The sequence below is a fragment of the Emydura macquarii genome, unplaced genomic scaffold (assembly GCF_026122565.2).
Source record: "Emydura macquarii macquarii isolate MOO-44397 ecotype Brisbane River unplaced genomic scaffold, CSIRO-AGI_Emac_v2 contig_2676, whole genome shotgun sequence".
Taxonomy (NCBI): Eukaryota; Metazoa; Chordata; order Testudines; family Chelidae; genus Emydura; species Emydura macquarii.
Genome location: NW_027132813.1, coordinates 38,722,685 through 38,794,773, shown reverse-complemented (window position 1 = coordinate 38,794,773; position 72,089 = coordinate 38,722,685). Strand labels below are relative to the sequence as shown.

General features: G+C 42.9%; 1 protein-coding gene across 1 annotated transcript; it reads left to right on the top strand.

Annotated features, from left to right (window-relative positions):
- Positions 1–36,808: 36,808 nt before the first annotated feature.
- SERTAD2 (SERTA domain containing 2) lies at positions 36,809–61,797 on the top strand. The gene is made up of 2 exons (XM_067565251.1): positions 36,809–36,906; positions 56,262–61,797. The coding sequence occupies exon 2, from the start codon at positions 56,266–56,268 to the stop codon at positions 57,220–57,222; it is 957 nt and encodes a 318-aa protein (XP_067421352.1). The 5' UTR covers positions 36,809–36,906; positions 56,262–56,265; the 3' UTR covers positions 57,223–61,797.
- Positions 61,798–72,089: the final 10,292 nt, after the last annotated feature.

Genomic DNA, 72,089 nt, shown 5'->3' with positions numbered 1-72,089 from the left:
TGAAGCTGCTGAGTTTAGTGCTGTTCTTGTGACCACCAGCCTTTGAAATATGAGCTTTACCTTAATAAGACTATCTTTACCTTATGATCTTTACCTTAAAGAGATCGTAAAAGGGGTGGGATTAAGGGGAGGGACTGAAGACCGGGGTTGCATCCTGGTTCCATTGAAGCTAATTGCTATTGACTTCAGTGCAGCCAGGATTTCATCCAAGAACTTTCTCAAGACCTGGAAAGGCGTTTAGAGGAGGGAGTGTATGTGAGTGGGAGGGTGGGTGGTGTCCAATTCTTCTTCACCTAATCACACACATAGGTGCATGACTGCAAGTGCTGCTGCCGCCCAAAGGATTTACTCAGGATAATTAGTTGGCAGTGCCAAGGCCCAGAGAAAGATAATTAAGTCCCTATAAAAAATAACTTATAGGCAACATTGAAGTAAACTGGTGACTCTAGTTACAGGCAGTGTGTACTCAGTTTGATTTCAGATGTCAGAAACTGAGTATACTGAGGTGTGTTAACCTACAGTACTAATCATAACTTTCTGTGCACCATCCAAGAAGGCAAAATTCATAGGCTCTCCGCTCATCAACTAGTAGAAGTTAGAGAGGGGTGAAATGGGATTCTTGTAAGCCTGGAGAGCAAACACATCCTCTTGTGCTCTGAAACCACAGTCCTGTCCAGTCTGCACTGTGAAAGCTCCTGAGACATAGTAAGAAAGCTCAAGTTAACTTTTTAAAAAATGTAATCACAAAATATTTGCATACTGCTAATCCTTGTCAAAGTATTTTCTTTCTTTTAGTAGTTGGAAAGTCAGGTAAGCATGTTAAATCAGACACATGCTGAATCAGACTGTCAATCCACACTAAGTAAAATTTATATTATCTGTGTGGCGTACACATCTACTTGTGTTAGCCTGTTGCACAAAGTTAGGTCAATTGTTGTGTTCCAAAACACTAGCTAAATCAAAACAATTTTCATAAAAGTGTTGTATTTCAAATGCATAATATTTTATACATTATACTGATGTTTCAATTATGGGATGCTTGGAATATGTGAACAAAGGATTGGTGTGTGTGTGTGTGTGTGTGTGTGTGTGTGTGTGTGTGTGGTTTTAAATGCTTAATGACTAATTTACACTTGGGCAAAAGGACCCCTCTGTGAAGAACCACATTGGCTTATAAAGCTCCACTTCCAGGTTTACCCATCTGTGAGTTAACCTCTGACCCGGTTGACATGGTTGATCCACTAGCTCCTCTAATAACCAGCTTCCTGATTCATTTTGTGGGGTATTTTGCACAAAGTACTGGCAGAATTGTCAGTTCCTAAATGTTCAACAAGAGCGCTTGGTGTCACTGGAAGTTTTCCTTCAGATTAAGACATTCTGAGCCTTGACTTAAATTGAATGCCTAATATTTAATGCTTATTATATGATTATTTATATTTACAAAATGCTGTGCAAACATCAACTAATTTGTAATGTCTCAAGGAGCTTTCAACTAGCCTCCACGAGACTGTACTTTTCTCTTTCTCTCTTCCATGTGCCTTGATGTTCTTTCTGCTGCCCAAAACGCAGATACCCATCGCTAAATAATAGGACAGCACGTTGTCCTACCTTCCAAGTAAGATTAGTTTGGGGAATATATTAATTTTTACATCACCCAAAAATGTTAGGCACCTCACAGAATAAGTAAAAGGATTGATCCCTGCCCTGAAGAATTTGCGGTCCGATTGATTGAGACCATAAGGAGAGAGAGAATGGCCTTGTGCTAAGGGGAGTACTAGACTGGAACTCTGGAAGCCTGAGTTCAGTTCCCGGATCTGTCACAGACTTGCTGTGTGACTTTGAGCAAGTTACTTCAATTTTCTGCCTCAATTCCCCATTAATAATATTGCCATTCTCCAACCCTTTGTCTTTTCTGCTTAGATTATTTGTTCTTTGGGGCAGAGAGAGTCTTTCATTGTGTATTTGTAAAGAACCATGTCCTATAAGAAGACGCAAGGAATGAGAATGACCATCATTAGGAAGGATGAGAGAAGGACAAGGCTGATGACAGTTTGATCCTGCAGTTACTTGGCTTGTGTTCACATCTTGGAGATCCCCTTGGATTTCTAAATGTTGTTTGTCCTTAGAAACCTTCTTTTCTTGGTCATTAGAAAATACACTCCAGCATGGAGCATCCCTTTGAGTGACTTTTGTAACATTCTTTTACTCTATTATTGCTCCAGTTTCTGACCTGCATTACATGTGCATTCTCTTATTTAAGAGGATGTAACTCCTGCACAGGCTGTCTACTTGCAATCGGTGGATCTGGCATCCAGAAGCAGCAGGATGGTTTTGATGGTGTTCTCAGGACTTACTGAGCCCATCTGTTGGTGTCAAAATGGTACAGTGCTCTCTACTCTGATCTCTTTCTAGATTCCCTTCTCAAAAGATACTTTCCCCTTTGAAGGTGATATATTACTTCAGCTCTGCCTTGTAAATGGACAGTTCTGTAGCTAACATGCTTGCTACAATTCAGTTTACTGGTGGCAGCCTTTACTGCAAAATTAACCCTCTATTGAACTCCACTGTTCCCAGTGTACTATTGCTGGGAGAGGTGTTTGCTCCCACTTCCTAATTTTCACTGTTTTATTACTTTCTTACAAAGGAGTCTTTTAGTCCTTCATTTTCCTTTACTCCCTTTTATCTGAACACACATCACATGATGCCAGTCCTTAACCAGCACCAACACCAGCAACTGCTGGTCAGAACGTGCTGTCAAATGGCACTGTTCCCAGTTCTCCATAGCTGGCAGTTCTTCTCCTCCTCCTGCTTTGTGGTGTTTTTGCTCCTGTAAACCTCTGTTTTCCACACATCTTGCCAAGTGCATTTCCTGACCATGGCCATGTCATTCACTATTCTCCCCCTCCCCACCCATTTCCTGACCTCCCTTTTTTTATTTTACATCCCTCAGTAGCAGTGGTCAGCATCTATCGGGGCACCCCACCCAGTGCTTCCAAGTAGTCTTCCGACTGCAGTAAATCCTGCTGACCATTGTATTCATGTTATGTAGATCTATGAAATTTCTAAAGCTCTGTGTTTTTTTTTTTAATATATGCATTTTATAAATGAACTGTGGTTGAAACCTGTATGTCTGAACTGTTTTCAATCTACACAGCCTGGATACAACAGAGTTTGTTTTTATAAAAACAATAATTTTGTTAGTCTGGTGTGTCTACAATATTCCAATTTCCAGCAACAATTCTAAGTATCCTGGCATAAATGCATCAATAAAATGCATTCTTTTTGCTTTAAAGATGGTCTTCTTGTAGTTCATCTGTAGATGATAACGATCTCCTTCACAGCACCATCCATTTTATGTTAGTAGCACATCCCTTTTTCCATCTGGCCTCAGAGGTGGAAGATGTCCCCTACCAAGGTGGAAGTTGTTTAAGTGCATCCACTTGATGTGCAACTCCTGTGACAATCTGCTGGGAATCTTGTTGGTGCACATCCCTGTCCCTCACAGGCTTCCTACTCAAGCTGACAGAGCTGCTGCTTATACTGGTGTCACCAAGACTGCTTGTTCTGAGGGACTTTGTGCAGACAACATATTTAGCTTAGTGACCAGGGATCTTATGACTTCCATGTCATTCCTGAGGTCATCCTAAGTCATGTGACTGTTGATTCCAATCGTGTAAGTGGATACACTCTGGACCTGATTTTTACAGTATAATGCTGGGAGCATAAGGAAGCTTGGCATGATCTGAACACCGTCTCTTCCAGTCCAATGGGCCTGCTTTGATGGTCCGCTCTTGAAGACTGGTGATCCTAATGGATTTAGAACTTGCTGCCTCTAGACCAAGGCATTTTGTTAGTATCCCACTAAGAATCTATTGTCCACAATCATCATCTGGTCCCAAAAGAGCCCTTTAACCTGAATCATCCTAGCAGGTCAGCATCAATTTTTAATGAACTGTGACAGATGAAGCAGGAGAGGCGTGTGTAGAAGCTAGGCATTAAAGGAAATGTAATTGCAGCATCAGACATTTTTACCATCCTGTGGCATGAGGGTGCTTTGTTTGGAGTCCTTCAGGGTTCAGTCTTGCTCTCTCTTGCTGATATGTGTATGTGAAGCTTACAGCAGAGACACTGAGGTGCTGAGGGCTACAAATGTTATCAATGTACTGACAGTGTTCCTCTTTCTGTCTCCATCCCATCAGGCCTGATTTAAGCTTTTCCCTGCTCACTTAGTGTCTGCCAAAGTCACCTACCGAAGTGGGGTCTCTGGTGGAGATAGGATGACCAGATGTGCCAGGTTTTATAGGGCCAGTCCTTTCATCCTTGTCTTGCTAAGGTTTTACATTATTTTCTGTCAAATGTGGTCATACCTCTCTTTCTCAAGGCTAGACTACTGCAGGGCATTCTGTGTGGGCCTGTCCCCAAAGAACTCTTATTGTAGAAGACAGCTGCCCACCTTGGGAATAGGGCGTGTTGGCCAGAGCATATTACACCAGTCCTCCATGCTTTACCTTAGCTGCCAATCTATGTCGGGGGGGGGGGGGGGGGGGGGGGAATTCAAGGGATCAATTATTATGGTGTGAAAAGTTGTGAATGGTCCAGAATCTGTCTGTTTTAAAGATGGCCTCTCCCTGTAAGCTGCCAACATGGCACCTGTGCTCATCAAGGGTATTTCTGCTGTGTCTGTCACAGTAGGAGCGCTCACGGAAATTGGGTGCCATGTGTATTCAGTATCTGGCATTCACCAGAGACCCATTTGAGCCTGATCCTGGCTACATTTGTCTAGGCCTGTATTAGAATTTTCCATGGTTGGCCTTCTGGTTGTACTCCCATTTCATGGCGGCTGGCCCGATTTTAAATACAGAAGGAAAAGGTGTTACATGCTCCCCATTGTGGGCGAAATGTCTCTTGATCTAAATCACATAAAATAAGCCTAGACAGACACCTTTATAAATCCATGTAATAGCAAATCTTATCTCATGTATCCACGCTCAATAACCTTGAGACGCGCATTCCCAGCTGCTCCATGAATGTCTCCTTTAGAGGAGCAGTGTTTTGCAGCAGCCAGCACTGTGGCATCAAAGCTTAGGTGTTTAGCTACCGATACAGGATATGGGTTCAAATTACACTGCAGGACAAATCTTTTTCCAGGCAGGGGTCGAGAGCATTTGAGAGACCATACTGGAAGCAATAGGACTGCTCCTGTGTTACATGCTGAGCTGCTACCACAGCACTACAGTGAAGAGGGATACAGCATAACATGCATCTCTTTAGCCCTAGGAGACTGGGTTCCAAAGATATTTTTGGAATGGGATGAGGGTTCCAAAGATATATATATTTTTTTAATGGTTTGGACCATATCTGAGTAAAGAGATTGTCTTGTGGCCCATCTTCCCTCCCTTTGCAATTGTGCAACATCCCTGGAACAACTACAACAACCGTCCACATAGTGAAGTAATATTAGGAAAGCGTGTCTACGTTTTAGCTGTCTTTATCATAGTCAGTCCCATCTGGGGGAAGTAGAAGTTGCTCACACTGTCTACTCATCATCTCTTCCTCTCTGCTCCCATCTACTCTGTGATTCTTTCCCTTCTCTCTTGCATATGCTTCTGTTACGTGATTGTTTTTCTCTTCTCTTTTGTTTTCATTCTTCTTTATCTCTATTAAGATGCTGCCCAGCAACCTGACCCTCTTCTCTCCCTGCTCCCCTAGACATAATATCTTGCTGCCTCATTCCTTTCTCCCTGGTTATTATTCCTTTACCGGTGGTTAGCAGCTCCAGTCATACTAGAGCTGCTTGAGGGCAGTACAGTTCTGCCCTGTGATGCTCTTATTGGAGACAGCTAGTCTGCTTCCTCCTCTTTTTCCTTTAGCTGCTTTTACCAGTCTGCCAGTTCTCCTTTGCAATGAAGAGCCTTGGCATCTGTAGAAGCAGCTGGAAATGAGACAGAAAGCCAGCACCATGTGACCTGCCAACTCTCCACAGTTTGGGAATCAACAGTCTAGGATACCCTTACCCTAATGTTTAGTTCAGGCTTTTATTTTTCATTTTTAGTTTGTATCATGAACTCTTATATCCCACCACACTGACAAATGTAAACATTTATGATGATCCATGATGGTGTCACTAGAGTAAATTCCATATGCCCAGCATCTGCAGTTTTCCAAACCTCTTAGACTGTTCAGAAAAATGAAGAGATCTGCCAGACCTGAAGAAGAGCACTGAGTAGCTCAAAAGCTTGCCCCTTTTCTTGAACAGAAATTGGTCTAGTAAACGATATGACCTCACCACCTTGTCTCTCTAATATCCTGGGACCAATAAGGCTACAACAACACTGCAAACAGAAAAATAAATTCTCTTAAACTTTTGTGAAAGAAGGTGAAGTTATACCATCTTCACCTTCCTCTGAATTTGGCCCTGCTTCTTTCATTTAACCTGCTTCATATTTTGATGGTTTAAGATGACTGTCTCAATGCTGTATTAACTAATTGTGGGCTTTTATCAAATGGTCAGTGGCTGATAGTGCACTAAGTCACTTGTCCCTCACTGTGGGCCATGTAGAAATAATTTGCCTCTTCTTCACTTGCCACCGGAGCTAGCTGTAAACCTCTGTCTCTGGGAGGAAGTGATCAGTATACTAATTTGAAGAGCCACCAAGTTCTCTTGACCCATATGAATCATCTTTCTGTTCTGCAGACCTTGAGCCTAAAGGGGGAAGGCCCTACTAGAACAGAGGGGAAAAGAAGACGCTCTTGCTACTATTCTTGTAGAAAAAGGTAATCTGACAGACATAAGGAATGATTTGGCTAGATTCAGCAGGATTGTGGGGATGGGCCGTTCCTCCTCCCCCTCCTCCCCCCCCCCCCCACCACACACACACACTAAGTCATGTTGCCATCAAAAGCCTTGCAGCATGTTACAGTGATGCTTGGCAACTAGTATAATTGTTTAATTGAAATCCCTGAGACACAACACTCAGCGAGAGAATTTCTCCTTGCAAGCATGTGAATGCACTGTATGCTTCACCAATGCACAACTGTCTGCGGAAGCTAAGTAGTTAGATTTATATTGCAAAGTACAGTGCCTGTTTTGTTTTGTAGGGGTTTACGTATACTTTATTCGGGAATTAATGTTGCCAGTTGTCTGACAGGGTACACAAAGAAGCAAATGTGCATGAAAATGCCTTGATTCGCTTGCAAACATATACTGACGGGACTTTTTTTTTTTTTTTTTTTTTTTTTTAAATTAAGGGCAACATTTTGGTAGGATCTAAACCTCTCATTTTATTCCTGCTATTAGCTATTGGCAGTTAAATGTCTCTCTCTCTGATTTGCAACAGTAACCAGCTAGTTGTAGCTATTTGTTTAAATGCTTTTTTTTTTTTTTTCCATCCACAAAATTGCATCTTGCAAAGGTAAAACTGGGGAGGCCAGCTTTAAAAAAATATGGCACTTGAAATAAATTCAAGGGAACTCGGGCTTTAATAGAACTACAGTATAAGTGACAGAGTGGTGTGTGTGTGTGTGTGTGTGCGTGCGTGTGCGTGCGTGTGTGTGTGTGTCTCCATATCACAGGTGTTAAAGTCTATTGTAAAGCAAATATCATAAGAAAGTAGCATGGAGATTTTTATCCCTAAACCTTTGCTGTGAAAGAGCTTTCACATTTTCCATTCCTAATTCAAGAGCTGGAATGATCACTAAAGCCAGGTATCATGTTACAACAGAAAGAATGAAGATATTTGCTTGCAGCTTCATCTGCACACAGTACATCCACACAGCCATTTTTGCCTGCCGCTGAATCCATGCACATACGATGTAAGGGAAATAGTGCATCTTTTCTAGAAATCTGTCTTGGGAAGTATGATGTCTGAAAGGGAAGTTCATGCCAGACTTTCATGGAGTTTGGAGGCAAAATGCAGTACTGGTATGTGATTTTGGGGGGGACCTTTAGTTTTGTTTTATAAGGGACAGTGCAATGTTTTTAGAAATTATGTTTCTAAAGCTACAAGTAAAAATGTATTCGATAAATAAAAATTTTCAGCTGAAATAATTTGAACGGATAATGTGTGAAAATTTGGGTTGATCAGAGTCTGTTAATCTGCATAGGCCAGAGATACTGCATGTCCTTGGTTGTGATGGAGGGTTTGTCAGAGGCATTCTTAGAGTATCCTTTTGGGGGGTAGAGTAGGGGGGAAACTAATCCTAGTCTGAAGATTATTTGATGGGACTGTCACATTTGGGGCTCAATTCTTGTCTCATGTAAACATGAACTTTTAATGAGTTGCACCTTTGTAAGTGAAGGCAAAAATAACTATGAATCCCTGTTTGTTCCTTCCTTATTTCCGTTTCCTCTTCCTATCCTCCACTTGTTTTGTCTCTATCTTGGTATATGTTTCTTGTGATCATTTTCAAGGTGTTTTTCCTCAGACTAACGATAATCTCTTTAAATGTTTGATGGCTTCTTCTGTCTCTAAGCCTTTTTCCCTTTTAACTTCTGAACCAGGACATTTCCTCCCCTCTAATTCTTTACTTCAATGTTGTATTTTCTCTCTGTTTCATTCCACCGACTAATCTTCTCCTCTCAGACCCCTCACCAGCTGGTCTGTCTTCACCCCCATATCCTCTCTCATCCCTTCTCTTGGTCTTTCCATCCTCCTCCCCAGTGGTTCTCTTCCTCATCCTTCCTGTCCCCTGCATTATTCCTTCTCCTCCTCCCTCCATGCAGCTGCCAACACGCAGAGAAGAGAGCTGTAGCTTTTCAGTGGGATTGTAGTGCTCCTGCAAGCCAGCCCCTGAATTGTTCTCCCTGTACCCCATTCTTCTGATGGAGGTGATTGGAGAAGTCCTCTGTGTGGCTAGGTGACAGAAGAAAAACTGTGTGGTGCAGGCATACAGGTAAGGCTGTGAGGCAAGCGGACTTGGAAAGTATAGTTATCTGCCTATGTATTTTGCATAGCCTGAGTATTCTTGCAAGCAGGCATTCTCTGCACAGCTGGGTCACTGCCAGCTATTTTGGTATCCCAGTGAGATGGTTCTTTTGGGGAAAGGATGGTGGGGACCCAAATTTAACTCACTGATTTTAAACTGACCCTTACCCATGTGGTCGGGATCATGAATGACATGGGAAGGAGTTGTTTTGTTGTCCTTTCAGCCCTACTCTTCAGTTTGCATTTTGAAGATTGTTTTCACAATGAAAAGAGGTAAAAACCTTTTTTTTACCTCTTAAAATGAATGCTCAGATGAATGTTAATATTTAGAGGGTCCTGGAAAACCATGGGATTCATGGCCACAGACCACAGAGGTCAACCCCAAGCACAACCACTTACCCAAGGAATTTTCAAAGAGTTGAAATGGGGGGGGTTTACTGGTATACTTCTTGGAGCTTAGTTGACACTTATTATATGGTAGTCCCTAAACTATAGTTAGTCACATTGCTCGACTGGTATATTAAGATACTTTGTGAACTACATTAATCCTAAATATGAAGGAATATGAAATTATATAGTGTATATGAAGATTGTAATCTAGGTGACCGGAACAGTTTTATATGCTATCACCTCATCAGCCTTCACTTCTTTCCTAGGTAATAGGTATGTTTTTTGTGTGAGCACTGCATGTGTGATATATAATATGCAAAGACTACATTTATGCAGCATTAAGTTACAAATTAAATGCAAATTGTACAATCCCTCCTCCCCTTCAGGCTGACATTTCTCTGAGAGGCCCCTGTGCTGGCAGTGTATTCTAGAGCTACATGAAGACCCACAGCATTTCTGTATAAAAGACAAAACATAAGAGGTGGTGTTCTGTCATTTCCATTGTTCCCAAGACTATGGTTGGATAGAGTTATTTGGATTTACAAAAAAAAAAAAGCTGAGCTTTCCCCTGCAAACCTTCAGCTAAACAGACTGAAGTTTGGAGAAGTTTGGTATACTTGCTTAAAATGATCATTTTATTTCTATGCGTTGCTAACTCCTCATTCCCGGTGGAAGCAATAGTGATGAAATACCAACTAGACAGGCTCTGCTTATGGTATTTCCGACCTCAGCAGAAGCAAGAAATACCAGAAACTCTGAGACTGCTCCTTGCCAGGAGATTTCCACCACTACAGTTCTGCAGACATAAAGCTTTCAGGCGAGTAGTGTTGAGACTTGGATTTCTTTCTAACAGATATGCCGTAGCTCAAACAAGTTATGGGCTTGATGTACAAACTGGTGGCTGAGGTTCTGTGGCTTGTCATGCAGGAGGTCAGAATAGAAGATCATAATGGTCCCTTCTGTCCTTAATCTCTGAATATAGGTCGGCCAGACTGACAGGTCCTTATGCAAGTGCCTGTGTGTGTGTTATACAGTGAAGGGAAGCACAAACAGCTTTCCCTGCCTCCCTCTTGTATGGATGATGTAAATGCCTCTCTCAATTGCAATCCCTGCTTTCTGTAGCGCACAAGGACTGTTCTCTCCGTATGCTCCTGGGAACCTGCATCCCCGTGCTGGCCCTAGGAGTGGGGAGGCCACACTTAAGGGGTATGGCAGTAGTGAAAGGTTGAGCAGGTTGTACCATCAAATTCCCCAATATTCTGGCTTGCTCACGGGAGCATTGTGCAGTGCAGTGTGCATGTGTTCAGGCTGGTGGCTAAATGTTACAGTTTGACCCTAGGTATATATCTGCACTGAGCCTTCTCACCCCTAAATAGTGTGGTTCCATGCTGAACGGTAGAAAAATCCCTGTGGGGTTCATTGTTCCTCAGTGACTGCCATACCAAGTTTACAAGCTCCGTTTACAGGCAAGTATTTAGAGAGTGCTAGTCATCGTACTTTCTACACTGCATTTTCTATCAGCCCAACACCCTCACCCCGTGCTCTGAAAGCCATGCTAGGGTCTGTCTGGTTCTTGACATCAGCCATAAAGATTCTGCAGGCCAAATTCTGCCCTCTGTTACACCCAGTCTCTTCAGTGGGGTTGCCTGGCTGTAAATGAAAACAGCTTCTGGCCCTTGAATAGAACTTCCTAAACACCTGCTGATGACGCATAAGTCTGAATAGAATCCAGCTCATTCTCCTATAGGTGCAATGCCTCAGTAGTGCTAAAGGCAGTGGTAGCAAAAAACTTGCTGTTGAAGTGATCAGATGTGGTGCACACAGAGGAAACATCTGTTGAGTAAGAGGGTGCCTTTATTTTTTTGTTTTTTTTAACATAGTCACTTTCCAGGGTAGACCTGCATTTTAAAATTCATCAGCATTTTGTGCGTAACCCTGACTATGCTTCCAGACAAGTGTTCACTGAGAGACACCTCAACAACAGTGTTATAGTCCTAGTTATTTACTTACAGAGATAGTGATTGCCTGGTGTTCACCAGAAAACGGTAAAGAACATGCAGTGATGTGACTGGGCTTACGGGCAGCAGTTGTGAACAAAATGGCTGAGGCTATCGGGTAGTGGTTCACCCTCTGCAATTTTAAAAAATATTTAAAGTCTCTGGACAATAGCTTACTCGATTAAAGGGAACAAACCCCCCAATGAATAGTCCATTGTTCATACCCATTTTAGTCAGTGTTTCTTAGCTATATTAATGTCCTGAAAAAAGGCTTGCAACTTCACCATTGTTTTTGACTCCTTGCTCGCCTGTCCATCAATGCTGTTGCTAAATCCTGCTGTATTTTCTCCAGACCATTTCCAAGCTCCCTTCGTTCCTCTTCATTCCCTCTGCTAACACCCTTGTCCAAACCTGATCATCACTTGCTTGCACTACTGCAACCTCCCCCATCTCTGGCCTTCTGGACTCTCACCTCAGCCCCCTTTAATCCATCCAAAATGTTGCTGCAAAAATCATGTCTGCTTCCCGCTGTTCTCAGGTATAGCCCCTCTTCAAATCCTCTCACTGGTTTCGTCTCTTCTCCATCAGATTTGGGCAGTGTGTTCTTACCTTCAGGCTGCACAGTTTAGCCCCAGCCTGCCTCTGTGCTCTTGGCATTTTGCTTGCTGTCTTTGCCATGCCCAAGCTGCGCAAGTAGACCCCTTATTGTATCCCTCTCTCATCTCTGCAACGTGTTCCCTGGGACCAGAATCTCCGATCCAAAGGGGCCTCCACCCTTAACTCAGAACAATTCCTCTGTGAAATACAAGGCCTGTAAATCCTCGTCCTCACAAAATAGATCACGAATAATCTGTGTCACACAAAATGACAGAATCATCTCATGGCTCAGTCACTTGCTGCCTCCTGCATTGTATCCCTCTCTAAATACTGTTTAGATTGTAAGCTCTTTGCCACAGGAACTTTGTCCTCCTATTTGTCTGTAAAGTCCCTGCTGGTAGCACTCTCTTCTCCTCTGTGTAAATAAGTGGACTTTGTTCGTTTGTTTCTGTGCTTTAACACCAGATATATGGCCCTTTTGACTGTTAATGCCGTCTTTTAGCTGTTTACCTGTATGACTTGTTTTAGCAGTGGCTTGAACTGAAATGTACCACTCTGGGACCACATTCCCTTTTGCTCCAGCCCTGATTTTATAGATAACCAGATGTGAGAGTTCTTGGCTGGCCGGTTTGGAGAACTGTTTCACTGCAGTGCAGTTTACCTAACAAACACCAAACTCAAGAACAGCTCTATTAAATTAAAAAGCCTTCTGGATTTTCCATTAAAAATACTTTTCTTTTGTTTAAACAATTATGCCCCTCAAATTATTTCTCAAGAGATGCATCCAACACCCGCCTCCTCAGCAGTCTCTTGTTGAGGGAACTGGATTTGTTTGCCACACCAGCACTGTGTGCTTACTGCGTCATAGCTCTGAAGGTGCAAAGGCATAGCGGCCCAGGAATTCCCTGCACAGCAGCACAGAGCAGTCAGTAAGTAGGAATCAAGAAAGATAGAGGCCTAGAGGATCTGCTGCTGTGCATGTCCTCCCTCATGATGATGCATTGAGGCCAAGGAGGACTCCTTTAGTTATTGGGTTGAAGTGCCCTCTGCAGAGTATTCCTTTCCCTGCCCTCTAGATCTTTTGTGGAGATGCCTACCTGCATACTGGGTCATTAGATTTGATCATAATCTGGCATCACGCATGGGGGTGTAATATAATATATCCTGCAAACATTCAGGATACTGGTACCTAGCTCCATGTCTCTGGCAATGAGAGTGACTCTAAGAAGTTGTGTAAAATTGGCAACAAGAGGTAGGGGGATCAAGGACGCATCATCCATGCCAAAGAAAATCCTATACAGGATGCTGAAAATTATCAATCCAATTTTCCTAGTTTTCCATTGTGAGGAAGCTAATTTTGTGGTGCACATCGTGTGAAATAGAGGATTATTTAAACAAATACCTGATCTGTCAAAGGAATGAACCTCTATGAGCAATACATTTGCCATTATACCCAGTTGTCAAAATGGGATTACAGGTTCATACCTATTAAGTTAATAAATAAATATGAACTGGGACACTTCTTAGTAATTCTGGTGATTGCTTTCCACAATTAATGGTCATTTGGGGAAAAATACATTTAAGGAATAAATTGACTTGCCAAAAGGCAATATTTCAGTAAAGGAAAAATTGTATCTGTGTTAGATTATCCCCCTATTGATTTCCCATACTGGTCATGAAACCACGGTCTGGGTGGAATTACAGTGGCGCTCCATAGTGGAGAGAGATGTGCACTCCCATGGCGTGTGATCTGTTCTGCACCCACTAGTCACTTCAGATTGATGAAGTGTTCAGCATGTTCAAAGGTTCTCAGTGCTTTATTGTCCCTTTTGTGGGGGAGAGGAGGGGAAAGAAGTGGTCATGGAGCCTGGTGTGGAAGGACCACATAGGGTCATCACCACAATCATCCAAAACAGAGCTCTAAATCTTTTGAGATAGCAAGTAGCTTCTCCCCTCCCCACACCCCCCTTTACTTCTGTGAATTTTCGCACCTGTAGCCCTTAATTAAGGGACTTTTATTTCACTTGGCTTTTGGCATGTTTAATAGTAACCATGTACAGTGTCATAAATATAGCATCCTTTTATATAAAACCCATGCATCAACACTGAATTTAAGTTCCTTGTCTTTGCCTGTAAGGCCTACACAATTGAGCTTCCGACACCTTCTCATCTCTTTTTGCTCAATCCAAGATGCACAACTCCTTCATTTCCTTCATTCATATCACTGTTACCTTCTTCCACTTGGGTCCTTGTACTTAGAGGCTCCCAAGTGAGAGTACTATCTTGTTCTCCTCCTAATTCCTTCTAAAAACAAATTTATTTCATGAGGCCTATTAAAGTCTTGTGGTTAACAAGGTTCCCCCGTCACTTTGCTCCTCATCACCATTCAGTCCTCCACATCAGCACAGTGCATTTCTCGATTGTACGTTCCTCAGGACCAAGAGTTGTCAACATCTCTGTGCAGTGCTTAGCAGAGCAGTGATGCTAAATTAAAATACTTTTTTTTTTTTTTTTTTTTTTTGCGGACAAAAGACAACATAAAATTGACATTCCCAGCGTGGATATAAATCGAATGACACCCAAATCCATTCTGTGGATGAGCATAACGCATGCCAGCTGTTTGTGTGGCATGCGACAGAATACAAAAATGTTCCATGAGAGTGCCTCACTTCAGAGCAGTGATTTCTTTAAAGCAAAAGGCAGCAGCATGTGAGAATACTCCTCACAACTTCTGACATCATCGCATTTATAAATGGGAGGGAGGGGGAGAAGAACTTCAATATAATATAGCTCCACTGGACGGCTCAAATGATTGATAATAGTACTCAGAGCCTTTCTATCCCTAGGCTGACTGGTTTAGATGCACCCCATTGGCCTGTGTAAAATGAGTTGTTGATCTCAGTCCATTTCCTAGATGACAGCTCTCCACACCAGCAAGAACACAATCACAACTGGCCACCTTGTTACAAATCCCGGCTGGGAGGCTGTGGGATGCTTAATTTGGGATGCCAGCAAGAAACGGGCATGCATAGAATTTTCAAAGGGGGTTACTGGGAATGTGCAGAGGGTGCACCTGCCAAAGCAGTGCGGGTAGAGTGGTGATGGGCACAATATTAAAAAATATGCATGGATAGAGAAGAGGACTATATGCAAATATAGATTCTTAGTCTGTCCTAGTATCTGTCTCCCCCAACCCTCAGACATCGATTGCAAATCATAGTAAAATGATTCAAAATGTATTTGAACACCTCTGTTCTGGCTCTAGGTCCAGTCAAGGAATAAGAGTCTTATCCTTGGGAAAACATGAGTCTGAAAAAGATGTGTTTTAAGGAGACTGGTACATTCATCCAGTTCATCTCCTGCTCATTCCACAGTTTGTAATGTTCAACTTGCATCTGGTCAAAGCAGCCTGGTGTTTCATCCACGGATGCCCCTGTGATACAATGAGAGTCTGAGCTGCCAGTGCCCCCAGGGAGGAGGGACAGGCATTTGAGCTGCAGGACGCACACAAGCCCTCTTTTCAAGATCCCACTGTTGTGCATGCAGCTGCAATCTCTGCATACCCAGAGGTTAGCTGCACACAATGGCTGTCCAGCTTTTCAGTCTGTCTAGATGCCAACATAAATCTTTGAAAACTGATGCCCACGGTGTGTGCAGAAGAGCATGTGCCTACAAGCCCCACTGCATGTACATGCAAGCTTCTTTGAAAAATTGTTCCTAAGTGACATGCCCATGTTCAGCATGAAAGACTGAGTCAGGATTAGAACTTGGGGAGTTCCTGGCTCCAGAGTCTGTGTTCAGACACTAGGGTCAGGCATTTCCCTTCTAGAGGTGGGCCTGCCTGCTAGTGTGCTCTGACATGGGCAATGCAGTGACATTTGTGTTGCTGCCACTCATGCTGTACCTGACTTGTCTATTGAGCAACTTTCGCAAGCATTAAACTTAATTGTGCTGGAGCAGCAAATGAAAAATACACCCTATTCTTGGGAGAAATGAGAAGTTTCATTTTCACTCACTAACTTGTTTTTCATTAGCTTGTTTTAGTCAGCAACTTGTGGCTTGTCTGTGTCAGAACCTCAGACATCTTTACCCAAGTGTAGCCAGCAAGGGTAGCAAGCTTAAGACACAAGGCTGTGAGTGTGCGCTCTCGGGGGACAGAAAGTAGTTCCCCAAATTCTAAGGGAAATTCAGTCAATTTAACATTAAAGATAAATGGCAAATGTTTTTAATTTACAAGATAGTTACGCCAAAAAATTGGGAGGATGGAGTGGATTTAATAACTCTTTTTACAACATTGACTTAATCTTCTGTTCAGGGTTTGTAACTAAATTATCTGCTAGTTAATACCAGTATTTTTGATACCTCTCCAGAACCAATGCACTGAAAACCTTCAGCCCTGGTGGGTATTTGTACTACGGCATATTTAATAGCCGTGACAACAATTCAAGAATTGTATAGCAGTCTCCCCTCCCTGTCTGAATGTTGCAGGCACCAGAATGTCTCCATTGGAAAACCCCTAAACATACAGTTTCAGCCAAAACTGGTTTAATGATAGTCAGAGCTTGACAGTACTTTTTTTTAAGGCTTTATTTTCTACACACACACACGTTTGTTTGTTTTTTTTTAACTTCTCCCCTTCCTTTGAAAAGCTGCCACTATAAAATACAAGGCAAATTAAAAAATAAATTGCTTAACAGGCTTGATGAGACAAAGACTGGTGTGTTGGAGTGGCTGCAGGGAGCTCTGCGGCTGCTTTTGTATGATTTCAGAGGTGAATTTAGATGGCTGGAAGATAGATGGGTGCCAGATGCAGTTTGACATAGATTCAGGCAGCTGTTCCTGTGCTAGGTTTCATTAGCTTGTAAGCTAGCCAGCAGAAGAACTCCAGTGAGGCCCCTGAATGCTGAAATGACAGCAAGGACAGTAAAACAATACAATATACGCTAAGTGATTTTAATCTAGGAGATTAAATGACACCCAGTCTGTTTCCAGGCTTTAAAACCAACATGGTCTAAAGCTGTTAATGGGGCTTGATCTAGCTTCATCCTTATCATATATATTTTTTAAATTGTAAATGTTTTTCTATCAGTTGAGGTGGGGGGTGGGGGGGAAGCTCTGTGTCACAGTCAAACCTTGTGTCAGCTTTTTGTTGTTCTATCATAGCTCTAGAATATATTCAACGCAACAAGAAATATAGGCTCCAGTCCTGCAAACACTTGACTTCAGTTGAGCTACTTATGTGTGCATGTTAAGCACGCGCCTACGTATTTGCAGGATCAGGGGCATAGTCTGTAAAGCAAATCTTGTTTTAAACATAAGAAGGAAAAAAGGACATTTTTTAAAAATCAGGTCGTCCTGAGTCGTTGTGTGTGCGTTTCGGTTTTTGTGTGTGTTGGTTTTTTAAAGCATACTATGATGGATAAAACATGAGAAATTCTAACAGGATGCAGGCAGGCAGTAGGTGGCATTACTCCTGTGTTCAGAAGCCTATGGAACCATCAGCACTAAATCACCATCTATGCTGCAATTCTTAGCCATGTGTGTAAAAATAACTTTTTTGTACATTTCTAATGACTAAAACAAATAGGCCTGACTTGGGTGGAAGGGGCTCTGCTTTCTTTCATTTGGGGGAGAAGTTATCTTTTTCAGTTCCTTTCCATTCCATAGACAGAATGACCTCTGTGCTTCCAGTATGCAGTTGTTATATAACTAGTGTAACTATTTTGGAACCATTGTGATCTGCACAGCTAGCAAACAAATGTAACCAAAAGTGTATTTCAGTGAAGCTTTTTTTAAATTAACATATAAATAGCTGTGCATAGTTCTCTCTTTCAAGCTCTAACATTATTTATTTGGGGATATTACACTTCTGTGTCTAGATTACGTCAATAAGTGGTCTCCTTCGTCTCCAGTTAAGTCTCCATGATTCCAGTTAAGTTGCTTTCTGTAGTGAGAAAGTATGCCTTTATTTAGCTGGTTAAAGATATCTCTGTTACATCAGTTTGTACACAAGTGTGTTGTGACCTAATCAACTAGGGATGCAAATCACTGGATGAAGAATAATTACCAAAATCTTTCAGAATAGCCATGAGTGAGTTGGCTAACTAGAATCCATTTTGAAAGCGGCAGATCAGCATTCTGGGAGTTAAGCTTTTCTTGGAAGATTCTGGGAGGGAAAAAAAGCATGCGCAGCTTAGAACTATAGAACACTAGGCTACAATGTTCTCTGTGCAGGCTCAACTCCCGTTCATGTTAATGGGTTATGCACGTGCAAGGGGAGAAAAATAGGCTCCATTGTAATGCAATGTTTGTAGCGTTTTGCTTCGCAATAGAGCTTTGAGTTACTCATTAAAAAATCTTTGCTGAAAGTTGGTGTGGCAACAGTTTTTGTGAATGGGTTTGAAACTGCACATATGTTCTCTGTCGCACACGACTGAACTGATTTTTTGGTGGTTTGTCAGGTAAAAAGTCTCTCACAGCTTGGTGAGACCATGATCAAGATGCAGTGCAAGATTTGGGGGTGGAGGGTGCGATGGTTATATCTCTACTGGGAAGAAATTATGATAGTGACAGAACAATTTTTTTTCTCTGCTTGGGCACGTCTTGTGGGCACAGACTGATGCTTTAGTGCTTAGCTAAAGATGGCAGAATCATCTTTTTTCATGGTTCAGAGAAGCTAAGACCTGTAAACCCCATTATTAAGGAAACAGTGGGCTAATCAACACTGACTCGTTTTGTTAGTCTAACCAGGAGATACTTAACAGAGGCTTAATCTGAATGTTTTGGCTCTAACAATTGCTGAAGGAGAGAGAGGAAAATTCCCATGAATTAACATTATTTCCCTGGTGGATTTTTCTGTCATTGTATCTTAATTATGACTGCTGTTTCTCAGATCACATTGTAAACCTCTGCATGAGGAGGTCTGCCACTTACCTTCTTGAGTTAATTAAATTAAATAAAATAGGCTGGGCTGACAACATAATGCATTACCACATGGGAGACCAACAGCTTTCATACCTTGAGACAGGAAGAGCTGAAATAATGAGGAAACTGTTCTCTGAGGCCTGTGGCAGGAGGCCAAATTGGGGATACTTTGAGAGTGCCTCCTAGTGAATCTAGATGTATGTACCAATTGCACAGAATGAAGAACCTATAGGTTCGGTAGGAACCTAGAGTGAGCACCTCATAAAATAGAAAAGTAAGAGAGACAGTTCCTGCATTTGAAGACCTTACAATATGGTTTATAGACTAGACATTTAGAAGAAAGATCACCTTGTGGTTAAGGCACTGGAATGCAAGAAATCTGGGTTCAAATTCCAGCTTCTGCCACAGGCTTCCTGTGTGAGCTCGGGCAAGTCACTTAATTTCTCTGTCTCAGTTCCCCATCTGTACAATGGGGTTAATCCTTCCTTTTTCCCACCATTTGTCTTGTCTAGTTAGTTTGTAAGCTCTTTGGGACAGAGTCTGTCTCTCAGAGTATGTCCACACTGCAACCTACGGTGTGATTGCAAAAACTGCTAGACATACATGTACTAGCACGTCTTAAAATAGTGTTGTGTAGTTGTGATGGGATGGGCTTCAGCACTGGCTAGCAACAGGAATGCATACCAGGATCCCCAACATGCCTGTATAGCCCGTGACACCGTTCGACACTGCTATTTTTAGCCATGCAAGTCAGGCTATATCTACCCACGCTGTGTTCACACCTTGAATTACAACATGCTGTCTTTCTGCGAGTCCCAATTGTCGATGGGGCATTTAGGTATTACTCTTCTATGATTCCTAAAGACCCCTGAAGCCTTCAGGGCCTAACGCAGCATTTGCAGTGCCCTATGTCATGTCAAACAGCCCTGTGGGACCCCATCCAGCACCCTCCCAAATTATGACTAGATTTTCCTCCAATCTTCAAGTACATGTATAGCTAACACAAACCCCAGTAGCTTCCTGCCAGTGACTGCTCACCCCTCAAGCTGTGGCAACTCTTTCACTTATTTGTGAGGAATAGGAAAGGAGGGGGCAGGAACAAATGAACACAAGAAAAGTCAGTGTATTTCTCAGACTGCCTAAAAGCTAAAGCTGGGTCAGCCCTGCAGAAAGCAGGTTCTTTGGTAGAATGGGGGAGAGTTAAAATCCAGTGGAAGTGATTTGCCAGATATTTGGCATTTGGGCCAATGCAGTGTAACAAAATGTACCTTGAGAAAATAAAATCCAGTGTGGCTCTCACCCCTTCAGGGGCTTTGGCAAAAGCAGGCAGGCAGGGGAGGTAGCATAGTTCCTCTGACTGATTCTCTGTTTGATTTGAACTGAACTTGCTTGATGAGAATGGCCCAGAACTTGGCACCATCACACCACTGGGATGCAACTTTGCAGGCTGTGGATAACTCAGTTTGCCTCTTGAGCTTCATCCACTGGGTCTTGACATGTCTGCCAGCTTGTACACCCCAGCAGGCATTGCACTCGTGCCTGTCAATCACACGCGTTCAGCAACAGCTAGGGGTGTAGTAGAAAGCCGGCTGGCAAGCCAGGAGGCAGAGCTGAATGACAGTTGAGCAAGCAAGAGAGGGCCCATGGGCAGGTAGGAGTTTAATCTCTGCTCTGGCCTGCTGGTGTTGAGTCAGCTAGGATCATGAATGGGGAATCAGCAATGTGACACTGGCTAGGGGGCAGGTTTTGTGGGTAGTGGTGACAGACAGGCAGAAACGCTGTAGATGGAGGAACTTATCCATTCTCTTAGTTTGCTGTTGCTCTTTTCTATTCTAGGTTTACCTAGGTGTACTTCTATGGCCTCTAATACCATAGTAATTTAGCATCTTCTCTCTCCTCCTAACTTTTGATGCTAATCACCCTTCTTCCCAGTTTCATGACATGTGGGGGGTAGGAGGAAGTCATGCAGCCCCTCTAGAGCAATAATAAGGAAGGTGAGATGACTCATTCTGTCTGGGGCCTTCTGCTGCTACAAGAAACAAGATCGACCTTTTATTTTCCTTGATTTTCAGTTGTAAATAAATAAATAACAGTACGTGTTTGTTCTTCCAATCTAGTTACAAGAACAAAGATTGGAAATGTTAGCAAAAGGGTGTAAACATTTTCTAAATCACACACCAGTTGTATGCTGAAGCATCACTACTCTTCTAAGTAATTTTAGAATGACTCTGTAATGTATTTCTATGTTTGAGCTGTGTTTTGAATGTCAATGAGATAGTGAGATTTGTCATATAAAGAGCTTGTCTTTCATTTCTGTTTAAGCTAGGCCTAATGTCTCACATGAGTGGAGTGTAGTTCAGTCTTCAGTGGTCTGTAAACTGGATCACAAAACCATGACAGGTAATTCGTAATGGCTGGCGGACATTGGATGCGAAGGATACAAGAGATATATAGTTGGAGTGGTATGGAGGTTGCACTAACCTAGTCAGAGTAGTCTGACCAGGACAGAGTAGTAAAGCTAGTAGTTACTACAAGGTTATTATGGGAAGCAGCTGACATTGTGGCTGCCTTCATGAAACCTGGATTGTGACTTTAAAAAAAAAAAAAAAAAAAAAGAGAGAGAGAGAAAAATCTTTAATACGAACAGTCTCTTAAAGTCAAGGTCACAAAAATATGAAATGTGTAATTAATAAAGATAAGTACAACTGCTGCAATAATACTACACTATACAGTGACTATTTCCATTATCATCCTTATTATTTTCAACTCCCGGAAGATGTTAGAAAGCTTTCTCACTGTACCTTTGTCATCCTTTTTTATTCATCAGTATCTTGCTGTATGCATCCTCCAAGCAGGTAGGAGGATGAGTTGGAGGTGGATGACTGCTTTGTTGGAGCTTCGCTTAATGTGGGGTGGGGGCTGAGGAAAATGAAGCTAAATTACACAGATGCTGAAGGCACAGATAGCATGCCACATCACTTGTGAGCATGACTAAAACTAAAGATGAATCACAGAAGTTTTAGACATTGTATGTGTCAGTGTATGTGGGTTGAAATATCACTGAAATATTGTACTTCTTCCAAAGTGAGAGAATCAACTGAAATAGTTATAGTATTTCAGCCAACAGCCTAGCACTTGTAAACTTTGTACATTTGCTGCTGGATATTTGTCTGTCTGCTTGGTTTTTTCTTCCTATTAAAAGTGTTAAAGCGAGGACCTATTATTACAGCCGTGACCACCACTGCATCTCTACAGTAGCAAAGACCATATCAACACTCTATACACCTACTTTTTCAGGGGTTCATAACAGAGCCACAGAATTTCCTTCCAGGCTAAATCTCTACATACAGAATTTTCAGCCTAAGAGCCAATTTTTGTTTACAGAATGAATTTGGTTTGACCTTTCTGTACATTTTTCAAGAATGGGGGGGGGAGGGAATGAAAAAGCAAGCATACCGCTTCAAACTGGCTTCTTGTAGTTGTATGACTCAAAACAGGCTTTGAGTTCTAAAATCAGATTTGTTTTGGGATTAAGCTATAATGTGGCATAATCGCACTTTTGAAGAAAAATGCTTGAGATACCTAACCCGAAAACATGGTTTCTAAGTATGTACAATATTTTATTCTAGAAGGAAAATTACTACAAATGGTAACAATATTCTAAATAAGCCTAAACACATGCTAGCTAGCAAATAATATGCATTTTAATACTATCTCCATGTTTGCACAATTGACCTATGGGGGACACCTGGTTCAATAATCCCTATATCTGTATGTCTCATGGTATGCATGGTTGTACATGGGGACCAATACTTTAACCTTCTGTCACCCAAGTAATCCTTATTCCCATCCTTGCAGCAGTCTTTGCAGGATTGGACCTTTAATCTTTTGACCGATTCTGCCATTCTGTGAATAATCCAATCGGTTTTTTATGGAGTAAAGCACTACTGTACTTGAGTAAAGGTGGTAGATTCCATCGAGTCCTAAGTCCATAACAAGTACACACCTTTTGAAGTGTGTAACAGGCTCGGCTGCCTTCTGAGCACCCCCTGATGGCCAGATGTCACTATGCAGCTCCCTTCTTCTCTCCCCTCTTCGGGACCCCTTAAGCATTCTGCAAGAGGCCTTCTTGTGGCCAGTAGACCTCTCCTTGGGGTCTGGATTTATTAACGTAAACAATTCCAAGTGTCCTCCAAGTCCCAAAATACAGTCCGTCAATGCAACACCTGGGGCTCTTCTTCAGTCCCAGCCTGCTTTTTAATCAAGCAGCTACTCCCGCCCCTTCTAGCTGAAGTCCTTCCCTGCTCTTCCCAGCAGGAACTCCCCAGTCTTTCCACCTGGAGTCCTTTCTTCTCCAGGAAAGGATCCAACAAACTCCCGGTGCCATCTGCTATCCAATATTGAGAGGTCAGCAGTCAAAACCCTCAACTGTTCTGGCCCTCAGCCTTCTTCAGCTAACTGGCTCTGGCTTTCAGGCCCAAGCCCTTCTCCCAGTCAGGGTCTCTTGCAGTAGCCTCCTGCTCTCTGCCACAGCTTCCTCTCCCTCTTTCCGTCGCTTCCTGCTGCTCTTATAGGACACCTGTCCTCCCTCAGGCTACACCAAGGTTGTTAACACAGCACTGGTGGGTAGGAGCTGTCTTAAAGGGCCCACTCCACCCTGTGACAGCATGATAATCCATCCTTTGGGTCAAAAGCTTATTTTTCTGAAAGGAAATTTTACTTTAGAATCTCCTCGTGATGGAGCAGATTGTACCTCTTCTTTTGAGGGAGGAAACATCAAACTTCCACTAACTAAAAGTACGGGGATCAAACCCTGCTGCCCCAATTATATTAAATTTCCCAGCCAGAATGTTGATAGTAACAGAGAAAGTAAATGAAAATTGAAGGACTTCTTAAAAAATATACAAATTATTGACCCAGTTTTCTTTAGCAGCTCTGTTATGTGAATATGGAGGTAGATATTTATGAATGCGTATTATTTGTATAAATTATTTGTATAGATGCAATTGACTTAGCCCCCCAAGTACTTTGGCTCATGTGGCTTTTGGCTGCAGAGTTTTCATTGACCTTTTTAAAGTTAGGGTTAACTTTTGCTATGTATATTCCTCTTAGTTTTCTCACCATGTTAACTAAAGGGTGAGGAAACTATGCAAGGACCCATCAGTGTGCATAGGAAGAGAAATTTCCTACTTGTAAATTGGGTTTTCTCGTTTCATCACATTTGAGTCCTGAGGATCCTTCCTCATTTTGCTCCCAGTCTACACCACCGTGTATTTATAGGGTTTGCATCGTGGTCATCCTTCTGGCTGAAGACTTTTGCAAGACCAGATTCCTTCCAAAGCCCATTAATGCTAATATGGAACAACACAAGGCAATCCCTTTCTAGACTCCCTCCTGAAGAGACTGAGGACTGGCTCTACCAGCCCTAGCCAACAAATCCAGGCCTAGCCAACTTTGGAAACAACAAACTCAGGTCTTCCACATAGCAATGCAGAGCACTACTTCTGTTGGACAGCTGGGCCAGGCTGAGTGGGATTTCCTTGAGTTAGAGCTTATGTACATGAACATTTAGTTTGTGGCAAATTGGAGTGTAAATTTACTCTGCACTAATGGTCTGTGTGGACCCTGCTGATGTGTACTAACAGTTCCTTAATGCGCTTTGATTTAGTCACATTTCAAAGCGGGACTAAATCAAAGCACATAAAGGAACTATAAATGCCTGTCAGAAGGGTCCACGCGGACAGGTACTGTGCAGTAGGCTAGTGCAGGGTAGATTTACGCCCCATCTTGTTATGAACTAAATATTCGTGTAGAGAAACCCTCTGTCACCCTTCCAGAATTTTTCCATTTCAGCTGGTTCATGTAGATGAGAGAGTTTTCTCTACACAAACATTGAACTGGAGGCTAGATTGAGCAGGGTATCTTAAAGTTGTCAGTGTGAAAATCTTCCACTCCTGTCTAATTTGTAGAATGAAGGCCAGAGTAGCCCATCAATCTGGACTGGTTAATCTGAATTACAGAAATTTAGTGTAAAAAGAATCAGCATAAATGTTTCCTCCCCCTCCCCCTCCCCCCCCCCAGAATACGTAGGTTAAGCTTTGTATTGTTGCTCATGTTCCTTGTAGGGCCTGATTCTTGTAACATGTAGTCTCATTGAAGTTAATAAGACTAGGTGAAGAAGGAAGCAACTAAGTGTTTCCAGGATCAGGCCAATAACATATAATTTAGAAGTAGATCATTCTAGATAAAGGCCTGAACTGTTAAAAAGGGGTGGTGACTTGTGGTGTCTCAATTTTTGGGTTACCAACTTGGGACACCTTTTAAAGGGCCTGATTTTCAGGCAGCAGGTGCCCTGCACTTTCTGAAAATCAGGCACTTGTAAAATGTCTCCAACTGAGAACTGGTTCATTTTGAAAACCTTGTTCAGAACACTTTTTTTAAATGTGCCCCATCATCCTAATTATTAAATCAAAGGTTAGGAATGGTTTATCATTTCCTAATTCTTAGGTGTGCCTATTTTTAGAGGAAGGAGAGCAAGGAAACTATACTGCAGCAAAAGAAAGATTTAATTGCTTTGAAAGAGCAAGAACATGTTCTGAAAAGTGAAGATTTTAGATGTAATATGCATGGAACAAAAGCCCGTTGTGAGCTGTGTACAAGAGTTGGTGAGAGTTTGTATTCTGCCCTTTTTTCTGTGGGAGTTATTTCCTGTTGTTGACTAGAATTCTTTATTTAGAACCACCTAGCTACTGAATGACTGTGAGCTAGCAAAAAATTGTGTGATTAAAACTGTTTAAGGCTTATTTCAAAAAGATCTCCCTCTTTCAATTTACTTAAGGTGCAGCTTCACTCAGTAAAGTGGGAGACAACGCACATTACCAAAGTTCAGGACGACAAATGCATTTTCTTCTCATTATTCCGCCCTCACCAAAAGAGACAGCTAACAAAAGGCAAGCAAAATGTGTTGGAGTTTTAGAGGGTGTTCACCTGAACATCATGTGGGAGACAATATTATTTAAAAGCAAATGTGTTTTTAAAAGAAAACAAAACCTTGGGTTTCCTTTTTAAATGATAAATAAGCTGTCTGGAACATTAAGGGGCCAACAAGTAGTGCCTGCCATTTTTTGGGAGACGGCTTTTTCGATTGACACTATAACTACTTATGTTAGGAATACAGCATTTGCACTTCTTGAATCTCAACATATCAGGTGTGTGCGAGTTTCCTTCTGGAGAAGCTACCAGCATGTGAGAGGTTTCTGACCGCTGACCAGGGAATGGGGGGAGAGAGGGGATGTACTTGAAGATGTGCTTTTCTTCTACTGTTATCAGTGTGACCTTGGCTGAATATTTGAATAAAGGGAGTTTGCAGAAGAGAACATCAACAAATATTTAAACTAAAGGTCAACAGAAATCCTTTTAAAATCTAGAGCCATGTGGGGAAATCAGCATGTGGAACTCATTGCCACAGTTTTTAGCAGTATTCAAGAAATGATTAGATACTTGTATGAATGATTTAGAACGTCCACTGTTACATTAGATAGGATAATAAAAGGATATATAAAGAGTCATACTTCAGTGCATAAACCAACCACTAACTGACAGGGTGTAAGAAAAAACTTCCTGTAGAGGCAGGTTATTCTTTAATTGTCCGTTACAGGGATTCTAGCACATTACAGTGAAGCATTTGGTGCTGGCCACTATCAAGGATGGACTAGATGGACACTGGCCTTATGGCAATTCCTGTGTTTGCATTAAGAAATGCGCTTAGATAGAAACTGGCTTATGAAGTTATTCCACCAAAAACAATTAATCTGTTTGTGAAAGAGAGGAGATCTGGGGGCCTGGCAGTCTTTGTGCTGAAATAATATGGACAGGAGGAGGAAAAGCCAGGGCGAAACTCTGGTTTGCCTCATGGAATTTCCTTTCCATTTTCCTTTAGCAGGAATGCAGCTGAGAAACCCCACAGAGCCTAACCAGGGTTCAGCCCCTCCTGTGTGTTTTCTCGGCTGACTCCTTTAGTCTGGCATGACAGCTCCACCTGGTCATTGACTTCCCCCCTCTGCACCAGTGTCCTCCTGTATTGCCCTTCCTCCTCTTCCCCCCCCCCCTCCCCCACACACACTCATGTGGGTAGGAAGTACAGAAGCAGGAGTTAATACTACTTGAAAGCTGTGCAGCTTTCAGCTCAGAACTCCACCAGGCTCAGGGAGGAGTATGCTGCATACAGCAGCTGCTTCCCTAGCTCCATGCCATCCTGCCTCAATAATATCCCCTTTCCTTCCTGTGACTCCCTGGTCACATGCGATGACAGCAGAGGGGTGGGGGTGAACAGGGAGCAGAGCTGCCTCGCCCCACTTCCACATCCCATGCCAGATTCTGGTGGGTGGAGGGAGTGGGGAGTACGTGGTCCTTTGTGATAAAGCAGTAGAGATTCTCTACTGCTTTCCCTTGCGGTGGACTCTGGTTCTTGAGTCTGTCTGCAATGCTATAGCATTTTACCTCTAATTTAGAAAGTGATATGTAGTCTTCAGTTGTAGTGACGACCACTGGAGAATGTAAGACTGGAGAGCTGCTCTCTTGCTTGTTCTGTACTTGAAGTGGGAAAGAAATAGACATTAAAAGGGAAATATATGAATTTTATAATATATGTAGTCCTTTTTATTTAATCATTTAGATGGCAATGGGTTAATGACCGTTACAGGGATGATCTCAAGGGGTGCTGGGAGTGCAAATGTCACTTCTACAGACTAGTAGCTATTTACCTGCATATACTACTGGATTTTGCTGACTTCTCACTAACACAGCTAAATCTAATGAGGCCCAGTGAGTCATTACTGTAGTTGCAGTCAGTAAAAGAGTCTGATGTGACACTTCATTCACTTATATGGGTTTCAAAGATTGTGCATTTTATTTTTTTAAAAGGGAGGAAAGGTGGAACTCTTGCCAATGTAATTTAATGCATTGGTTCAATGAATTTAGGCTCTGTGTGCTGGGTAGTTATTTGTAACGGAGCAGAACAGCAGTGGGAGTTTGTGCTGCATCTGATGTTCTTGTGCTACTTGCTGCCAGATGCTTTTTTTCCTAAATGTGGTGGTGCAGATTCAACTTCTGGTTTGTTTTTGTTTTTGTAAAGTGAAGTTGTGTAGATCCAGGGTTTCTCAATCCGTGGTTCAGGACCCAAGATTGGGGGAGCCAGAATGGTTTGGTTTCAAAGGGTCGCGTGGCAGCTCTTGTGGCTCCTGTCCCATGGGGCTGGCTGGGCTTGCCTCCCTGCTGCAACCTCTGGGGTCCCAATGCCACTCAGGTTTGGCCCAGCTATCATGATGACAGGAGTCCAGATAGGCCAGATTTGAGTGAGAGGCCCTGGAACCCCATGAGCGAGGTCACAGTTCCACTCACACAAACTTGGTCAAGTTAGGGAGGCGGGGCCAAACCTGAACAGTGCTGCGACCCCAGAGATTGCAACACCTGGAGCAGAACGCCTCACCTAGCCAGCCCCATAACACAGGAGCTGTAGGAGCTGCCACTGTGGGGTGAGTGCTGGGCAGGACCCAACTCCTCCCAGGGGGGCAGGATCCAACCAAAACCATCCGAGGGCCTCTAGCCCCAGACTATTTACTGGGTCACGACAGGCAATAAACAATTTACAAATGGGTCCTGAGCCCAATAAAGGTCGAGAACCATTGGTGTAGATCATGCCCTGTTTGATCAGATCCTCAGATAACTGCATGTTGGAATGATATTTTTGTTTTTGCACTTTTTTGTGGTGGGGGGAGGAGGGTTATATCATTAAAAATGTGGGTTATGACTAAAATGCTTATGTATCAGTCATTTTGGCACCTCTTGAATCTGTACTGTGATGTTTGCTAAAGTTTTTAATCATAGGATTAGAAGGGACCACAAGGGTCATCTAATGGATGACCAGTGCAGTACCAAGCCTCAGAAATGCTGCGAAAGCTTAATCTGATGTACAATTGGTATTTTTATAAGCAAAAGTAGGTAGAAAATACACTCATCCATATTGATGTGTACATGCATATGCCTGTTTACATGTCAACTAGATTGAAATTTATTCTTGGGTACAAGCAGGTTTGTAGCAAATATAAACAAAAGCATGCTGGAAATCTGACAGTGAGGGGTTTACATGAGTTTAACATCAGCATTGAGGCATTATCCTTACTATGACTGAAACTGCACAAACAACAATTACTGTTATAGATAAATATGAGAAGCAGCATTTCCCTCTATGAACCATGCTAGCCAAATCCTGCTTGTGATTACCTCTCTGGTCCTATTCATGCTAAAAAAATGTATGGTATTCAAGCCCTGTTTCATGGTAATGACCCAAATGTGTTATAACATGTTTGGTCTTGCCTGTGTAGAAAAAACACAGTTTGGTTCTAACATGTTAAGGATCTACGGTGGGTGCATCTACACTAGAAAAATGTGTGTCTGTATTACAACACTGTAGAACTGACTTTGTTGCAAGCATTCTTGCAAAAGAGATCTGTAATGTCTGCAGAACATGTGGTACAGTAAGTTATTGAAGTTTAGTCTCATTTTGATTATGAACCAGAAGTGAGTAATGCATCAACAAAACTGAGCGTGGTGACCTTTTTACTTAGTGTTAGCCCAACAATGTCTGTAATCAGCAGTACTATTCATGCATTGGGGCACGCTTGGAACTAGAATTAGTGGCCCAACTCTGCTGGCTTCCATGGAGTTACACCTGTTTGTGCCAATGGTTAATTTGGCCCATAGACTGATTGCTTCCTCTAATGTTTTACCAGCATTTCTGTATTTTTATTTAGAGTGTATTCCTTTGTTTCCAGCAGATTTTTAGATATTGACCCATCTAAGGACTCCTTCCTGTATTGCTGTTGTTCCACGTCTTTAGAAACAAAAGTGTCTTTAAAAATCATTACTTGTGTTTTTAATATTGTCCAAAAACTGAGAACTAAGGGGAAAAAATCCTATATAGCACCAAATACTATTGTTTGAATTCAGCTCAGTACAAAATGAGGCTCACCATCTCCTCAGAAGCAAAAACATGTTCAGCTCTCTGAGTGGAGAGCTAAAGCTGTTCTAGGAGTCTGTCTGCAGTACATACAGCCATGGTGTGAGTGGCATAGACTGGGTCAAAGATTAAGCATATTTTGCTGGAGATATGGTTTGAGTGGGATTTGGGAGATAACAGCAATGTTTGTGTAAGGGCAGGAAGATCTGAGAAGATCAGTGGTAGTAGGCGGAGAGCACTTCTATTACAAGACGGATTGTTTCAGTAGGAATCAGGATGAGGCACATCAGGAGCCTCGAGAACGGAGAATACATGGGGAATTTTAAAGGGAAGGAGTCACCCACGTGAGTAGGAATTTCGGCAGAACCTTCTGTGACTAAACCATTGCATTCTCCTTTCCTGATGATTCTGTCCCTTATCCTGACCATAATAATAATTTAACAGGTGTCAAGTAAAATTTTAAAAAGTGCCTAAACCACTTAGGCAATAAAATTTTACCCTGTATGACTATCAGAGCACTAATCTTGTTTTCAGAATGTAAGATTTTCAGACAACCAATTTCACATTCAGTGCAACTGATGGTGCTCCCTCAGGGCATGTCCAATGGTATGCATGTCCTTGGTGGTAGGCTTTGTGGCCTGACTCTACAATGTAAGTATTTTTGGCATTGACATTAGTGGATGCAGGATCAGGTCTTAGATTAGAAATAGCAGAAATGTTCAGAATGAATGTTCAGAAGTGTTTAGAACATCGATTCACAAGCCTCCATGCCATCCTTTGCTCATTTCATCTGAAGAAAATCAACTGGCCAACTGGACATGTGATATGCCTTTGAATAAGAACTAAGGCTGCGTTTGATCATACTCCATAATTAAACTGGTTCTCTCCTATTTTTCTACTAGAAAGCTAACCTAGGATAAAGCATTTCATGTGTTCTGGAGAAATTTTTTTCCTCCTAGTGTCATGAAAAATATTTTAAAGAAAAATGAATTGAAGCAGAAAATTAAAAATTAGATAAAACTGGAGCAAGAGAGGACCCACTCCTTCACAACTATTTTAACTAAAGTCTTTTCTATATTAGGAAATTCACACCAGCATAATTTTGTTGATGTAGTTACACCAGCACAAAAATGCAACAGCAATGCATAGCACTGGCACAAAGTGGCCCAGCTTTTCTCTGGTGCAGCTTAATCTGGTAACATATTGACATAAACTGCATTGATGCAGCACATCTGCATTAGAGACTTGCACTGGTATTACGGTATCTCAATGTATAGACAGGCCTGTAGTTCAATTTTCCTTATTACCATTTCACTGTCTCATGCTCCAATGGATTTTTATTTGCAAATAGTTACCTGATAAGCAGTCAGTTTTAGTTATTAGTCCGTTAACTTTTGTATGCACAAATGTGAAATCATTCAGTGAGAAAACTATTAACCACTAGACTTGTATTAGAATTACCTGGTCAATGGTCAAATCTCACAGAAGACTAGTGTCCAATACGGTTTTTTTTAAATGGATAGAGGATCACACTAGAAATGTAACTTTTTTTTTTTTTTTTTTAACTGATTCTTTTTGAAAAAGTAAAGATATAGATGTTCAAGCTAATATTGCTGCCTCAATAATGCGGTTGTTTCCTAACCTGTGTGCATCTTGGTATTCAGATGTTATCTATCTGTTCATAATCATCTAATTACTTTGAGAAAAAACAAAAATCTACAGTTGTAAGTGCTGAAAAATGTCTAAATTCTGGATAAAGATACCAGTGTCCCTACTCCAGCAGTCCCTACTCTGGTGAATTTTACCTAAGTAAGGAGTTCAAAGGTGAGCCTTGGAATGATACAGGTCTGCTAATACTTTGATATCAAATATTTGAAAGCGTAAAAGAGGCTAATTCATGCTGTGGATGTTTTTACCATTTAAAGCAATGAAATGAGGTTGTATTTGGACTCTTGTAGCAAACACAATTCCATCTGTCCCCATGTGGCATTCAGGTTCATGTTTTAGTAGACTTGTTATGCCCTTCACTCAGATTAGCAGAAACGCTTTCTGGGAATACATTGCTTACACCATTGCAAACTGTGGTCCATTGGGGGTGATTGCTAACGGCACTCTGGGAAGCCTTGTACATGCCCAGGAAGATTGTGGTCAAACTTCCAGAATTCGTTCATGTTCTGGAAGCCTCCATCGACTTATTTCCCTGTGCAGCAACACGTGGCTCAGTCCCCAGCTTTCTCGACACTGACCAATGTGTCTGAGTGAATCAGTTCCTGATCTTCTAGGTGTTTTTCACAAATACCATTGCCCCTTAGATTATCTTTTTGATATTAACCTACTTGAATGGCAGGAGCTAAATCAAAGGAGGCTGTAAAAGGGGAAACAAACCCACAGGAAATGAAACAATGACAAAGATAAAGCTCCTTGAGGAAACAATGGGTGGGGGAGCTGTCTGTTGGAGAATACCCCAGACTGGCTCCATCCAGACTAGAGTGGCTGACTCTCTTTCCAAGGTTGAGCCTAAGATCAAATGGGATCCTAAACCTCAAAGATGCTAGAAGAGGGGTTGAGTGAGTGGCCAGAAGCTACCCAGGGAATGTCAGTGAAAGCTGACGGTCTGATTGACGCACAGAAAGGAGCCTGCTTCCTCCATGCCAGAGATGGAGTTAGCTGGGCAGAGGGGAACTTGCAACAGCTGGCAAGGAAAGTTCAGGGTGTAACTAAGATCCATGTGTGTGGTGCCTTTTGTTTTTCCCCTTTGCTCTATATGCTTTGAGCCTTTGAAGAATAAATAAGGCTTTTGTTCTGAAGACGCTGTCTGTGTCACTGCAAACTTAGACTCTCACAGGCTCCTGAAAGGGAAATATTACAGGTGCCAAAACCAAGTTGAGCCTGTATTATTAGCATGGTTCAGAGTTAGGGGGATTGACACTCAGAGTGGTTCAACTGCCTGGCTCCACTCGGAGAGAGGCGCAGGAACCAAGTGCGGTCAGTCCCCTAAGGAATGTACTTCAGAGGGACGGAAAGGGGTCTAAGGTGCAGTTCACCCTAGAGCGGTGATAGTGGGATCTGGTCCATTTAATGATGTCAGGGCAGTGGAGTTCATGTACACATCCAGAGAAGCCACATTTGCAGTGTGGGACAGCCGCTGGTAGCTAGTCTGATTTTTGTAATGTAACCTCTGCACACTGGCAGTGGCATATTGACCTGACATGGTGGAGCCTCGGTTGTGCTGAAGCCTAGCCCATACTACATAGCATGTTTGACTAAACTCAATTGAGGAACTTCTGTGAATGGATGTGTAGTGTACTAAAGTCCCACTGGCGGGAACAGTTGTATTACAACATGACCAAAACCTCTCATCAAGAAAGGTCCAGTGGGGTCACTCATAGTAGTAAGCAGAAAGAATCTGATTTTCTTCTCACACTGGGGTAAATTGGGAGCAACTCCTTTAAAGTCAGTAGCATTATACCAGTTTAAAATTGATATGAAACAGACTCTGGCCCTATGCCATGCAATATATAATTGCAAGACTGGACCCTTAGATATCAGAACCAAACCCAACTGCTTCTTTTGCAAATGTTTGTTGTTGTGCCTGTAGTGATGCTGGTAGCAAAATCACTGAAGTGCAGAAGCTGTAAATTAATTGTAAACTTGAAATTCCATGATGCAGGCCTCCTGTAGGCACAATGTACCATACAAGCAACATGCTCAGGGCCAGATTCTTCTCTTAGTTACACCAGAGTAAGTCTGGTGTAACTGACTCCATAGAAATTAATGGAATTAAGATTTCCACTGGTGTAACTAAGAGAAGAATTGGGCTTAGTGGAATTACTTTCAATTTACACTAGCCTGACTCATATCAAAATGTGGCCCTTTCCATTTATAAAGGAGTTTCACCATAGAATATTAGTAGCTGTTATAGCACCGACTATGTGCCTTGGTCTTCTTTTGTGAAAGATATTGGAGAAAATATATTTCAAACTGCTTTATGAACAAATAGGCTAGATTTAACAGCCAAATCTGCTCATAGTTTCACTGGAGTAAATCCACTGAAATCAAAAGGGTTACTCGGGATGTTCACTGATGGAACTAAGAGCAAAATCTGGTCTCAAAATTAAGTGGAGATAGCATGTGAAAATTATTTTTAAATGTACATCAAAAACCTTAGTGGCTTATTAAATGCTGAAATCTGCCCAAGTTTTTGCTGTATTACAATTTAGTTCAGCAATAAAATGTTTAATTTTTTTGCTTTCAAGAAAAGACTTGCTTCCTTCAAGCAGGCATAAGGTTATCCTATCTGCTGGATCGTATCCAGCCATCAGAAAGAGTACTATTAATTTTTGCCAACTTCTGATCAATTCATGAGCCTTTTACCAAAATTCAATAAGTGGTTCATGAATTGCTTTGCAAATCCGGTTCAGTGCTACCTTTGTATCACAACAAAAGATGATTGGTATTATTTCATCTGGATTTCCTCAAAATGAGTGGCTGGTAGTGAAGGTGGAATGGGAAAGAGCAACACGATATGATGTGGCCTCCAAAATACACAGTTTTGGTGGAAATGAAGAAGTGCCGGTGCTTCAAGTCTAATATTTTTTAAATGGTGTATGCCACAACCAGCTAAAGTGGAGCACCATCTAAAAACTACCCTAAAAGACTAGAAATTTAAAATATAAATTACGCTGTCTTTTAAAATGATAATTTTAAAAATTAGTAAAATCATCACTGGTTTCTTATTGTTTTGGTAATTTTCATGTTAAAATCTTTTGACTGTGGATTTCATGTACATGCACCTTCCAGTTCAATTTAACTTTTATCAGAAGTTACTTTTTTCAGTGCTCTGGTTGAAAACAGAGTTTAATTGCAACAAGACCATCAATTTGATTGATTACAAATCATTACAGAACATTTTGAACATATACCTAACTTGTCTTGATATTAATGACTAATAATCTCCTTTATGTTGAGTCTTAAAGCTTTATCGTCCCAAAATACAACTGGTTTAGTGGACCATTAAAGGCCAAAATTATCAGAGATGGTTTTGGAGGTGCAGCCAAAATGTTAAGGTGTTTGTATCGACTTTTATACACTGTCTAGAAATACCTAAATTATTATGTTTTAAAATGTAACGTCTAACAACAGTCTTTCTTTGCAGATAACACATGGTTCAAAGCTTTTTCCCTCTCCTCCCCCGCCCAAGTCTTTACTCATTTGAACACATCCATTTGGCCTAATTTTGTGCATGGACATATATCTGTAAAGCCAAATTTAGAATCTAGGAATCTATGGAAGGGAAGAAAAAAAATCACTATCAAAATTGATTTCCGAGATAAAAATAGATTTCCAGGATGAGAAAGAATAAGTGTGCAGTTTTCTCTAATTTAATTTGTCTCTACTAGTTTTTTTTTTTTTTAATCAGTAACCCTTTGAGGAAGATCAGAGATTGGGAGGAGTGCTATGTGAACTCCAGAGCAAGGCTGTGAGCTAAGAATTTAATAATAATCCAAGCAGGGCCAGTGGCTTTGCTGTGTTGCCTTCATGAGACTTTATTTCTCTGTTTCCTTTCTGTAAAATGGGTGCAATACATAATGAACTGGCCAGGACTCCATTAGTCAACATTTGTACAGTGCACGAGGGAGTAAGTAACATCAGTGAAGGTGGCTGTTTTTCTGTTCACAGACGGGCCTGTGAGCACCTTGGTTTTCGGGTTCTATAGTTTTAGACTCTACAATCAAAACTAGAGGAGTCTGGGCCACTCTGTCCCTTTGAGGCCAGAGAGGCGGGATGAGGGCTTCGACGGGGGGGATCGTCAGAACCTTGCAGACAAGTGTCTGGAGCCCTGGAGAGCGGCAGGGAACGTTTCCACCGCGCGCAACGCGGCAGAGCGGAGCGCGGGACATTGAGGCGCGTGGCTTGACCATACTCTGGGTCGCTTGGTTGTTGGTTTTTTGTTTTTTTTTTGGTTTGGTTTTTTTTCCCCCCTGCTGCAGCTCAGCCTCCATTGGGCGGGATTGCTCCTCGCTCCCCTACGTGGGAGTGGGGCCCTGGCTGGCCCCCAGGGGCGGCGGGTGCTCGGGACCCTAGAGAAAGTCCAGCGCAACTTCAGTGACCAAACCGCCCTTCCTCTCCATGCCCAGGCCAGCAGCGCCCGAGACCCACCCGGCGGCCGCGCTCCCGCAGCGAGCTGGGCCTGGCAGCTGCTCCACCAGCTTCCCCCCCTCCCCTTGCCCCCCAGCTGTTTGTCCTTCTGCGGAGCCGGCCGCGGCCGCGCGAACTCGCCTGACTTGTTGACCGCTCTCGAGTTGCCGGATAGCTCGCGTGCTTGTCATAGTTGTGGTTGCGCTGCAAGGCCGGCTGCTGCTGCGGGGTGTGTGTGTGTGTGTGTGTGTGTGTGCGCCAGCAGCAGCACCCGCCCGCTCATTGTCCCCGCCTGAGCGAGCCGCCCTGCGCTGCCGCACGGCCACGCTCACCGGCGCGGGAGAAGCGCCCCCTGCCCACCCCCGGCTGGGACGCCGCCGCACGCGGCCCGGCCCCCAGCAGCGCTGCCTGGCCTCCCGCCGGGACCCAGGCACGTGCCCGGGATCCCTCCCCTCCCGGAGAGCGCAGCTCCGCCTTCCTTCCCTTGGCTGGCCAGGCCCGGCCAGGGGCTGCACCGCCGCCTTGTCCCAGCCCAGCCCAGCCCAGCCGGCCGGGGGCGGGGGGGGGGGGGAGAGCCTAGGACAAGGGCGGAGCTTCGCCGGGAGCCAGAGGGCAAGGAGCTTGCGAGAGCCGGAGCCTCTGTCTCCTCGCGTCACTCTCGCTCTGTTCATGGCAAGCGCTGGCAGCAGCAGCAGCACGGGCTGCTCTCCCAGGGCCTCCCCCCTCCCTCCTCCTCCTCCATTGTATAATGCTTCGTGAGCGCGGCAGCCCGGCGGAGAAAGCAGCGGCTTAAATCCTCAGGCTGCCTCCACCAGCCCCCCCCTGCCCCGCCCGCCCCCAGGCCCCGATGGAGCTGGTGTAGCCGAGGAGCGCGCGGTGCGGACCCTGATGCGTTAGTTCTCAGGGGGAACTGCAGGCGGTAAGTTCAACTCATTGCGGGGGCAGGCTTTGCTGTCCAGCTGACGGACTCTGGGGCGGCTGGGACCGCAGGTGCTGCGGGAGGGGAGGGGGGGGGTGGTAGAAAAGTGTGTATTTGTTGGGGCGGGGGGGTGACACCGGGGCTGTGTCTCCAAACAATCGACTTGCCTGGGTTAGCAGCACCAAAGACGGAGGGAAAAAAACTGCAAGAAGGAGTCGCGGGGAGCCACGGCTCTGGTGCTTTTGCATTATTTGTAACCCGCTGGAGCAAGGGATCTCACCCTCCAAAGGCTGCTGAGCAGAAAAGAGGCTCGGGTGAGTTCCTGTTAAAAGGACTGGCTCCAAATGTGCAGGGAGCTGCGAGGCTCCAGTGTTGCTTACAGCTCTGTGCGTGCGTGCGTGTGTGTAAAAATGTGCACGTACTTTTTCAAGGGGGGGGGCTTGTGTTGGGCAGCGCTGTGTTTTGCTCCGCGTTAGTGTCCCCAGAGCCATGTTTGCCTCCAACTCGCAGAAAGTCTTTGCCGCAATAACTTTCAGTATGTGCTGGAGAGCTCTGTAAATCGTCAGCAGACGAGATGCAATGTAAGCTGCATCTTGTCATCTGCCCCCCACTTTTCCCTCCCCTCTCCCCCATTGCCTTCAGACCCTGGAAAACAGGACTTGGGAGTCCTGAAAGTGGGTGTCCCAGTGCAGGGCAAACGAGAGGGTGAGGGTTTTGAGTCTAGAAGACTTTAGATATGTTGGAGATGAAATGACTTATCTTGGTGGAGGCTTTGCATGTCCCAGATAGGTTACAGAAGAACTGGATTGTTCTGTGCTTGGTGTCCCTGTGGCATCAGGGCAGGAAGTTACTGTATCTTTTACATTTATTTCTCCTTGGTAGAAGCAATGCCAGAAGAGAAAAACACTCCTTTGGGGGAGTGAAATAAGAGAACAGGATTTGGTCACCTTTAGAGGTAATATCAACAAATCGAGGACTACACAGATTTAGGAAATGTTGGAAACGCATTCAGAACATAACTCTTGCATTGCCCATTTGCTTCAAAGTGACTTCTGCTTTATTTCAGGATTTCAGTGTTTCAGGATTTGTAAAAGTAGATTCATGGCTGTTGGGGCATCCTTAGATTTTAGCACTTCTTGTGTGTCACTCACTGGGCCTCAAAGCATGAGTTTTTCAAGGGAAAGGCATTAATTTGTAGTGCATATTACGTATTGCTATAGCTCTTGTGTTTTGTGATATATATTATGAAATGCAAGGAGATTTTTTTGTATGTAAAGCACCAAATTGTTAATGTGCGGTTCTGGAGGAGCCAAGAGTGACTGTTTACACTTGGGACTTGAGTTCCGATCAGCTGATGTTGCAAAATGAAATTGCCAGTTTCAGTTCTGTCCCAGGTGATAGTGGGTGCCTTTACAAAGTCCTGACACAGAAAGTGATATGAGTTGCTGAGTGTGGTAATGTGGCAGTATGTATTTGTAGGAGTCTAAAGCAACTGTCAGGCACCCCTCACCCAGGACCTATTCATTGTGTATTGAAATCAATGGACAGAATAACTCACTGACTTCAGTGGCTATTGGATTCTGCCCCAGCAGAGTACCTGTAATGCTCACAATGCAGAGGGAAGGTAGAGGGCCTGATTCTCCCCTGACACCAATTTTACACTAGTGTGACTCTGGTTAAGTAAATGGAGCCACTTCCCATTTTACATGGGTTAAAGTGTCAAAAGAATGAGTTTCATAGCTTCCTTTTCAGCGTGCAGATATTTACCTTCATAAAACTCCCTACATCCAGATGAAGTGTATTGACCACCCCCCCTCAGAGGGTATAGAAGTTGAACACAAGGGTTGTGAAAACCCTATCTAGCTTTCTGTTGCAGTGCCATCAGGGTTTTCATATGGTAAAGTAATGGCATAACTGAGTTTTCTTATAACTTGCTGCTTAATATACATATATTGGTTTATAAACTAAGCAGTTGATTAGGTAGGCTAATTAAAAGTAGCCCTTCCTGCTCAAAGTAAATATTATACTTTTTTCATGCGTAATGAAACAAGCTTGTCTTCTGAACCTGATTTACCTTTATGGGCTAGTATTAACATAGTCACTCCCTGTATTAAAGATGGAAGGAGGATTAGCAGCTTGTGGTGCTAGACAGGTACATTAGAGCAGGTATCCTAGGGAACACTTCCATTGTCTGGATAAGTATTGCAGCATCATAACAGTTGCAGGGTTTCTTTCTTTAGAGCCTGATCCTGCTTCCATGTAAATCAATAGCAAAACCTCCAGTTGTCTTCAGCAGAAACAGAATCGCACTCTTTAGAGAATAAAGCGCTATATCTTACGCGTATTAAAATATTCTATTTGATTTTCATGTCAAGCTGATTTTTATTCACTCTGAAGTTCTTTAAAAAACAGACAAACAGAAACTTTTTAACCTAAACTTATGTCTTTATTTAAAACAATTACAATATAAAGAGTTAAATAGGTGTATATGTTGATTTATTGTGAAGAGTAATTGTGTTCCTTACACACCTGCTAGTCTTAGCATGATTTACCCAAAAGATAATATTATGAGTTTTTCACAATGCTTTTGGTGGAAATAATACAAATAATGCAGAAGACCCAGGTACTGAAAATGACTGCCTGAAAGACATCAAACAACTGGAGATAATGTGCCAAAAGCAGTCAGCATGAAGACTCAAACTTTGTAATATAGGTTGACATTTTCTTTAAGTGAAGTTTCACTTCTATCAAATGCAGCAGATAGTAGCAGTATCCAGTTGAACACTTTGCCAACAATTAATGAGCCTTTTTTTTCTTCTGTGAATCATTTATCTGAAAAACAGTTTAGAATGTTGTTTTATGTTTCACACTGATGTATAATGCTTTGGCACAATTCATAACTAGAAGTGCTAATACCAAGCAGGTGATCTTTAGTTGTGGTGACCATTTTTACGTTTATGTAACATATACTTCAGGGTAGTTTATCATAAAAGAGAATGCATCACTTGATCACTCACTAGGCAATCTTCTTATGACCTGCTTATTTTTATAAGTTCTATTTCGTGCAGATATGCTTTCTTGTGAGTTAGTTCATATTTTGTAAACCTGACACAAAAGGAGACAGCTTCAGTGGCAACAGTTTCTTGGCAAAATAAATAAATACATTAAAAAATCTGTGCTAGACACAGCAGACTCCAGTTGCTGAGTCCAAAGATCATCAATGCACTAAGGAATGAGAGCAAGGTCCAGTTTAAATGGAAGCCAGCTGGTAATAGGTGTAAATACTTAGTGTAGCTGATCCTCCCACTAATTACTAGTTTATAAAAAGTGGAATCTGCAAATATGAGAGTGGTGGGTGTATGGATGTGTTTTTTTTATAGATGTAATTGCCATATTTTCTACCAATAATTATTTTACAAGTACACCAGTCAATCAGGAAAATTATAGCTTCTCCTAAATGGAGAGAGACCTTTAATGTATGTAAGTTTTTACCTGTTATAAATGAAGTGAACTTTAATGTTTGCCAGAACTGATCTTCATTTTTTCTGTTTTTTCAGCATTACCAATGCAGTCAGCAAAAAAATAATATGTAACGTAAATGGAAAACCAACTGTTACTGCAACATTCAGATTGACAGTTACTTACTGAAAAGTCCAGAGAAGCCAAATTCAAAGTGAGAATACAGCCTTTAGATTGTGAGCGTTTTGTTCTGTATTTGTACAGCATCTGCCACAATGAGGTCCGGGGCAGTAACCTGGGTTCCTGGGCACAACCACAATATAAATGATATGGGACCCTGTGGTAGGTAAATTACATGGCTAGATTCTGCTCTCCATTACACTGCTATACATCTGGAGTAATTCCCATTGAAGTCTGTGGGCCAGAACCTCAGTCCCATTACAGCTCCTTTGTGCCTTTGGAAAAGCAGGAATGGCCTCTAGTATAGGGCTTTGGAGTTCAGTTTTTACATTACTTTGTCATATGTCACGTTCTGTGTAATCAGTGGAAGCCAGATCCTACTTGCCTTACTTACACATCAGTGAATGAACCGGATTTGGTCCTATTTCCTATGTTTCCTGTTAAGTAAAGAACAGCATGAGAGAATCACATATATTACATATATGTGTTTATTACATATATAAAAATTATATGAAGCAAATACAAATGCATGATAGGAATCTTTTAAAACCTGCTTTTTAATAACTGAATGTTATAGGTAAGTGACATAAAATTGTACTACTTTGATCAAAGAAATTTTGAATTGGGTAGGTTTAAACCCTTCCTTCTGTGAGAGATGCATTCAGTCACTTCAGCGTTTTAGTAAAGGATTTCATTTTCTCAGATTTAATACTGGACAGGATTATCTGTAACAAACAAAACATTTTTCTTTTGAGCCATGATTTTCAATCCATTACAAAATAATTGTGCTGTAGGATCCAAACAGGCTTTCAACTGAAATGTGATTAGTATCTATGATTTGCTTCCTAATATCCAACTTTTTCTTAGGAGCCTTTCACACTGGTCTTCTTAAAACTCTCTTTCCCTTGCAGAGGAGGCCATAAGATTGTTGAGTGAACTGCATTATAGAAAGAAACGCCCATGATTGGAGGTAAACTATGCGGATATGTAGGGGTGGGGGTTGGAAGGAGAGTGGAGGGCATATTTGAAGCAGACTGCAGCTGCTACAGCAGGTCTGACTAGTTTTAAATGCCTAAAGGCAGCTTTGTCTTAGCTGTAGGTAGCTGCAAAAATGAAGTTCTTAAATCTAATAAATATAGCAACATCTTTCTGTGTTGTCATACATTCATTATTTTTCATATATATTAAGGGAAGCCCTGTCCCCTGGGAAAAAATCTTTGTTTATTTAAAATATATAATATTTGCATATTATTTTAAAATACACATTTTTCTTTGATTAGAGTAAGTCGTATTAATTCATCAAAAAAAGGAGACTGTGGTGTGCAAGAAATCCGGCTGAGCGTTTTCAGCGGTAGTAAAATTTACTTCCTTATTGCATTGTGTGTGTGCTCTCACACACAATCTGCAATATTTAAGCCTTCATTATAGTGTTTTCTGCAAATCAACCCTTGTCCTCTTGTCTTTCCCCTCGCCAAGAACAGTAACTTTTATCACTTCATACTACAGTCAGAAGAGCTTTGAGCAGGGCTATTTTAATACCCCACCCTTCTGTAGGTACAGTAACTTAGCTTCTGTTACCCTCCTGTGATCAAATACATAGCCTCTGATACACTTCGTCTCCATCTGTTTAGGAAACTGTTGCTTCTAAGATTACACACACATTTATTGCACAAAATATTGCAAATATATAGAAGGGGATATTATACCTTTTTATATTTTTAAACTTAAGCCTTGGTTGTCTGGTATGTTACCCCAATTGTGAGTGCAAAAAGACATGCACAATACACAGCTGCAGTGATGGGTTACATTTTTTTTCTAGTCATTGTAACTCTGAAAGAAAACTAAGGTAAGTAGAACTTGATGTATGATTTGTGTCTAGTTTAAAGGAAAAATGTAACTTTAGAACACTTTCTCTTTTCTTTTTATTTTGTTCTTCTAACCTATTGTTTTTCTGTAAAATGTGGGCCAGCTTCCCATCACCCAAATGCACATGGTGTAACTGTGTTTAAATTATAGTATTTCAGGCTAACTGACCTGTATTAGACAGGCTTTTAAGTGTGGAATTGATACTAAAGTGTGCCATTAAAAAATAAGTGTTCCAGATAGGATAATTGGATAAATCCATGTAAGTCTAGCATGACAGATTTTTTTAAAGGATCTTAGCACTTCAATTACTGGACATTATGCAGCTCAAGTGAGTTAATATTCATAATTATACTATTTTTGTGTGTGTTTAGTTATTCTGACTGTAGAATCAAACAGATACCATGAAAATTAAATCTCTCTGCCTCTTACTTGCAGTTGTCATAGATTCATTATAGTTCAACGCTAGCCAAAGTTCCCTTTATCAGCTTTCAGAGTTCTACTTCAGGAAACATGAAAACACACACTGTATTTTAACAAATGCAAGAGCTTTAGTGCACTACATTGAAAGGCCAACAGTTGTCCACTTGTCTAACCTCATTTAATGCTGTCTTGGCAAACTTTCACATAGGATCTTTGTTGCCATTTTTTCTGCATGTGTTCACATGTATGGTGGAGACAGGATAATAGCTGCTCCTCCCATTAAAATAAATTAAAATATTTTATGCTCCTTCCTACATATTTTTAGATTTCTTCATAAAGCATCTTATTATTGTATGTATCAAAACGTTTAAAGCCCCCAGTTTGCTGTACCTGGGACAAAAATAACAATTACCTCTGACTAGTTTAGTATGTAAAACTAGTGATCCTGAGGATTGTTTGTGACATGTCTGTTTGTTTAAAGCAACCAGTACTGCGCTTATTAAAGCAAAAAATGTTGAAAACTACTCCTAAGCACACAAGGGCAATTGCTTTGAGAACACCACCATGGAAACATTTCCTGTTATAGTCTGTTCATGGTTTTTTACTTTCAGTGGCAAGAAACTGGTTAACAAATGAAACCTACAAGACAGAAACTAAGATGATTTCCCATTGCTGAGATGTAGTTTTCATTTTATACCGCGCTTTTCTTTACAAAAAAAGTCTAGTTGCTTCTTTTCAGTTTGACTGTGGTAACTTATGCAATACTCCATTTTCAAAGCTATAACGTGCATTTTGGCAAATCCTTCAGCTTCTGTTTTAAGTAGTGGGAGTGGTTCCCAGTGTTTTTATTAAGGGTCTACACTCTGAGGGGAAAAACAAGATATCTTTGGGGAAAAGACTGTATGAAAAGACTGAAAGCAAGGACTCCATCCAAGTAATTATAAATACATGAGAGAAACTACCTGCCATTATACACCAAGGGGTCTAATCTCCTTTTGATGCACACACAACTCCCATTAACCTTTACAGGAATTGCATGCATCCAGGGGAGAACAGACTCTGAAGACTTTTTGGATCTTTAAATACACTAAATAGATCAACCAGACCATGACATGTATATGCCAATAAAGATGTCTTGTTTAACTAGCTGAACATGACACAGCACAGCAATCACCCATTGTTTAGCACAGTACCAAAATTGCAAAGGAGGAGGGAGGGATAAATGTTAAATATTTCTGCATCATCTTTATGCTATGTGTACAATAGCAGCCTGTGATCACAGTTTATAATTTTAACGGTGAAAGGAAAATGTCGGTTTGTTAGTGTGGTCTCCCTCATTCTTTCAGATTGTTTTGAATTTTATTTACAATTAAGCTGCCCCTTGCTAGTGCTCCATCCTGGTAGGCTTTGCAACATATGGATTCCTAAAGACTCTGAAGGGGTCTGCCCATGTGATTCTATTTGCAGGATTGCAGCCTATCACACACTAACTACTGGACAAGGGACTCCCTTAGTGTCAGACTTGCTAAGAGAATCTAAAATGTGGGGGCTTCATAACTGATGTTAGCCCCCGGGGGTAACTTTGAATAGGCCTCGTAGCATATCTTCAGAGAACAATAATCATGGCCTGTTTTATATAAGATTAGGATTATTCTGTAAGGTCCATGCAGCTTGATTAGTCCTGGGTACTATTTAGTTAATGCAATTCTTATTCTCTTCCTCAGGGGAAGTGCAGGGATCCAAATCATGGTGCTTGAGATATTGGTGTTACTGTATATTGGCAGCACAATTTACTGCACCATTTGAAAGGAGTCTGAACCATGTGTATACAGCATGATATAACTTGATTCGTGCTTGGCAGACCTGACAACTTCCTTAGCACTGCCACGTGGAGATCCGAGTTTCGGAGTAACCTCAGTCTCTCTCTTCAGGTTGGCTGAGGCTAGAATCCTTGCTGAGCTGACTGTTCTGTTCTGCTCTGCAGGAGGAGAATATGCCCTTTTTTCCCCAGCGCTCCCCAGCAGCATTGCAGATTTCACGTAGGAACCCTGGTTTTGCCTTCATTGGTTTGCATAGATTTATTTATGCATAGCTGTTCCGGGGAAGAGAGTAATGAGGATTCTGGACAAAGCATTATCTTGGGGGTCACCTCTTTTGTCTTTGTTTTTTTCAAAAATTTTCCCGTTGCTAACACCAATGGTGTAGATGGGCTTGCCAGTGTATTTAACACAGTGTTATCTCGTCTTGCTCCGAGTAGGTCTAAATGATGCCCGTGATTGCAGGAACCTTGTCCGCACTAGCCTTCCCACTGGAAGAGCTGAGCCAGAGTTAGCAATGATAGCAAATTTTTGCATAAAACTCCCTGGTTGTAGGAGTAGGCTTGAGTCTTGTGATTGCATTCACACTTGACTGCTGCCCTTGGTCACTGTTTCAAGGAGGCAAAAGAGAAGTTCCACACAAGGTAGAATATGTCAGAACTGACCTTTTGGCTACGTGGGGCCTTTGACATAAAAAGAATATGTATTTCCCCAAAACAGTTCATTCCTGCTTGAAAGACAACTCCCAGGCAGTAAGAACTATGGTGGGGTTTTTTTTTGTTTGTTTGTTTTTTAAAAACAAATTCATACTTTATTCTAAAAATACATCACTTGTTCTCCTTTGTATCAGAAAGAAGATCCTTTCTCTGTTTCAATCACCTATTTTATACTGTCTGTGCTAGTTGCTCATGATTTCTTTTCAAGTGGCCATTTAAAAATGCCTGGTCTTCCTTCCATATACAGCACCTGTGTACTCTTGATCACCTCCTAATTCTTTCAATGTAATTAATGGTTTCAAGCTAAGAAGTGTAAGTCTGATTTCGACAACTTCATACAATTTTTAATATTATAAATGCTCACACAATAGCTATAACATACAAACCTGTTCCTCTTTCAAATAATTATTTTATGAGACCCTAATTTATTTTAAATGATATTTATTGGAGCCTGTTCCAGCTTTATCTGACATAGTTTTGTTTGCTGAGTGTAGTTTGTCAAAAACGTTAAACCAGCACCAGCTTCTCTTCTTCCAAGAGAAAAGGTTACACTTAGCAAACTTGACAGCATTAGAAACTGTTTCTAATTTAATAGAAGCATATGCTTCCTGCAAAACTTAGCAGACTGCAAGGGTAGAGACTTACTTTGCCTTTTTTAGCACAGTAAAAACTGTTGGAGATTTCAAATGAGAGTGTGGTGGGGGGAGGGTGGGTTGCTTGCTTTAGTGCTTCAAAAAAGCTTAACCTTCTGGTAGGGTTTCAATAATCTGCAAGTTTAAGAAACTATTGAGACGGTAGCATGGGTAGTGTGCATGCAGATCTCAGTCGAAATACAGTGTCTGATCATTAATAAAGAGCAAGAGCTTGCTTTGCCCTCTGGGCCTCAAATAGTACAGTATGCAACAAGGGAGTGCAGGCAAGGCACGAGGATGGAAACAGTAGTATCAGATTACAGTTTCAAAATATCGCTGGAACACGTTAGCTGGCTTTACACTATTGACTTGCTTTATAATTGCATGCTTATTTGTTAGGGAAGGCTTCACCTTACTTTCCAATTAATATGGATGTTACTGCAGGGACCTCAGAACTCCTGGATGTGTGTGAGTGCAAAGTAAAGCTCCAGCGATAACTGAATGACTTCACATGTTCCTATACTGAGATTCTAAACTTCCTCTGGCATCCTATCGGTATGACTGCCATAGCTTTCATTACTCTGCACTAAAGCGTAGTTAGGATAGCTACTAAAAATTTCCCCTGTGGGATTTGTTTTTTTTTTTTCTTTGTTTTGTTTAACCATTATTTAATTTACTTGGTATCAGTGCTTCTACTTTAGTAGCTATATAAAACAAGCCAGATTTTCAGAGGCGCTAAACATCCACAATGTCCGTTAAGGACTGTGGTTGTTGTGGGTCACTGGCCCCTCTCAAAAATCTGGCTTGAGTTGACATGTATGGGGATGCATTTTTACTAGCCTTTATAATGGAGGTTTGAAACTTGGTCTAATTCCCCCACAAAAGCAAATGGGGAGAGTTGGTTCCTGTAAAATACACACTAAAAATACTTGCCATTTACACTTCTTGCTAGCACCGAAGACTTTGCAGAGAAGGCTGGTGAACGTGACTGATTCCCTGTGCTAACTGGAGGTGTGGAGCTGCAATTGTTGATATCATTCAAGGGGGAGAGAGTTTTTTGAATGTTTATTAAATATATATTTACTCTTAAAAAAAGAAAAGTCAGAATTTAGCTAAAACTAACCACTGGGTATTAGAAAAAACACCCTGTAAATGGGAAAGCGTAATTATTGGGAGTCTGAGAAGAGAACAACCTCAGTATTGTCCCTTTCCATATACCCTTCCATCTCTTCTGGCTTCTCTACCCATCACATGCCCATATAATGTCAAGATCTAGGACCTGATTCTTGCCTACAATAGTGTAAATCAGGAGTAAAACTCCTTTGGAGTAAGTTGAGTCACACTAGTGTTCAACCTTCATAAGTGAGATCAGAGTCAGACACTAAACTCTTGCAAAAATAGTTAAATGTTCAAATTCTGAGCCAGCTGCAGCATATCAAATCTAGTCGTGCATTTCCATGCAGTACATGCTGTACTAGCTTCCTAGGGTGACTTTGCTATGCCAGGATTTAAAGACTCCTTTGTACCAACAAACAAAATCTTTAAGGAAGTGTGTGGTTGAGGACTGGGTATTGTGTTTTTGTTTTGAAATCAACATAATTTGTTCTTCCAAATCCTTAGGCTAAAACCCAGTAGGTATTGATTTTAAAAAAATATAAAGTGAGGTGTGAAATGGATGCTAGATTTGTTAGCTTTCTCCAGCCAGAGCAAGTCACCACTTTTTACCCTTGTTAATTACCCTTCCTTTCCAGCTTTAACAAGTGGTTGTGGGAGACAGGTCCACCGCTCCTTTAGGAGTTTGGGGGGCTTCCATCTATATGGACAGATTTAATTTTCTGATTCCTTCCTCTTGCCAGCTGGTGGCCAGAGGCTGGCACAACCAGGTGTCTTCCTTGCCAGGAATTTAGGGACCAGATTCTGGGCCCTGCTTGGCAACACAAAATGGCCATAAAGCTGGCAGGTCTGACCCTGTGAAGGATTCACTTGGGTGCGGCTGTGGGAAAAGGGATGGATAGGAGTCCCTTTGCTCTGCTGGCTTCTAGCTGCCCAAATGGCCTCTTGAACCCAGGGCTGGCTGGATATAATTTAAGATTGTCCCTGTGACTGCCCTGATCAGCTCTAGAATCTGTGTGTGTCAAAAAGGCTTAAAGTTGCACACACATCAGCTGGATCAGAGGATCTGGCCCAAGTTGTTGCCAGTTGAACTACCTGTTTGGCACAAAATACCTTTTATTTGTGGTCCTGTGGCATTGCGGGCCAAACCCTGATTCCATTGAAGTCAGTAAGAAAACACTCACTGACTTCAGTTTCACCAGAATTTGGCCCTCAGGGATTTGGAGTAGAGGAGAGAAATAATATTCCATGTTGCAGAAAGAGCCTGAAGAACTTAAAATCTCAGCGGGACAAGGAGGTTGGATCACCCCTGAGGCTTGAAAATTTGTGTACTCATAGTTAAACAGACATTTCTTCAGTTTCCTTTTCACCCTGCAGGATTTGGGCTTTAGTTTTTTCTGAGGGAAAAGAAAGTGAAATAATACATTTTTCCACCTTTTAAAATTTTTATGTAAGTGCTGTGGTTTCAGCTACACAGGATTTCAGTCAGGAAGTAGACGCTGCCAGGTCTGCTTTGAGCCACCCTGCACATACCAGCTCCTCCTAGTTTTTTCTTTCTTTCAAACTTTGGACCCATGAGAACAAATCACTGCCTATGAATTGTTGAGACTTAAGCGAATGTCTTTTAAAAAACACGCAGTTAGTTTTGAGCGTGGGTTTTAGACCATTCAGCATCATGAATTCCTAATGTCACAGCATAAGTGAAAAGATTGGGGATATGGCTTTTTAAAGATCCTATTACAATTTTGTGGTTTCTGTAAGATCTATTTCTTGAGGCATTAAACTGCTTTTTAAAATAACCTGTTTATTGCTAGTTATTTAGCAATGAGGGCTGTTGCATTCAGGAATAGCTTCCCAAGAAAAGCCACTATGAATGGGAGATATTTAAACTGGACAAAGCCTTGGAGAATATATAATAGAGAACAAACGTACATTGTCCTGGGACAGGATGACCAAACCATTTTTCTTTTCCAGTTTACTTTTTATGGCTCCAGTGCTGCAGTTCTAATTGGAAATTTTGCCTATATAAGTAAAGACTTCAGGTTTGGGCTCAGCAATAGCAAAGAATTCCCTTGTGATCAGGATTGGCAAATACTTCTTCAAAGATGCATGTGGATCTGTGTTCTCCAGAAAGTGAAGGACTTGTATCAGTAACTAGGACCAGAAGTGTTACAGGTTTCCCCACATTTGCTAATCATTTTTCTGTTGGTTCTAGAGAACCACCTTCTTCGGGCTGTTTCTCTTTTGTGAAACAAGGCCAAAACACATCCACTTCCAGAACTGTCTGAAGATCCTCTCGCATCGATTTGTTGGTTCTGCTGTCTCTGTTAAAGGCAAAAAAATGTTTTGATAACATCACTTGTCTTTTTAATTAAAACAAAAAAAGCCCCATCCTCCCAAATGAAACTAGCTTTACTTTTGTAGAGTTTGTCTTCTTCCAGAGTGTATGCAATCATCCTCAAGTGCAGAGGACGAAAAAGCCAGTTAAGGCTTTCTGAAACAGAATGGATGGATCTAAAATGCTTTTTTGAACCAAGTCTTCCAAAAGAGGGAGCCAGCGAAGCTTTATGGGTAATATCTTTGGAAAAATCTCAAAGCAGCTTTTCTTCTTCTGAATGGCTAAATCAATTCTACATTGTCTCTCTTTAAAAATAGTTCATGCCCATGACCACCTCACACCTTAAAACACATGGCCATGACAGTCAGTCATCTTTGGCTTGACATAAATAGCACATAACACAAATACAGAAATCTGTTGCAAGAGATCAGTAGAAATGGGATTCAAATACCGAGAGAAAGGAACCTATGAAGAGGTCCTGAGGTCATTGTAGACCAGCCCCTAAGAGACGTAATATACTATGTAGTTCTCTCTGAGCACTGCCTTCCTGAGAATGCCAAATTGTCCATGACAGCACTGCATTTTGTCAGGTTGTTGTTTATCCCTGCCTTCTATAATTGTCTGACTCAGGCTTACTGAGACTTCCTAGATGTGGAGGGTGTGAACATATTTAATTTTACACTAATCTTTACTCTTTGCCTAGGCAAACCTGTAAGTTGGCTTTCTCAATTTCTCAACAAAAGTTTGATTGGGAGTGTAGGAATTGGCTCTTCACCAAGACCAATGGAGTCAAGTTGGAGAGAGGGTTTCTTATGTGGTGTATACTGCCTCAGTGTTTTTTGTTTTAAATCACTCAATACCTTAACAAGGTGCGATGTGCAAAATTGAAATGATTTCTAATGTAGATACAAAATCATTGATTGGGGGAGGCGGGATGTCATGTAGAATGAACAAGCAATTCATGGAAATTGGGAAAGACTTCTTTTAAAAAAAAAACAAAAAACAAAAACAATTCCCATTTATGCTCCAGAATAAAATATTTTAAAAAGCTTACATTCTAATGATAGTCATTCTAGTCCCCTGATTAGGGAAATGAAAATCTCCTTGTATAGGCTGGAAATAGCTACTTCTGTAGATTGAAAATTGTGGATCCATTTGATAGGAGAAAATAGGGGATTTCTGGAGGGGGAAGATACTGTAAAGTTAGTAGGCGAAGTTATGAGTTACCTGATATGTTCTGCCTTCAAAAAGGACACCAACAGCACTCTGTTTGAACTGAGCTACATAAAGGCTGAGTGATATGTGAAAGCTAGACAGTCGTGTACAGGAAGCCTTGAGTCATTTCTAAGCTTCCTGGAAAACAATGTAGAGAAGTTATCTTGTTTGTTAGTGATGAGTGTGTAGCTCTTATTTGTCACTTTAAAAGCTTACTTCAGGTACCAAGCTCTTTGGTGCCTACTATAGAAACCAACTCATTTAAAAAAAAACAAAAAATTTGGCATTGGAAGGCTGAATCTTAGCCACCAAAAGTGCCTACTTACCTTTTGGTGGGAGGAAGGGTTTGCCTTGTACAGTGAAAATTTTCTAGTATTAAAACATTAACTACCTCCTGGGCCTGACAAACTTTATAACTTCTCAAGTAGTCCCGAGCCGTTAAAAAGCCGTGCCTTAAATATAAGGTGGGAGAAGAAGTACTGATAAGTCTTCTTATAATGGAGCCTTTTTTTGACTTGTAACACTGCCAGTCCTCATCCTAGCACAAAGCTTCTAAACCTGCTGGGTTCAGGATACTTCCTCGACCTCTCCTGTGTCTGTCAGCCTCACAGTTCTGTTCTTGGTGCACACATTTGAAGTGAAAGGAAGCATGCCACTGCAGAATGTTTATTTTTTAGTAAAAGACTGAGCATTCCTTGAAGTTCTCGCTAAGGATGAGAGAAAACGCAGACTTCCATGGGGGTAATGTTAAATTTCAGAGTTTTTGTTCACCCAAGGTTTCAGGCGCAGGGATTCTTGGTAGCCAGCCAAGACACTTGGATTGGTGCCTAACAGGTTCCTCAGCTCCTCTGGATTTGGGGTTGGGTTATTTTGTTTTGTTTTTGCCCCCTCCCTCCCCCCCCTTTTTTTTTAAATGGCATATTACTCCAGAAAGAGATCTGGAGTTTGGATTTGTTTTTAACCATAATGATTGACTTTCTCCACGCTTGCTATTCAATGTTAGACAAACTTCAGAAAGTGTCACAGTATTCCCAGACTCTTCATTCACCCTGCCTCTTCCCCCTCCACTCAATAAAGGCTTTTTGCTTTTAAAACTGCTTCTAAAACAAACTTGGGGGGTGAAGGGATCAGAAGAAAGGTTGCCCATCTTGTATCAATTCAAATGAAAGCTGCACGAGAGTTAAATGAGTGGGTACATGCGGTGCAGGCCTTCCTCAGGTGAACTGGGAATGCTGCTTAAATAAGGGCTGCAGAAGTTGTCTCTTAGGGTACCTCTCCACTGCAATAAAAATCATGCATTATCATACACTGCAATAAAAATCAAGCCAGCTGACTCGGCTCATGGGGCTCAGGCTGCGGGGCTATAAAATTGAAGTGTAGATGGTCCAGCTCGGTCTGGAGCCTGGGCTCTGAGACCCACCCTCTTCGCAGAGTCCAGGCTCCAGCCTTAGCTGGACCGTCTCTACTGCAGTCTTACAGCCTGGTAACCTGAGCCCCGCGAGCCTGAGCCAGCTGACCTGGGCGAACCACAGCCATGCCACAGCTCTTTCATTGCAATGTAGACGTACCCTTAAGGTCTGTCTGCACAGCAGCTGGAAGATGAAATGCCCAGCTCAGGTGGACATACACACGCTAGCTCTGCTCCAGCTAGCACACTAAAAATAGAGCAACCACAGGACCGCAGTCAGCATGAGTACAGTCCCGCTTGACCCCGTGCATATGGACTGAGGCAGCTCTCTGCTGCAACCACACTGCCATATGGAATGTGCTAGTTCGAGCAGAGCGCACGCATGTGTCCCCACCCGCCTGTGCTGGGAATTGCACCTCCCAGCTGCCATGGAGACATACCTTTATGGCAAGATACAGTAAGGATTGTACACGAATCAGGTGTGAGGTCCAAAATGCTTATATTTCTGTTGTAATTTCCCACTGTGCAACTGGAGCGATCATCTGCCACTGTGTGTTTTACAAGATAAGGAGACCGTAATTTTCATCCCCGCTTAGGTTTTCCTAAATAAAAAAGAAAAGAGAGAAGGGGGTGAGCCTGAGCAGAGATGGTCTTGGTTAAAAGAGAATCTTCCTAGGCCACGTCCTCTCCACCACTGCCCGATGGGGCAGGGATGAAAGGAGAAAACGCCCATCCAAATGGCTCCAGAGCTGTTGGAGCAAGGGAAGCAGAACCCAGGAAGCTCTGCATCACCAAGCTACCTCCAGTTCCCTCCTTAGCACCTCAATGTGAGCCCTGTGCTTTGGGGGTCCATGGACTTGGGGGAGTGAGGTGTCAGGCTCGTGAGGGACGAGCTCTGTTGTTCATATTTTCATTGCAGCGAAGGTAGGTGCAGAATTCCAGGTGTGCATCTCTGCAGTACTTCAGGCCTGACTCCGTGCTCTCACTTCTTAGGCCTGTGACAATGCACTCTCACAAATCCCTGTATTGTCCCCGGGTAAAACCATGGCCGTTGCCCTGTGAGTTCTCTGCTCCTCACTTTCTGCTTTATCCTCCTTGCTCCAGGAAGAGGGAAGGGGCGGCAGGGAGCCAGTGGTGGCACAGCTCCTGCGTGTGAACTGTGCCACTCTAGCGGGAGCCAAGTGAACAATGCAAAGCAGGAAGCATTTGTGCACATGTGGGCTCCCCAGGGACCTACTCCTTACCCTCCCTGTGAGCTTGCAATATTCCTCCTCCCTTCCCTCCCCCCTCACAGTAGGTCGATGCAGTGAGCAGCTTAGAGTTCCCCCTCCTGCAGGATTTTCTTCGGGTGGGGTTGATGGAGCCTGTGGTACAGGTAAGGGAGATGTATTCATGGCCTCTCTTCTCAACTGTTTAGGTACAATAAAACCTCTTGTACGCTATATTCATTCCATACAGCCTAACTGTAGGGAAAAAATGACTGAGACTGAAATCTCACAAGCATTGAAAGAATATCTGGAGGCCATCTGTTGCAGAAAATACATTTCTACATCAGGCTTTGGAATCACTTTTCCTGAGTAGCAATTGAGATTCAAAAGACACAAAACAGCTCTGTTTGCTTCCAGAACTATTGGAAGATACACACTGTTGAGAAGCGGTTGAGTTCTGCTCCTAGAGGACTGTTTTTGTACACACAAGTATATAGCATAAGGTGGTGGTTTTGTCATGATGATAGAATTTGTTGAGCTGATTACTACATGTCTCAGATATGAATATTGCTGACCATAATATGTTCACAGTTTTATGGTACTCTGCTTAGATTTGAGAGAGACTGTCTTGATCTCTCTTTTCAGGTGCTCTGGGACTTCTGATAAAACATCTGTGACTGGAAAAGCACTGTTTCTTTGTTTAACTCAAAGACAGTTTATGTTCTTGGGAAAGTTTGATGAAATTCTGATAGTCTTTTTTTAAAATTTATCTTAGTGTGTGGAAAGTGTGTGTTCATGTTTCATGCTGACATTTTTTAAAAAAAATTTGTGCTATGATATCTCAAAAGAAAAATGTTAAGCTTCCAACTTGACATGGATTTAGGCCTTAGTGGGGAACATGCTTTGATTAGGTTTTTAAAAATAGGACCAATTGTGCATGTTCAGTAATGTATCATTTCCCTGTTGATTCAGTATGATTAGTGAGATATACACATGGGATGTGTGTGTATGTTGTATATACAAACTCTAACAACCAGAAGAAGGCAGCTGATGTTTCTTCAAATAAACAAGGTGAAAATGAGTGAAATGAAACTTTAGACAACAGTGTTAGGAAACGTTTCCTGTTGTTCCCAAGCAAAATGATGGAAGCTCCTTCCCTTTATGTAAATTAAAACAGAAAATGGCTAAGCCCAGATTTTTAAAGGCATTGCCTTTTGTTGCAAGGCCTAAGTGACTTAGATGGCCGAGTCCCAGTTCCAAATGTGATTTAGGCACATAGGAGTGTGTCTTATTGAAAGTTGCTTTTGAAAATGGGTCTTAGCCATGTAAGCCACTTACTCCATTCTCAACTGTGTTTAGGTGCCTAACTGCCATTGATTTCACTTCAGTACCTTTGAGATGTATCGCTGGCAATTCTGAGCACAGCAATGCCTGAATACCTTTAAATGTCAGGGCCAGAGATCCACAGTGATTTGCAAATATGCAGGAAGAGCCCCCTCACCCAAAGTGCGGGTGGTGGCAGGGGTAGGCTGTCAGACTATATTATCCTAATGCCAAGTATTAGTGTGGTGACCAGCTTATCTGCGTATTTGTGACTGCCTCGGTTTAGGACCCTGAAATGCCTAGAAACAAATACTCTCATAGACTGAGAGCAGTGATTTTTTTTTTTTTTTTTTTTTAATTTTGGCTGTTTTTGGTGCCTGATTTCTGGAGGGTGGGTGCTCAGCACACTGGAAATCAGGCCCATTTAAGGAGTCTAAGTTTGAGCACCCCAAATTACTAGTCACTGTTTGAAAATCATGGCTGTAAGTCTTAATGTTACACTACACAGGAGAATATACAGTAGAGAACAATCCTGCATTGACAGGAGGATGAGCTAAATGACCTGAAAGGTTTTTTTCCTCATTTGTAATTTATATGATTTGGAGATGGGAGATGAAGGTAAAAACTGCATTTCCTGCTCTAGCAGTTTATTTCATGTTAATCATTTGAATAAAACCACAGGTTCAGATACACATATATCTGGAATGCCAGATTGTTGACTCTGCAATCTCACTGCAGATTTTTTCAGTGTATAGTTGCTTGGAATTTTTTAAATTTAAAATAAAAAAGGGAAATTCAGTATACAGCCCCCTATGGCTGAGAATTTAAACATTCCCAATCACAACATTGTATTAACCTCCATCTGATTGGGAATGTAAATGCAAAACTCAGGAGATGGTTAATATCTGTCGTATAGATACATTTGAAGGCATACACCTATCAGGGAGGGCAGAACTGTCAGCTCTCAACACCATAGAGCAGAAGGAAGCAGCAGCAAATGCTGGAGAAGAATGGAAGAGTCTAGTTTCCACCCTGTGCACCAATATTGGCGTGAGAGGGATGTAATTAATGCACCTAACAGCATATAGTGAAAATGCTACAGTAGTGCAAGGGCTGAATTGTAGCTGCAGTTGTAACCATACTTTGAATTTACCAACTTTTAGGTTTGTTTAAATTATCAGCCATAGCATTGTAATAAGGTAGTTTTTGCTCCTACTGGACCTGTCTATGCCTAATTCTGTTCTCTCTGTTGCACCAGTGTAAATCAGGAGTAACTCCATTGAAATCAGATGAAATCAATGGAGTTACCCCAGTGGGAAACCGCTATGAGTGGGAACTGAATCACGTTAATCTATATCAGGGGTGGCCAACCAGTGAGAGACAAAGAGCTGCAGTTACCTGGCCCTCAGGCAGCTCATCAGTTTCACTCCCCCTCTTCTCCCCAGCCCCGAATTTGTCTGACCAAAGAGCCGCATACGGCTCGCGAGCCGCGGGTTGGCCACTCCTGATCTATATCACTGGTATGTAGAATATCTGCTTAGGATAGGTAGAAAACTGTTTGACACTGAGCTGTGTGACGAACAAAGACCAATGTTTTGCTGTAAGATATAAATACTTTAAAAACCATTATTGTAATGGTTCCTTCCCCCCTCTTTTTCAGATATATGTTGGGGAAAGGAGGAAAGCGGAAATTTGACGAGCATGAAGATGGGCTGGAAGGCAAAGTGGTGTCTCCTACTGACGGTCCATCTAAGGTGTCTTACACCTTACAGCGCCAGACTATCTTCAACATTTCCCTTATGAAACTTTATAACCACAGGCCATTAACAGAGCCAAGCTTGCAAAAGACAGTTTTAATTAACAACATGTTGAGGCGAATCCAGGAGGAACTCAAACAGGAAGGCAGCTTAAGGCCTGTGTTCATCACCACTTCACAGCCTACTGACCCTCTTGGTGACAGCTTTCGAGAGGCCCAGCCTGCATTCAGTCATCTTGCCTCTCAGCCGGTTCACCCCACTGACTTAGTAAGCACTACACCATTAGAGTCTTGCCTCACCCCAGCCTCTTTGCTTGAGGATGACACTTTTTGCACTTCCCAGACTGTCCAACATGATGGTCCTACAAAACTACCACCTCCAGCTGTCCAACCGATAAAAGACAGTTTCTCCTCGGCCTTGGACGAAATTGAGGAGCTCTGTCCAACACCTACCTCTACCGAGGCAGTAGTAGTAGCAACGGAAGCAGCAGCAACAACAGATGACTCTAAAGATAAATCCAGTGAGTCTAATGTTCAAAAGCCTGAGGGAGTCCAAGAGAGCAGAACAAGTGAATCAAAACTAATGGACTCTTTACCTGGCAATTTTGAGATAACAACTTCCACAGGTTTCCTTACAGACTTGACCTTGGATGATATTCTGTTTGCTGACATTGACACATCGATGTATGATTTTGACCCTTGCACATCTGCTACGGGGGCTGCCTCAAAAATGGCTCCTGTCTCCGCAGATGATCTCCTAAAAACTCTAGCCCCCTATAGCAGTCAACCAGTAACCCCAAATCAGCCTTTCAAAATGGACCTTACAGAACTGGATCACATAATGGAGGTGCTTGTTGGATCTTAAAGTATAATGACTTTTTAATGTACCAGTATATACACTTGGTAGTATTTTCACAACCCTTCCCTCCCTGCCCCTCCAAATTCACAGCACTGTGCATGCATCCTTGCTTGCCTTTTTTAAAAGAAAAGGATCACACTAGTTTTTGCTTCAAGCAGAGTTGGAGTGCCTTCATCCATGTATGACCACTTTTAATGTATTTTTTTTAAAGTGGTTCCTCAAGGAAGACCTAAAATCCTGGAATAGGAAAGAATACATATTGTAGACAATATACTATGATATTACGACAAAAATTGAATTGTAAAAGCTAAGCACAAGGATTATGTTGGGGAAAAGCTGTAAATTGCATGTGCATATTTGTCTATTTTTTCTATAAGTTTTATTGCAAGAGGTAAAAAAATTTATTATTTAGATAATCTCAGTACCTTTTTGGCATTTTAGCCCTGTATAGGTTGACTTAGCAATTCAGCCTTTTGGGGGCATTAACTATTCCTCTTTAAGTGTTGCATTTACATGGCTGTTTAGAAACTGCTGCCCAAATTTATTTTATATTTTTGTACAGATTCTGCAGTTTATGATATTGTTTTTCTAAAAACAAATGCTGTTTATACACACAAAGTAGCTATTTTGATAGGATTTGCTCACATAGTTCCTGCATAATTGATGTACAAGAACCACTTGTACTTTTATACAGAGTTGTAATGTTTTATATGTGTATGGTGCAAAGAGAAAAATGGATCAAATAAATCTGCAGTTGGTCTCCCTGAATGCAAACAGTGCTTTAAGAAAGGGCTGAACACTGTGTCACAAGAGTTTCACAAATATTTACTCGCTGTCACCACCTGTGCACTGCTGTGATTTCTAAAACCTAGAGCCATGTCTATTCCAACACCTATGTTAAACAGTTGGCATGAGGTAGTTGTGAAACTTCTTCTGACTAAGTGTTCTCTTGTGAGATCAAGTTTACTGCAAACCCGCTCCTAAGGCCCGTGTGTCAAGCAGATGTATACTCTTTTTATTTTTAAGCAAAGTTGTTTGTTTTTTATTTGGAACAGCCAATTGTCTTCGTTACTTGAAATGCGTTAACATTTTAGCAAGTTAGCATTTCCTTACCTGAACTTATTGTGAATGATTTTAATGGGAATACATACGCCATTTACAAACAATACATCTCTCTGTAATTTTTATTAAAGAAAGGCATACATGGTATTTGTTCCAATTAATTTGTGTTCAAGATTCCACGTGCCCTTTCTCGGAGCATTCTTTCCCCCTCACTGTGTAAATAAGTGCTGAAAAATGCAACTTCAGTATTACTGCAGTGAAGCTCATCTCTTATCTGCACTGGATGGATTTTTCTTAATATCCATTGCTGTTGAAACTGGAGCCAGTCATGTTACATCACTTGGCATCTCCAATAGGGTTTGTTCTTGTATCAACTGCATTACCTGCTTTACACTTTATAGACCTGTTTTACAATGAATATACAGACACAGCTTTCTATGCATGTTTCCTTCCCCCATAACACCTGAGAAGTCTTCTCATTACTGCACCAATAGCATTTTTTATTCATTGTGGTGTACATTTAATTTAAAAATGTTTGCAATGTATCATGCCTGTCGCTGAAATTGCTATGGCATTTTAGTTTTTCAATGGTACTTTAGCTGTTGAGTGCAGGTTACAACCTATATTGTTGACATGCCTATGGCTTCTTTAGGAATACCTTTTATATTTATTTAAGAAATTTTAAATTATGGTTTATGTCATTTGGCAATATTCAGTCAATTCTGCTCACTTCTTGTCATGGATAAAATTGGGTCTTGTCTGCCTTTAAGAAGGCAGCTTTATAAATTGGCACTTTAAACAGGCCATATATATTTACTAGTAGATATATATATAATGCACACACATAACACAAAGCAAATAAATTTTGCAATGAAGGAACTGCTACTCTCAACGCAATGCATCATGTACAATTATGAAATGCTTCTAGATCCTAATCAAGCAGCCAATTTTAGTATGTTTTAAAGAGAATTATTAGCTCAGACAAAACAAGATGTTAATATAATTGCAATTGTTTGCTTACAAGGACCGTAATATAGTATTTTATTTTATACCATCAACCAACTGTAGAATTAGGGACCATTTTTAATTGGGAGTGGAGGGCCAGCTGTGGAAGGATCGCTCTAGTTTGCATCCAGCAATGTTTGGCTATAGTTTATTCAGCAGCTTCCATTCCCTGGTAAGAGAACAGTCCTGCCACAGACGCTGCAACTTTTGTAACTGGAGTACCCAAGAAACCATGGCTACAAGGTGTATCAGTCTGTATACAAAAACCTAAAGCCACACAATAATGTTGATTGTTCAGAACAATAACATGGTAAGCAGTTGATGATCATTGTTCTAAGTTATAGTAAATCCATTCTTAACAACTGCCCTTTCTTTGGATTAGTTAATTGTGTTTTTAGACAAGTACCATATGTTAGGCAACAGTTCAAATAAATGCCATTTTCAGAGCAGTAAACTGCTGTTTGAAAGTGGTAGTTTGAAGTCTCTTTGTATTTGCATAGCAGGAGAATGAATCTCAAAATATTCTTGACCAGTCAAAAGAAATCTCTGTACCCTTGGTACTGGAGTCGTGAAATCTTCAATAGAGTACTTAAAGGAAATTGGCATAGATATACAAAGAGCAAAACACCTGATATATAAAATTAGCAAGAGGTCAGTCATTTTTATTTTGAACTGTAACTTTCAATTCTATAGATTGAAATGCTTGTTGGAATCTTCTGCCTTGGCAGTAACTTTCTTTCTATAGCATAGCCCTCTTGCAAAGGTCATACTATAACAGTCAAGATAAGAATTCTTTATAAAAGATACCAGGTGATGTATATTGACAATGATGTGCAATGAAGTGACAAGATGGGAGCAGAATAAAAGAGCTTTGGATTTGAAGTGATTTTTTCATAAGTTATTTATTCCTTTTTTCATTGTAAATATATTTATTTTATTGTGAAGCTAACAACATCTGGATTGTAACATGTACAGAATGTATGGTAGGAATGTACTCTCTTGTAGGAATGTAAATCTGTATGAAAAGGAGATGGGAGCCTGACTCAGAGAAAATGAATTGGGTTCTATTCGGGATATGCACGGTTCACATTAATTTTCCCCCCCACTCTTTTTAACAAGGGTCTGGTTGTTTGAAATATGCAAAAAAGTATGGATGAGGAAGACTTTAATGCTCAAAATTAGTTATAAAAATCAGGCTCGTAATGCACCAGTTCATTTAAAGGGCCCTGATCCTGCTCCCATCAAATTCAGGTGCAGTCTTCAGTAGGAGCACCAGCAAGATCAGCATACCATCTCTGTTCCTTTAGGGGTTGATCTTGTAAATGCATATTTAGACATGCAAGCAGTCTCCCGTGAAGTCAGTGGGGTAAGCGAGCAAGTAAGAGTTTGCAGGTTGGTACCCTTGCCTCAGAAAGTGCAACAGAACAGAGACTGCACTTGTGCAAAATGGTAAGACACAGACAAAAAGTTCTATATGTACTTTCCAAGTGCAACATGTTATATGCATGGGTTTTGATTTAATATTGCTTACTGGGCCTGATCAGACAGACTTTACTCATGTGTAATTCATGTTGTACTTAGTGGAAATTTTGCCTGCAAGACGGGATTGGGCCCCAATAACAGTCCCTGCTCAGAGTCCTAGTGGACTGTACATATCTGTATGCAAAGCAAGGAGAGATTCCTTTTAAAAGAACTTTGCAGAGCAGTAAAGTATTACAAATTAAAAGCATCCGTCTATTCATGTGCAGTCAGCTGGAAAATAAGACAATTGAGACACCTCCTGAAATGCCGAGTGTGAGAATAAACTCTACCTTGTGCTGCAGCCATTGTAGTTTTCTCCCTGCTGTATGTTAATAGCCTGCATTGTTTAAAACGCAATATTGTGAATCCAGAGTTTACACTTCTTCAAAAACTAAATGAGCAAATTGTAATGGGTCCTGCCTGAGAAATGGTTTAATTCACCCCAAAGAGGTGTGGACAGTGATTTAATTTTAAATAGATTTCAGCATGCTGCTCTTGTGAAAATTGCTTTCTATGCTTACATTAATGAGTCTGAACATTTTTTAGAAATTAGTTTGTTTTAAGCTTCTGAACCCACCCACCCACCCACTCCTTTTTCTTGGAATAAACCTAATGCAAATTCTGGAATTTAAAAAAAAAAAAAATTAAAAAAACAAAAAAACTTTTCTAGAGGGTTAATAAAATGTAATCCATACTAGAATCTGTAAAGGCAGAGATTCTGGAAAAGGTGTAAATAGTGTGACATGTTCAGTGCATGGTTGTTGAACAGGGCTTGTTATTGTCAAAAAGAAGGCTGTATTTTCCCCCCTCCTTCCCCACAGACCTTAGCGCTGTGCCTTTTCTATGCAATATTACAGACATATACATCTGAAACCAGATTACTGTATTCACATGTAGGTATGGGCTGTAATCAAAACAATTGGACAAATGTACATGGAAATGAGCAGTCTTACTTTTGTAGTTTTATATTATACAATAAACAATAAAAAGATACAAAACTCTTGTCCCTTATCTTTAATGACCAAAACATTGCGTTAAATGGGAATCTAGACAGGATTTGAGAGACTCATTGACCAAGGAAGAGGGTTTGCATCCTCAGACTTCTCCATCCCCTTTAGGGTACTCCATGGAGGGTGGGAGTAGCTGGTTGGGCACAGGTGGCCTCATATAGGGTTGAATGGGACAGGTTGTGAGAGACACTCTACCCCCTAGCTCCCTTGTGAAGATTCTCCTGGAAAGATCAACACAACTCTGGCCTGTGTTGCTTATGGCCCCCTCTGAGGTGGGAGTCTCCCTATAAAGGAAGATTCTCAGCAACCATGGCCTGTGGCAGTCCGCTGGTAGCATAGCTCCATTGGAGCCACACAGGAGGGCGGGGAGGGGGGACATGAGCAGGATCACCCAGGCACAGAGATGGATCTTGACTCCCATTAATTGCCTTTGCAGGGTTAGGGGTGAGTTTCTTCCCCCCGCCCCCTGGCCCTGTTCCCTTGCTCATTCCACAGGGGAGCAGATATTGCAACCTGACAAAAATAAGGGGGAGGTGTGCAAGGAGACCCCCTGGGGAGATTCTGCCCTCTGATCCCTCTCCCAAGGGTTTGCCTGTGGGCAGGGTGGTCCAGCCTGGAGTTTACTGTGGGAGCAATGTGGTCCTGGCTTTACATCCTGTGGCATTAATCACCAAGTGATAGATGTAGAATCAGTAGCCGCATTTCTGACTGGCAGAGCTGCTTCAGTTTACAGACAGAAGGGAACAAACCCTGCTCTCACTGGCACTGGGGTGAGCCTGGAGTAACGCTGGCCATTTGTGGCGTTTCCCTGGATTTCAGCTGGTGCAGCTGAGAACAGAAGCTGGGCAGTTTTAAGAGATGTACGGCACTTCAAGTTTTATGACATTGAAAGCCATCTGAAACCATTTGCTATATAAGCCAGTGCTAGATGTCAGATGTCACCCTCTCATCTCTCTTGGTGATTGCTATTTACTTTCAAGGATAGCAGAAGTGAGAGGGCCAGGGCTTGTCTTTGCTTGAGCATTTTTAAGCAACGAGTCTTATTACCAGAATCTCCATCCGACTGGGTTTTGTTGTGGCCAGCTATGGAGGGGTTTAATCACGTGCTAGCCCAGTTGCATTTGGCCTTGCGTATTCACAGAGGTGGTGGTGTTCTCTTAAAAAGGGTCAGGCTGTAGATTCAAACACTGGCCATGCTGGTGGTTAGGGATTCCAACTGCAGAAAAGCAGTGAGTTTTCCTGTCTTAACATGCCACACATAGCATCTCGACTACAGTGAACTGGCTCATGTTACCGGAATCACAGCCAGCAACGGCAGGGTACTGCATTTAGAAAGCTTGTGGCAGCGCTGCAGACCAGCTGCTACTGATGTCTGTTGCTCGGCAATAGTAACAAATGGCTGCAGGAATACAGGGCACAAGAAATACCGAGGCCAATGAGACAAGAAGGGGAGGCTTACGGACAGGTTGATGATAATGTAGCTGGGAAATTTGCTTTCCAATTTCTGTGGCAAACAGGAATCAAGGGTGAAATGAGTTAGTTGGGGTTGGCCCTGCTCTGAGCAGGGTGTTGGACTAGATGATCTCCTGAGGTCCCTTCCAACCCTAATATTCTGTGATTCTATGAAATGTAACTGCAAACAATTTCCCAGCTCTTGGGTACCTTACCAGATGTGTAGTGTGTGCTCTCACTAACACACACATCTGCACTGCACACAAACACACACACACACACACTCAAACTTAAGGAATCTGTGTTCCTAATCAAATATGAGGAATCACTAGCCTAATGACCAAACTGGAGACTATTAGTAAAGGAGTTTTTTTTGGGGGGGTAAAGTAATATCTGTCGGGTTGACATTTAATTTTTAAAACATCTTGGCCATTAATTCGCAGGGATCATTACTTTTACAGAATAGGGTATAGATTGTCTAAATCTCAAGGCGTTGGTGAATGAAGTTTATATCCTGCCTACATTGGGGGGGGGGGGGGGGTTCATCCCTTTTTAAAAAAACATCTCATCTTTCCAATTCAATAACAAGGGCTTTTTCTCTGCACGGGCAGAGTGATCTTTGTCTCTCTCTAATGGCTGGTCCATTTAGCAGGATAAGAGTCTGCTACAGCTGCCAGATAAGAGTTACTAGCTCAAACAATAAATGCTTATGCTGTGTGAATGCTATAGATTCCAAGTTTTTGCCTTCCTATGGGGCTCACTTGCTGGTGGCTTCTCTGTACCTTAACGTCCTTAAACCACGATTTCAGGACTTTAATAACTCAGTCATTAGTTAGCGGTTTATTACAGGCGTGGGTGGGTGAGTTTCTGTAGCCTGCATTGTGCAGGAGGTCAGACTAGATGATCATATTGGTCCCTTCTGACCTTAGAGTCTAAGGTCTGACCTATGAGCCTATGAAATGAGGGGTTCTGTGTTACAAGCACAGAGAGAGGCGATTCGGACCTCACTCTATGTTTAATTAGGTGTAATACCACTGAAGGCCATGGAATTACATCAATGTGGGATCAGACCGGCCTGTGGTATTTGAGTTGGACTCTGTGATCACTCTGGAAGGATGAGGCAGGCATGCAGGTAGATTACTGTCGCTCTCTTGAGGAGTTGCAAGAGTTTAAATGTACCCCCCCCAAGCAAGAGAGCAACTACAATCAAAATGTGCCTTTTCCCTTCCTGAAGTTTGTGTCTCTTTTGCCCATATGCCATCTGCTGCCAACCATCAAGGTCATGAGTCAGGCTATCACTTTATGCTCAAGGAGTGTCTGGTGCCCTCCCTGTTCATACCAGGGATGCCATTTCTCCACCCACTAACCTTCCAGAGGGAGCATAGAACAGGCATCATAGCAACGGCCTGGGCCTGGGACAACAGGACATGGTTACCACTGGAGCCTGCTGGTGCTTCTGATCAGTCGGCGTTGACTCCAGCCAGTTTCAGGGAAGCTGAAATTCCGGGTTGGTGTGGAGAAGGGGCAGGGTAGCTCCAATGTTAATGTAGGACTGAAGGGTCCTGCTGCTGGGTCAGTGTCTTTACAGGGGAAGGACAAAATGAGGGGCAACAGCAGGCAAAGAAGTGGGCTCATCTGAAGGAGTGGGAGGAGCGCTACGGGTTCCAAGCTCAGGAAGGAGGTGCTGCTGGGGGCTGTGGAGTGGATTGCACCTTTCTCCCCTCCACCCCCAACTAAAACACAACCACTTTCTGCCATTTCTTCACCCTCCCATCTCCTGGTGCTTAGAGTCAGCCCAAAGCAAGTAGGAACCAGCAGAGTACAGCGTGATCTGGGAGAGAATGCCCTCCCCCAATATTACAGCAGCACCCGCAAAACAGTTTCCCTCATCCCAATGGCACAGCACTGGCCTCCCGTGTCCTCTTCGCTGCCACGAAGGCCTTGCTAGACAAGGATTCAAAGGTGTGATGCTAGTCAACGTGGCCCAACGACCATGGACTCAAGGGCTTGGGTAACATCTTCAGATGTGCCCTAGGCACCTCAGGCCTTGGCGACACAAGCAAAGCTGTGCCACATTAGCTGCACAATGACAGTTATACCAGCACAACACTGCCACATGCAGATGCAGTTCTGTTGGTATACAGGCACCATAAAGCCGTGTAGCTTAGGCCCCGCCCCCTTCCTTAATGGGAATAATCCATCCCAGTTTAAGGCGACTTTTATTTGGGTATAACTGGAGCCCCACGCTGGGTCTTAAGCGGGTTATAACGGTATGGCAACTGGGTGTCGATCAGGCCTAAGGCCAGCTGCATTTCAGGGGAATGCGGGTTGCTACGGGGACAGCTACACTGCACACAAACAAAAATCCCCCTGAGTGCACAGCTTATAGCCCAAGCCCACTGATGCGGGCTTGCAGGGCTCACGTTCTGGGGCTAAAAATAGCCGTTTAGACATTCCCACCCAGGCTCTCGGCCCGTGAGGTGGGTGGGTCCCAGCACGCAGTCTGAGTCTGAACGTCTCTACCCTAGTTAAATGGCCTCTTAGCCCAAGTCAGCTGGCAGAGGCCAGCCCCGGGTGTCTAACCGCAGTGTAGACATACCCAGAGACTCGCTGCCATGGTGGGGTTTTTTTTTTTTTCTCCAGCATTGATGTACCCAAAGTCATGTCTAGAAACATTATCCTAGTGTAGACAAGGCACACAGCCTTTCACACATTAAACCTTGAGTTACAGATCAGAAAGGAGCCAGTTCGGGGAGGCGGGCAGGGTGTCTCCTCTTCCTCGCAATCTCGCCTGTTCGTCTGCTGGAGCAGAGGAAAGCATCCCACAATATTTATCAGGCAAATAGTTCCCCCTCCTTCCCCCCCCCGCCAATGAATTCCTAGCCCTTTCAGTGGCACTGCCTGACTGCCAACCAGGGATTTCCCTACACTCACACCCCGCCAGACTCCCCCATTCCCTCTCCCAGTGGACAAGGTGTTGCCAATTTAGTCGTTTTCCAACCCACCCACCCCCAAATTTGAGCACCCCGTCTAATTTTATTCCTGGGCAAATACTGCTACCAGCCGTGAATTATTTGAGCGGACTGGAAGTTGAGCACGGCCATTTTTCCAAGCTCCATTGCTGGTTCTGCAGTGGCTGCGGGTTAGGCCAGAGGAAGCAGTTAGGTGCGTTTTAATTTTTTGACATTTAATTTCTCATTTTATTCCTCTCTCTTTTCTAGTGGGGCCACGTCTAAACTCAAGCCTGGCATTAACTCCTCCCTGGATTTGAGCAGATCCCCCCAGCCCTGAGGGACCAGTTAATTCTGCACTCACAAGCCAGGCCAGTCAGTGGCAAACAGTGCAGGGAAGAGGTTGGTTGAAATAAGTGGCTCCTCAGCTATTGCTTATTCACCGCCCCAGGTGACATCCTCTGTCCCTGCATCCTCGGCTGGGGACGCAGAAGGAGAGAGGGCGTCCCATGCTAGACAGCAGAAGGGCTCTGGTTATGGCCCTGCAGAGGTCTCTACCCCTTAGGAAAGCAGGCCACCTCTGCTGCCTGGGGACCCCAAGGAGTAAGGTCATAAAGTCACAACTCAGTCAAGACCTCCAGCGGCTTGAGAGCTACTCAGCTACCACAGCCCTGTTGGTGAAAGCACAGGCTTTGCCCTGCCAGGTGCATGCAGAGAGTGGCTGACTGGGCCCCTAACAGCACTTGCTGCCGTCACTGTGGACTGAGTATGGCCACTTGGTCTGACATGGCCTCTGTATTGTTGGCCTCCAGCATTCAAAAAGCATGCCTCAGGGGCCCCCGAAATCATCAGACTGGCTTAAAAATCATTAGATTTTAAAAACTGTGAATGGGGGGAGGGGTGGAAAGTTACTGAGCCCTTAGGGTCACCTCGGCTCTACAACTACGAGGACGAGTCACCAACCTTTTTTTTCCCCCCCCATCCTGAAAGCTGAGTGTCTCATGAAACAAGCTGACTTTGAGAGCTGGGGCTTTAAGAAAGACGCCTAATGTTGTGAGTCTTTCTAAACTTGCCAGCAGGGCCTGCAGTCCGCTGTAGAACATAGTCGCCTCCCTCTTTTCTAGGGCTAGTGCTCTGGTAGGCCCACTTGTCTAAGCTGCGACAGTAAGATCATAGGGAAAGAGACTTTCCTACCTGTTGAGCTTGTCTCTCTGTGTGCTCCTCCACCACCCACTCAGGAGGAAGGACCAGTTCTCCAGTCAGTCTGATGTAAGGTTAATTCCACTGCCTGGAAACTCTCCAGCAGAGCTGCTGCAGCCAGCACGTCTTTTTGTCAGAGGCTCGGTCTTCTCCTGTCTCTACCTGCTGGTAGGCGGAAATAAATCCACTTGTCTGGGCTGGTGTGTGAGAAGCTGGAGAAAACAAAATAAATGGGAAGATGCTGCCTTGTCTTCAGCTTGGATTGGATCAGTTTGTATTGCATTTGCCACATTAACCTGCCTTAGAAATTGAAGGGGCTAATGGTGTTACATCCATGATAGAACATTCCTGTAACAAAATGTTTTGCCCAAGCCTCCTGGTGTTGTCACTAAGGGTACATCTGCCCTGCAATAAAAGACCTGCGCCGCGGCTGGACGGGGTCAGCTGACGGGCTCGCAGAGCTAAAAATTGCAGTGTAGTGGACCCACGCTCGGAAATCCTGAGCAAAGAGTAGGTCTCAGATCCCAGACTCCAGCTGGAGCCCAAACGTCTATGCTGCAATTTTTAGCCTCACAGCTGAGCCCCGTGAGCCTAAGGCAATGGACCCAGGCTCTGAGACCTGGGCCACAGGTTTTTTTTTTTTTTTGTTGTTGCAGGGTAGAGGTACCCTAAGTAGTTTGAATCTCTCTTGTACACACCCACAACCCTATTCTGTTTGTCAGGGAACCCAGCTGAAGTGAATTTATGTGAAGTCTACTGGAGGAAAACCCTGCTCTAGAAAACTTCAGGAAGGTGCTGGCCTAAAAGTAAGCTAGGTTATTTTTTCATTACAGGCCCAAGTCCTCAGATCCAGACCTGGTGAAGCATGCATGGTGTGTGGCATGGCATGTGCCTTTGTTCTTCTTCTCGTGTGGAGGAACCAAATGGGAAATGCGCTGTCAGGTTTTGAGAACCGGTACTCACAGCAGGGAAGTGTTGCCTGTCATATAGAAAGCACCCTACTTTCAGACATATTGGGCCTAAATTCCAGTCGCACATCAGCTTTTCCACTAGGCCAATGATTACAAAAGAGCGACTCTTGCTTTATACCAGTATAAGCGAGATTCCTTTCAGGCTCATTGGCTCTACTCTAAAGCCGGGATCTGGCACACACAGAGAGGTTTCTGTGTTGAAGGTACCTTCTGGGTTGAAGGATGGCTTTTTTCAGTTAACAAAATGCATATCTTGTGCCTCCATTTGTAAGGTGACAGTGTCAGTGGGTGTGGGTCAGTGCCTCACCTCTACCAATGCACGTCCATAACTCGATGTGAACATACACCTTAATAGTGTCTATAGACATCGCTTTAAGGAACTTCAAGGGTTAAAAAGAGTTGCTCTTTGCTCCTAATTCTGCCCTCTTGCCCCCCTACAGACCCAACAAAGTCTGTACCATTGTGCTGGGGGAAAGTGAGGGCAGAATTTGCCCCTTACTTTCTACTTCTGTACCCACCAGTATGAGGCATGACGGAGATGGAACCAGCAGCATGGCCTGAGCCACTTAAAAATGAGCTGATCAGCGCATTGGGGAGTATATTGTAGGGCATAATCTTGCACTTCAGCAGGAGACACTCGATGACCTTATCCTGCCCCTGGAACTTTAACTGTCCACCTGTTCTGCAAGGGATTCCCATCCTGCATGGCCAGTAACACTAAGGTCCTGTGGCCTGGACAGGACAGGTGCAAGTTTAAGGCTCCAGGGCTGTTCGGCCGTCCTATTTCCAATGTCAGTGGGCTGTGTTTGGTGCTCAGATACATGTGTGCAACTTCACTGATTACATCTGCACATCTGGAGGGGGGGGGGGATCATTTCCCCGTAGTCTGTGAGCAAGACAAATTGAGGGGAAGCCAGGCAAAACCAGGATGGGGGAACAGGGCGAGAAAGGGGAAGGGAGGCTCACCGCTTGAGGACTAATATGTTCAAACTGGCATGTGGAGGGGCACTAAATCCAGCCCATCCACGAGCCTAGTGAGCATGTTTCTGCCAAGTCAGGCAGGTGCCTTGCAGTGACCTCAGGAGAGCTGGGTGACTGTGTCAAAATAAACGCCATGACTATTTGCTACCATGCAAGTCCTGATTCCAAGTTGATTGTGCTAGAGCCCCTTTGGCTTTCCATTAATACCCTAATGAGCGAGCTGACTGGCAGGAATGATCATGGCAACAAAGAATTGTAAGCAAATGTTAATGAATATTCCTGCACAGCTGTGTTGAGCTCACCAACATGTCTCTTTGCACCAGACGCCTGAGAGTTACATTCAACCCCTCCAAGAACACAAACAACACGGGGGGGCTGATCAAACGGCACCAGCACCACTGTTTATGGCTGGTGACTAGCCCCAATTTAACGGCTTGTGGACAATGACAAACCCAAGAATTATTTGCAGAAATTAACACCATTATTCAGATGACGGAGTGGACAGTGCCTGAGCTTGTGGGTGCTACTGGCATGTAAATAATGACAACTGACACGTACAAAAATTGCAAAGTGCTGACGGACAGAGCAGGAGGGGAAAGCTGGCCAGCGAACCAGTTGCTATGAATTATCTAACCAGCTCCAATGCTACTCCCCAGGGGAAGGCACACGGGGTCTCGCTAATTCCCAGGAGGGCTGAATGACCAGTGGGGATGGGGGATGTGCTTAGTACTTGGAAGTGGGACCGAGGATGGGCTCTAGGATATAGCAAGTCCCACCTGTCAAAATGCCCCCTGCCACCCGAATACTCCCGCTGTGACCCTTCTCCCCCTGAAGCCGCCCAGCCACCCTCTCAGGTCAGGCATCAGTGTCAGAGGACCTGATGGAGACAGAAAAGACCCACTAGTTGGGGTTGGGTGGAACTAACTGAAGAGAGAGGGGAGGGCCCAGGAGCTGAGACTTCTTTGGGTTGGGGGGGGTTAGGAAATAGAGGCTCCCAGGCGGAAGACAGTTAACAGTTAACGCCTGGAAGTGGAGGCTTTTACTGATGGCGTGAACTATGTCATACAGCCCTCAGAGACATCACATTAACCATCTACCAACATATAAATGTGGAGGTAGGAGCAGCTGCACCATATGAGCAGTCGCTGGGGTGCTCTGAAGTTTGTACGGGAGCGCAGTGCTGAGTTTTTATATAGAGCTAGACATATGTATATAATAAAATCACTTAAGCAGAAGCACTGGCTAAGCCTGATGAAATACAGGCTTTTCTAGCACAATTGCCTTGGTCACTGCAAGAGTGTCTTGAACACACACAAAGAGAAAGAAAGCTGAAAAACCACTAAGCTCTTCTTGGCTTGGCAGGAGAATCTTATTAAGCCTCTGAATCATATAGCCATAGATTTGGGACCTTGTAAAAATTAAATTAGCCTTACTTCTTATTAGCAAGGCAAGAAAGGAACCAGGAGATTAAGATACAGTAACTTCTATTGTGTCCGTGTTTCAGCTTTTTTTCATGTACGCCAACAATTAGTGAGGTGTCTTATTATTCTCATAAAGCGAATATTATTTTTAATCTCCAGGATGCAGTTTTCTGAATTTCCTTGAATTGCCTCAGCCTAGGTGGATTCACTGCCATACCACAGTGGGATTTCATCTTCAAGTCCTCTTTTAAATGACAGCTCATCTGTCATTTGCTCCACACTGCAGTGCTGTATTTACCTAGGGACCAGGCAGGTCAAGGCCCAGGACAGCTGTGAACAAGGAGACATCCAGGGGTCAAAAGACACACACAGAGAGAAAGAGGAGAGACACAGGCACTTTCCGAAAGTTTTTCCTCTAGTTTTGATGTGACGCCGCCATCATGAGTTTCAATACAGACTGCTTGATGGTTCTCTGATCTCTCAGCTCATGGTACAGGGTTTTTAACTTCGGGCTGCTAGATATATTTGCACCACACACCAGAGGCGGAAGAGGCCGTCAGCGCATTTTTTCAAAAATGCTGGATCTTTAATTTGCTGGCACCACTCCATAGAAAAGTGCACCCGACCCAGTGGGACCTCACAATCCAGGGCCTCCAGAGATCTTGCCAAGGGCCTCCAGGAGAAAAAGGGCAGGCACCAGGGAGCAGCTATTAAAAACCCCACACCCCTCCCACCCTGAGTCTTTGGAAGCAGTGACTAGCCAGCTTGCCTCTTCACAAGACAGGGCCGCAACAATCAGCGGGCGCTTTACAGTGCAACATCAACAGTGGCGTGCCAAGGCGGGGATGGAGAGGGGCCAAGGCCTCGGGCACTGGCCGGGGAGGGCGCCGCCAGCCGGGCCCTCGGAGGAGGAGCCCCCCGCTGCTAGAGGCGGGCCGGGCGCTGCGGCTGCGCCGAGGGCAGTAGCGATCGCTAGCAGCGGGCGGCATTGGAGACCCTTCCAGGCCCGGCTCCCGAAGGCTGCTCGCGCCTGGCTCTTGGCGCTACAGCGGCAACCGCGGGCTCCCGCTGCGGCCGCCCTGTCCCCACGCGGGGCGCAGTGAGGGAGCCGCGGGGACCCGAGCCCATCACGCTTTCCCCTCCCCACGCAGGGCTCCCAGCCGTCCCCCCCCCCCAGGACAGCAGGAAACAGGCCGGCAGCCATCCCACCCCCGCGGGGCGCTGCTGCCGCCGATGGGGGAGCGGGAAAGGGGCCCGCAGACAGTGGTGTACCAAGGGGGGGGGGCGCCTGCTCCCCCC

Excerpts from the sequence above, each read along its gene's own strand:
- SERTAD2 (XM_067565251.1), top strand. The coding sequence starts at position 56,266 with ATGTTGGGGAAAGGAGGAAAGCGGAAATTTGACGAGCATGAAGATGGG.